The sequence below is a fragment of the Oncorhynchus keta genome, chromosome 10, assembly GCF_023373465.1.
Source record: "Oncorhynchus keta strain PuntledgeMale-10-30-2019 chromosome 10, Oket_V2, whole genome shotgun sequence".
In the NCBI taxonomy this organism is placed as follows: Eukaryota; Metazoa; Chordata; class Actinopteri; order Salmoniformes; family Salmonidae; genus Oncorhynchus; species Oncorhynchus keta.
Window position 1 is genome coordinate 61,997,830 of NC_068430.1, and position 72,089 is coordinate 62,069,918.

Sequence of the window (72,089 nt, forward strand, 5' to 3'; positions counted from 1 at the left end):
AAGGTCTGTTGTAAACACAGGTTTAGGAGATTTGTATACATTTTGTTCTATGAGATAATCTTCATCAGTTAATATCATTTCTCATAGAACAAAACGTATAAGATACTTTACGCCTGCGATAGCCTCGGCCCTTTATTTTCTGCGTTTATCCCAAAACCATATTCTTTCCCCATAGGGATGGCTGAATTTACCACAGGTAAACTCATTTCTAGTTTTAATAGACTTCAGGCGAGCAAGCTCTATTTTGGAAGGAAATAGGTCTAGATATAGTCCTACATGGCACACGTTGCAGCTGTACTTTCAATTCATGTCATTTTTAAGAGACTTAGCAAATTCAACATAAATCAAACATTAGCCCACTGTTGTTTTTGTAGAATTAAATTGTATTGGTCAGTAAATGGAAATCATTCACTGATAATGAGTAGGCTAGGCCTACATTGCTAAAAAATATTTGCACTTATTTTGTATGTTCTCTCTTTCTCCCCCAATGTTGTGGCGAGCACTTTAGGCTCATGTAATAAAATGACTGATGCAGTGATTCACCCAATGTGCACTGTAGCTATTTCACAGTAGACCTACACAGACTTGGCCGCAGCCGATTTGTTAGGTTCCATTTTGTGCGGATCGATGTTGATTCATTTGATGTCTAGGGAGGGAGGGGAGCAGACGGTTCGTACCTGACCCGGGCTTTCTGTTACATTGGTGCCAGCTCATCTGCAACGCTGGCTGGCGCTCAGCTCTCTGCTTCGAATTCCAGCCGTGCCAGTTCATTCCTTTTCATCTGTCACCGAAACTCAACACCCTGAGGCCGAAAAAGGAGCCAGTCTTCCGAGATTAATAGGTTTGCTCAAATTACGGGGCACGCTCGGAAAGAATTGAAGACTTTTCCCTCCTCTCTCACTCCCTTTGTTTGCTCAGCTGCCCCCCCCCCCCACCACCACCACCAATCAGCCTTCCCTACTCTTCCTGACTCCAAAATACATGATGGTTCCTCTGAAGGAAACAGTAGATGAAGTTGGAAGGCCGTATGATAATAAACACACAAGGAGTGTGCGCAGAGGGTCGGCCATGTGGAATTTGCAACAGTGAACTTTCCAATACAGGTTTGTTGAACGAATGTTACCTAGCTCTGTATTAAAATAGCCTCAGAAGCCTAAACTTTTTTGATCTGTACCACACAGCTTTCAACATAGATCCTGTGGGAGTTATCAAATTACAACATAAATGAAAAGTGCATGGCCTACATTCAATTGAATGAGACCTAGGGAATGGTGGGTGTTTTGGAGGAATATAACTACATGTATTTTACATCCACAATTTGGTTTTGAATGACACAAATGTAATATCAAACTAAAAGCCAAAGCTGTTCCACAAAACAGTTTCAAAATGACTTTGAGGGTGTTCGTCATTCCATGTAGCCTACAGTAGTAGGCCTAGTTAATCTGGAGCAATTCCAAACAGAACAGCAGACTGTATCCTCCCTTTTAACACTTTTATAGTAACTCATTTTTAACCATTGCCATGTCAATGTTTGTCTCTGGAGGTTATATGAGCCTCTGCTGCTTATAAGTCTCCCACAAATTCCCTTAAAATGTTCACCCATGTATTTTTAGACCTGAAATGTCTGGGCTTGTCTGAAAGGACGGACGCGTCGGACGGCCAACGTTCTTTCAGTTCAACCTTAGCGCCCTTACTGTGTTGCTTCTCCCATCCCCGCGTGGCTACGCAAACAAATCGCTAACAAGTGCCACTAACATTTCCAAGTTTTGTTTGTAAGGCCCAGAGGTTGTTTAAGGTTGTGTTTGCCGTGTGCATTTTAAAAGTGATCGCTGTGTCCAAACGACCTGCCTAGGCTAACTAGGATAGCATAATCTCATCTGGAGGTAATCCAAATCCAAACTCTGCCCAAAAGGTCACCCAACAGCCCCGCATGACAAATGGCTGCCGGTCGTGGCACATGCACAATGGTCTGGGCCCTGGCCTGCCACAACAGCGATTTAAAAGATCTCGACTTTTGAATTTTGGAAATCCAGTGGGGGGCCACTGTGCTTTGCCGGGTGTGTTATACGGCTGCAAGCAAGCTAGTGATGGGGGGGGGGCGTGCTAACATTCCAGGGTCCTTTGCTGTCCCAGTAAAAAAAAAGAAGGTGTGTGGGGGAACGCTGGGGAGTGGGGGAGGTGAGAGGGAAAGAAGGAAGGGTCAAATCCAGCAGCTGCTCTCACTATAATTAGACAGAAAACAGGCAAGCTTCTGCTGCCATTAATCACCCAGCAGCCAACACCAAGAAAGGAACGCGTGTTCTGTTGACTCTCCCAAAGCCTTTATCTGGAAAATAGGTTTTATGGACGGTCCAAATATAGCGATCGACACACAGAGAGTGAACTTTATGTGTATCGTGAAAGTGGGCCCCGCTGCCTAGTTACCGCTCTCTGGCCAAAAGTAAACACCAGGCAATGTGGATGTGCCACGTCAATCTGCATGCAGAGGAAATAGCTACCCGCTAAGTGGGGCCCATATTGGGCGTTTATGACCTAACTGCTGCAGGAAAATGTTGAATTGCTTACTGGGCGAGTGTTCACAATGGTTAGGAGGAAAGGTAAATTGAAGCAAGTACACAAAATTGGCCTTCTACAGTTCTAGACCTTGTTTTATTGAAGGCAAAGTTGTTGTTTTTTGTCCAAGTACCAGATTGATTCTGCTATAGCTCATATGTCATTGACTTGTTGGCAAGACGACGATATCGGAGAAGCAGACTGGTCTGGAACATACTTTTATTGTCCATTGGAAATGTTTTATTGAAGTGACTATCAACAGTTGGATGCCTAGTATCTGATGTTACCAATTTAAGTGAGATTTGGCCTCGCAAAAAAAATGAAACAAAAACCTAAATAAGCATTTGAAACCACTTTTTACAGTTTCTATTGAAATATATTTTATGCGGGACAATTTAATCAAATTGCGAGGCGATTTTCCATCAGACAATTTTCTGTATTATGTTTTAAATATAACTTTTCTCTATCCCATATTTCAGAGCCAAGTTTTTTTCTCAACTTCTATCAATTCTTAATTTGTGGATGCTTTAATGTTGGCCTTGATGTTCTGCTTTTCAAATAACCACTTTGATTAGTCGTCTTCTAAAGGGACGACGGGGGCCGTCTTGTCTTATACCGCTTCAAGAAAGAGGGTGCTCGGATTTGGAGTGGGAAGTCTCATCCAAGAGCGTTGTTTTCGTCTTCTGCTCTCTGGCAACGTTGAAAAGGGGATCCCAGCCCTCCAGCCCCAAGGGTTGTAATCTCTGAGATTCTGACTCTTTAATGTAGATATTTCACATCCTTCCTGTTCCTCTGTGTTGTGTTCGGCTTTGAAAAAGCTTTAAATACAGAGCGGCTTTGGCGCCACATGCGCCACATGGGTTTTGCTCCTGATAGGGGGGCATGTATTATCTCCCTCAGGTCTGTGAAATGAACTGCTTTGTAATTAAATATCCCTACACAGCATGGCACGCGGATGGCTCGTCCCCTTTAAGAAAGGAGAGCCCACTTCCAACCCCAAACCTCCTTTGGTAAATGTGTTACAGCCTTGTTGGCGTTTGACGAGCGTTGCACAACCTTTTGTTGTGAAACCAAAGTAGGCCCTTGAAATCCACCCCACCTCTTTCCAGTTTGAGCCAATGATCCAGGGATTTTGGTTGTGTGTGAGTTTGTGACTATTACATTTTTTGAGGGGGGCGGGGGGGGGGCTATTTTGGTTTTTCTGTTGTCTAAATCTTCCACATTATTGTTGGGGCAGAGAAAGCTCTCTGGCCATTGGACTTATTTCTCTTCTGTATCATTTTTATTGCAAACTATTAACCTTTGTCCATGCAAGTCGGCAAAGTAAAAGAATACATATCTTATCTATGAAATTCCGACATTCAACGTCGGGCAATGTACACTGGGGATGATGAGTGTGAGTGGAATGGATCGCTGCAGAGACAAAGTCTGTTCTCATTTGTTTATGTGTGTTGTCAGTACACTGTAGAACACACACACACACACACACACACACACACACACACACACACACACACACACACACACACACACACACACACACACACACACACACACACACACACACACACACACACACACACACACACACACACACACACACACACACACATTCAATTAATCTCCTCAGTACTTAGAGAGTAGAGACAGTTCCATTCTGTGTGTGGTTCAGTATTCAGTGAAGCGCATTTTGTCAGTCGTCCAACTATTTATGCCACGTGATTCATCCGTTCTTACATGATGTACTCAGACAAATGAATGTGACTGCAAATGAGTAGGTGGCATATGGCCGGAGCAGCATCATGCATCGGCTAGTGTCTCCTGACCCCTCCTGTCTCAGCCTCCAGTATTTATGCTGCAGTAGTTTGTGTCGGGGGGCTAGGGTCAGTTTGTTATATCTGGAGTACTTCTCCTGTCCTATTCGGTGTCCTGTGTGAATCTAAGTGTGCGTTCTCTAATTCTCTCCTTCTTTCTTTCTCTCTCTCTCTCGGAGGACCTGAGCCCTAGGACCATGCCCCAGGACTACCTGACATGATGACTCCTTGCTGTCCCCAGTCCACCTGGCCATGCTGCTGCTCCAGTTTCAACTGACCTGAGCCCTAGGACCATGCCCCAGGACTACCTGACATGATGACTCCTTGCTGTCCCCAGTCCACCTGGCCAGTCCACCTGGCCTTGCTGTCCCCAGTCCACCTGGCCAACAGTTTCAACTGTTCTGCCTTACTATTATTTGACCATGCTGGTCATTTATGAACATTTGAACATCTTGGCCATGTTCTGATATAATCTCCACCCGGCACAGCCAGAAGAGGAATGGCCACCCCACATAGCCTGGTTCCTCTCTAGGTTTCTTCCTAGGTTTTGGCCTTTCTAGGGAGTTTTTCCTAGCCACCGTGCTTCTACACCTGCATTGCTTGCTGTTTGGGGTTTTAGGCTGGGTTTCTGTACAGCACTTTGAGATATCAGCTGATGTACGAAGGGCTATATAAATAACATTTGCTTTGATTTGATTTGGCTACAATCCAGCATGGTTGTGTAAGACCTATAGTAACAAGTGGTTTAGCCAGAAAGAGGGGCGGACAAGACAACAAATCCAAATGACCTATGACCTGTGTATCCCATCCATGGCGGGATGGCGTGGAAGAGATTCCCTCATCCCTGTCCATCTGATCCAGAGTCAGCTGATAAGGGCGCTGGGTTAATGGTCACCACTGCCAGACAAGCGGAGCGAAATCAGGTCATCACTGTTCGGAAAACAAGAACACAGTTTCTCTTTTTTTTTTTTCTCTCCGCTTTAAAAAAATAATGGAAAACAGGGATTTATAGATTGGGCTATTTTCATTGGAGTCATGCAGTTCCTGTCAGCGGTGTGGTTATTCTTACTCTGATTCCAGCAGTGTGTCACCTATTAGGTTCCAAGGGACAAAGACGGATGTCACAGAAGTGCTTTGAGGACCTTGAATTGTAACGACCAGAATGAGAAGTCCTATGTTTTCAATCTTGTAATAGTATAAGCAATATGACATTGTTGGGTTAGGTAAACACATTTTTAGTGAGAAAGAGTCGGGCAAAGTGCACGGCCACCTATCTCTTCATGACCTCGTCTTGAGGGCCATCAAGACAGTTTCGTATCAGCCCCAGACGGTATCACAGCTTTCCTGTTTCTCTTATCAAATGGGATAACGTGATACTCTAAACACCAAGCTCTCGCCAACACGATAAGTGAGAGGAAGCCATTTTGCACCACCATCAGTGCCAAAAAGCGTCCATCTCTTGACGATTGGATCGTTTAATACATGTCATCCAACTTAGTCAATTGCTTTGTAAAATCCCCCTGTCATCCAACCTCTCCATTATTTCCTCCTCTCTTCTTCTCTGGTGTTGGAGGTACCTAATTAAGATGGAAGTGGGAGCTGGGAGGGCTTATTCCTCCACTACCTCTGTTTCTTCTTCTACTGCATGATTAATGTCCTGCAGCGCTGCCACGGCGACGTCTATTTTTAGACAGTGATGTCAAGGGGTGCCAGGATCCTTTGTTGGCCACGATTCACATGATGGATGAAATCATTTCAAAATCCTCTCCTTCTCTCCCCCTCTCTCTCCCAGACTCTCCTTTGCTCCCTCTCTCTCTCTCTCTCTCTCTCTCTCTCTCTCTCTCTCTCTCTCTCTCTCTCTCTCTCTCTCTCTCTCTCTCTCTCTCTCTCTCTCTCTCTCTCTCTCTCTCTCTCTCTCTCTCTCTCTCTCTCTCTCTCTCTCTCTCTCTCTCTCGCTCGCTGATATTGCAGTGAATCGAGGCTGTGAAATTCACATTTATTTTCTCCCTCACATGAAAAACGACACTGCCTCCACGCCTCAGAATGTTTTTCTCTCAGATGTTGGAGCGCCGTCCAATCACAAAACTGGAGCAAGTTGTGAGAGCAGAGATGAAGGGAGCGAGAGAGAGAGAGAGAGAGAGAGATAAAAGAGAGCAAGAGACGAGGGAGGAAAAATGAAGGAGACAGCTAAAACAGGTTTAAACAAGAGAAAGGGAGAAGAAAGCGAAGAAAGCGGAGAAAAAGCTAACCACGGCTGACAGGAGTGCCTTTTGTTGTGCAACAGACATTACTCAGGATTTACAGCCAGATTGGAATCAGCTGATAAAGTGTGTCAATAAGGTCAAATCTAGAAGCTTCAGTGTCCCCTGTAAGGCAGACAAAAGCAAAGCAAAGGGGCATGGGGCTTTTTCGCCTGGAGCAGTTTCCACGTATATGCTGATCTTGGGTCAGTGTTGTATTTCTCCCTCTAATGGTTAAGGATAGGGTTGGGGAGTGGAAGCTGATCCTAGACCTGCGCCTAGGGGAAACTTCAACCAGGAGAGCACAACACAGGAAGTTGAGCAGCAGCAGCCCACTGACTGCAGTGTGATCCTGGCGTCATTCCAGGACGTTGACGTGTCATTGATTGTGTCACCACTCTCTCTCTCTCAACAGCCATGCCTCAGGGCGTCTGCAGCTCACTGTGCAGTCTTTGGTGCAGCAGTTAGCTATAGCCCCGGAATGCCTGACTCTACAGTTTACTCACACCTCCAAATTAGCCCTGATTCACCACTCCTTACATAGACACACAGACAGACATACATATAGACACATAGACACAAAGAGGACACACAGTCGCATGCAGAGGAGTAGGACATACATGCACACAAACACAGTGTACAGGAACACACATACTCCAGATATCAAATCAAATGTTATTTGTCACATATACATGGTTAGCAGATGTTAATGTGAGTGTAGCGAAATGCTTGTGCTTCTAATTCCAACCATGCATTAATATCTAACAAGTAATCTAACCTAACAATTTCACAACAACTACCTTATATACACAAGCGTAAAGAATATGAATAAGATGAATAAGAATATGTACATAAAAATATATGAACGAGTGATGGCCGAACGGCATAGGCAAGATGCAGTAGATGGTATAGGGTACAGTATATACATATGAGATGAGTAATGTAGGGTATGTAAACATTATATAAAGTGCCATTGTTTAAAGTGGCACACATTCAGAGAAGGATACACGCAATCACAAGCACACAAACACACGCACAGACAGATCAGCTTCGCCTGCCGGGCCCCCAAAATAGTTTTCTAAGCTGCAGCTCCCTGCCTCTCGGGTGTCCATTATAACACATGCCATGTGGCACCAAGACCCTGTATCAAATCCACGTTCATTTTCAACACACACTTTTTGCTTGTCACGCAGGACAGCTCGCAAATGAAAGTGAAACGGACATGTGTTTCAAGAGGGAGACTCGTTTGAAAAAATAAAATGAAAACAGACATGCTCCTAAATCCAACAGCAGGTTTAAGAGGTGCAATCGTTTGGCTTCACTTTGTTCATTTCAAAAGGGATCGGCAGCAGTAAACACACATCGCAAAATGAAGCAAATGTTGAAATGTTTGCCCTCCAGCTCTCTTTTCTTCTTGCTGTTTTGGCCTCTCCTTGTTTTGTCTGGGTTGTGTCAAAGGAAGTAAAAAAAAAAGGGTCCAAGGATTGTGTCCCAAATGGCACCCTGCTCTCTATATAGTGGACTACTTAAAAAATGTTTTTTATATCAGGGCCCATAGGGCTCTGGTCCAAAGTAGTGCACTACATAGGGAATAGGGTGCCATTTGGGAAGCAAAATGGATTCAAACGAATCCAGGCAGTAAGGCAACATGCTGTTGCAACAACTGCTGTCTTCGGGAAAAACCTTCTTACCTCCTCCTATATTGTTCTCAAGCCAATTGACAGGATTTTTTTCACCGGTGACCTTTGACCTTGCATTTCCCGCCCGGGACAGCTATGACCTATTACAGCCAGCCTAGACTCTTCGATCTCCTTTTATGGAAACACACTTATTTTAGACCTTCCAGACCAAGATATTTGAATATTCGGTTTTTTTTTATTCACCAATGGTTGAAACTAAGTTAAAGTATTGCAGTGAACAGTTAATAGTATAGACAGATCTGAATATAAATGTTTTATTTCCTGCGAAAATGGTGGATTGCCTTGCTGAGAGAGAGAGAGAGAGAGAGAGAGAGAGAGAGAGAGAGAGAGAGAGAACAGAGAGAGAGAGACAGGCATGCACTCATTGTTCACTCACCGCTCCTTGCAGTTACGTAACCCTGACTGTGAATAATGCTGCTGATTTCTAAAATCCCAGCAGATCAAAGGGCCTTCCCTTTCTTTCAAGGCGTCTGCTGCTCTGCCTGTTAGAAATACGACTTTATTTTTCTGTGTTCCTGGCAGCTAGTGTGTATACAATTGCCAGCACTTACTGTAAGTGATTTATCCCCCCACAAAAATTAAGTTAATATGTTGCAATACAGGCCCACACAAAATGCCCACCAGAAGTACAAAGAAAAAATCTCCCCGGGTATGGATGTGACACCAGAAAATGAAGGAAGAGAGTAGAGACACACAACCACAGTACATTTTTATTGCTTGCCCTCAAATAGAACACTTACAAACACACATATGCAGACATATACATAACACACAAACAACCACCCACCCACATGCACCCACTGATGCACTGATGCACTCACACACACACACAAAAACTCACTCCCCACACCGGATCTCTTTGAACCCTGGCTATTCATTCCAGGGGTGGGGCAGGCAGGCTGGATCTCAACCCCAAATCACCTCACCCTCTCTCCCTTCATTCCCAAGCCAGGGATTTTATTTTAATGATAGCTTTTGCATGGTAGCTAAAAACACAGGGAACATGGGAGCATTCTCTTTCTCGTCTCTATTATTGTTAATAGAGCATATCTGGTACACTCTTAGAAAAAAAAGGAACTATCCAGAACCTGAAAGAGTTGTTCTGCTGTCCCCATAGGATAACCCTTTGAAGAACCCTGTTTGGATCCAGGTAGAATCCTTTTGAGTTATATGTAGAACCCTTTAAACAGAGGGTTCTACATGGAACCCAAAATACTTCTACCTGAAACCAAAAAACGGTTCTACCTGGAACCAAAAAAGGATAACCTATGGGGACAGCCGAAGAACTCTTTTGGAAACCCTTCCTTCTAAGAGTGTACACAGTCTTGATTCAAGTAGGAAAGAGAAGGTCTCCTCCCTTTGTCTCTCCCCTCTTCCTCCCTCCATCTTGTCTGTACCATTCCACTGGCAGTCAGGCAGGGCTGGGGTTTGTGGGAAGAGAAAAGTATCCAAATTCATCCGAAGCCACATGGAAATTTGTCCACTGGACCAAGCAGGATATGTTAAGATGGGAGAGTGGAGGGAGGATGAGGGGGAGAGGGGATGTTTGAGTCTGCCGGGCTAGCTGCCAAGTGGGAGGATGAGGGAGGATGAGATTGAGGGCGTTGGTTATTGTTCTGAATGTGGACTGGCAGTATTTCAGCTCAGCCAGCATGCAGGCAGCAGCCAGCAGGAACCAGCAGCACCTGTTTCTGGAAACTTCTGCTCTTTGGCCCACTTATCAGCATCAGGCATGGCTTGAATGTCAAGGATTACCGGACTGTCAATGTCTGAGTGCTTTTCAAGAGAGGTGTCCAAAAAGGTGTGTGTGTGTGTGTGTGTGTGTGTGTGTGTGTGTGTGTGTGTGTGTGTGTGTGTGTGTGTGTGTGTGTGTGTGTGTGTGTGTGTGTGTGTGTGTGTGTGTGTGTGTGTGTGTGTGTGTGTGTGTGTGTGTGTGTGTGTGTAATTGACAGGATATATCTATAAAGACAAAAGCTTTGATGTCAATGTGGTATAAAGGGAAGCTACATGGCAAGAAACACCAAGAAACACCAAGAATCATCAAGAAACACCAAGAATCATCAAGAAACACCAAGAATCATCAAGAGTTCACAAGAGCATTTCCAAGGTAAATTTCCCCCAGACATGCGGTAAAACCTCCCCAAGATAGAGGTAACAACCAAAACAGTTGTCGTTTCCAAACTGAACTCTGATCCTAATGACATGCAGGCTATTTACGGGTTGAAAGACGTGTACACAGAGAAGTGGAGAGTTAAAGACAGAGATTGGGAGTGAGAGAGAGAGAGTGAGAGAGAGAGAGAGAGAGAGAGAGAGAGAGAGAGAGAGAGAGAGAGAGAGAGAGAGAGAGAGAGAGAGAGAGAGAGAGTGAATGGCTTCCTTTATTGATCTTCATCAATGTCCTCTCGTCCACTTAAGTCACTGGAGTATCACAATCAATCTCTGATAGGTGTATTCCTGGCCAGGACACTTGTGGAAATGACAGGGATCCGGAATTATTTTGAATCTGGAATTTTTGGAAAATAAAATTGACGAAATTCATAGGTATTAGAGAATTGGTGGTAACACTACATTAAAGTACCCTTAAGGTACCTCAATATAAAGTGTTAACGAATTATACATATTTCTAGTATTAGTAGTATTTACAGTAAAGACTTGAGAATTTTAGAATACTTAGATAATCAAGCAAGAAAAAGTATGTGAACCCTTTGGAATTACCTGGATTTTTGCATAAATTAATCATCAAATTTGATCTGATCTTCATCTAAGTCACAACAATAGACAAACATAGTGTGCTTAAATAACACACAAATTACAAATAATTGTATTTTTCTTGTCTATATTGAATACATCATACATTCACAGTGTAGGTTGGAAAAAGTATGTGAACCCCTAGGCTAATGACTTCTCCAAAAGCTGACTGGAGTCAGGAGTCAACTAACCTGGAGTCCAATCAATGAGACGAGATTAGAGATGTTGGTTAGAGCTGCCTTGCCCTATAAAAAAACACTAACAAAATTGGAGTTTGCTATTCACAAGAAGCATTGCCTGATGTGAACCATGCCTCGGACAAAAGAGATCTCAGAAGCCTTAAGATTAATAATTGTTGACTTGCATAAAGCTGGAAAGGGTGACAAAATTATCTCTAAAAACCATGATGTCCATTAGTCCATGGTAAGACAAACTGTCTATAAATGGAGAAAGTTCAGCACTGTTGCTACTCTCCCTAGGAGTGGCCGTCCTGCAAAGATGACTGCAAGAGGACAGCACAGAATGCTCAATGAGGTTAAGAAGAATCCTAGAGTGTCAGCTAAAGTCTTGCAGAAATCTCTGGAACATGCCAACATCTCTGTTGACGAGTCTATGATACGTAAAACACTAAACAATGATGGTTTTTATGGGAGGACAGATTGCTGCACATTTGATGTTTGCAAAAGTCCACTTGGATGTTCCACAGCACTATTGGCAAAATATTCTGTGGACATATGAAACTATAGTTGAGTTGAACACACAACACTGTAACTGACAAGTAACCTGTAAGTCTATGTCGTTTTTTGTTTGAATTGTTTACGTGTTCGCTATGCGGGGGAAATGATAAAACAAGCAGAACTACGTAGCTAATAACTGTTGTAACGGGGACAGTATTGTAGCAACACACCTTTGGAGGGAAGGCAATCCCGCTCTGTGTTAGCTAAGTTTTCATGTCATCAGGTGTAGTTCGTGAAAGTTGAAGCGTGTACGTTATGATGGTAACGTTATAATAATTAAGGATGAAGTGTGAATTCATGCCAGGAAAAATAAGGGTGAAGTTTGATTTCCTCCCTTCTGTAATAAGCAGCCAATGACGTATTTTTTCCTTTATACATGTGTTTAATCTGATAATGTTAAAGCTCCGGCTAAACTGTTTATGTATATAAACACTTCAGAGTTATACCAAGTTAATAAGTCACTCATAAGATAAGGTTGTAAGAGTGTGCTTAATGGTATTTTCATTTACTTTGTAGTTCTCACTGAAGGTGATAATTCTGACTAAAACTACAGAATAAAGCCGCCAGTTAAAATCAAGGAACGGTTGTGCTCGTGGTTCCTGAAGGGAGCTACAACACTATGTGTGGAGAAATAAAGGCCCAGCACAACAACATCATAACAGGGCCTGAACAGCTTGCTATCATCGGCGGGAAAATGAATTCATTTTGCAGGAGAATGTAAGGCTATGTAAGGCTATCTGTCCACCAATTGAAGCTCAACAGAAGTTGGGTGATGCAACAGAACAACGACCTAAAACACAGAAGTAAATCAACAGCAAAAGAAAATACGCGTCCTAACTTCAACCCGATTGAGATGCTGTGGCATGACCTCGAGAGCAGTTCATAGCAGACATCCTGAGAGTATTGTTGAACTGAAACAGTTTTGTAAAGAGGAATGGTCCAAAATTCTTCCTGACCATTTGTGCAGGTCTGATACGCAACTACAGAAAACGTTTGGTTGAGGTTATTACTGCCAAAGGAGGGTCAACCAGTTTATGAATCCAAGTGTTCACATACTTTTCCCACCCTGCACTGGGAATGTTTACACAGTGTGTTCAATAAAGACATGAAAATGTATCATTGTTTGTGTGTTATTAGTTTAAGCAGACTGCATTTGTCTATTGTTGTGACTTAGATGAAGATCAGATCAAATTGTATGACCAATTTATGCAGAAATCCAAGTATTTCCAAAGGGTTCACCTACTTTTTCTTGCCACTGTATGTATTTAAAGGATACTTCTTGGCACTAGGGCCATCTGTATTCCAGATAAATCACAGACTATTCCAGAACTGTCTTTGACCCTCTCAGCCTTAACCCAATCTTCATTAACGTGATATTCATTGACATCAGAAGTCCCCCTTATCTGGAGTGTGGGACAAGTGCTCCGGGTTGCTATGGTAAGCGAGGGAGAAGGACGGACGGCCTGTTCATTGGGCCGGACGCCAGTTTGAAAATGTGCTGACTGGCCCCTCCAAAATTCCAACCTGGACAGATGTGTGGCCTGTTCGTTGTGTCTGACCCCCTCAAATTCGCTCACTATTTGCTCCCTTGCCCACCTGGGAGGGCAGGTGGGTGTTGGGAGGTGGGCAGGGGGGCAGAGGGTGTTATGTTCTTACAAAAGGCATGGCAGGTCGTATAAATAGACCCGGAGACCATTCGGACTCCAACACGCACCGCCACTGGCCCGCGACACCTAACATTTCCAAAGTTGACCCCTTCTGAGAGACCAACGGGGGGGCATTTTTGGCAAGTGGGGTGAGGTCCTTTTTTTGGAATACATGGCACTTTATATTTAAACTAGGCTCTGAGAACACCCCTACAGCCGCTCCACCACCAATAACACTCTGTAACTCCGACCACCCCTCTGCTAATTAAATACCAACACCCCACACTTTGTTTATTTGTATTTTTAAACAGGACACCCTGGTTTGTAAACGTTATTTTCAGGGGGGACTGTCCACATTAATATTGCATGGCATGGCATCCTTAATGTATTTTTCTGTTTTTGGGGGCTAAACACAAGGCCAATTTTTCACCCAAACACTGGAGTTTAAGCCTTATAGTGAAAATACACTATATAATAAAAAAGTATCTCGATAAAATACTCTCATTAATATCACATTTGTAAAGTGAATTCAAGAGATTTTCCCCATTTTGATTCAGGCTGTCTGTGTCAGAATGTGGGATATTTGTGCTGGGAAAGTTTCAGATGATGTATGTATCTATCTATCACTCTTCGCCAAGTAAATGACATATTTATACTTGCATTTCTCTCTGGGAACACGTGTATAAAATTGCAATGAGTAAGAAGATAGATTTGGCAAACCATGCAGAAAGATGGGGAAATATTGAGAGGATCAACGATGCTATTGCATGCAAAGGTTGAATGGAATGGGTTTATCAGTTCATACATTTCTCGAAACAAAAGTATCTGAAAATACACGTTTATTTCATCAGCAACATAAAGTATCAAGATACTCATTTCAGTAGTTATTAATTGTTATAATGCACTTATAAACAATTAAATAAACATGAATTACGTACTTACTTTTATAAACGTTACCTAAATGTAAAGTGTTAGCCACTCTTCTTCTGTAGCACGCCACACACACTGTTTACTGCATGCAGTAACAAACAAATAGAGAAGGTTGCACCAGTTCACATGGAAATGTACAGTGAAACTGGATGTGACCGATTGTATGTAATGAAGTGGAGAAATAGGACGAGGATGGAGGGTGTCAGTTGCATGCCCTGACATGGAGTAAACCACCCTTGGCCTTTAGGCCAGCTGCCTCTGCCAAGTGTGTGTGTTACGTGACTGAGACCCAAATAGAGGACCCAGCTGTTATTTTAAGGCCTTTTGGAGGTGAGTCACCTTGGAGTGGTTAGAGCGTTGGACTAGTAACCGGAAGGTTGCAAGTTCAAACCCCCGAGCTGACAAGGTACAAATCTGTCGTTCTGCCCCTGAACAGGCAATTAACCCACTGTTCCCAGGCCGTCATTGAAAATAAGAATTTGTTCTTAACTGACTTGCCTGGTTAAAAAAAGGTCAAATAAATAAACAAGCAACATCTTAGAGGAAAACCTGGTTCAGTCTGCTTTCCAACAGACGCAAATTCACCTTTCAGCAGGACAATAACCTAAAACATAAGGCCTAATACACACTGGAGTTGCTTACCAAGATGACATTGTGTGTGGCCTAGAGTGGCCTAGTTACAGTTTTGACTTAAATCGTCTTGAAAATCTATGGCAAGACTTGAAAATGACTGTTTAGCAATTATCAACAACCACCTTGACAGACCTTGAAGAATTGTAAAAAATAGTGTGCAAATATTGTACAATCCAGGTGTGCAAAGCTCTTAGCTCTTGACTACCGGGCATGATGACTCCTTGCTGTCCCCAGTCCACCTGGCCGTGCTGCTGCTCCAGTTTCAACTGTTCTGCCTGTGATTATTATTATTTGACCATGCTGGTCATTTATGAACATTTGAACATCTTGGCCATGTTCTGTTATAATCTCCACCCGGCACAGCCAGAAGAGGACTGGCCACCCCACATAGCCTGGTTCCTCTCTAGGTTTCTTCCTAGGTTTTGACCTTTCTAGGGAGTTTTTCCTAGCCACCGTGCTTCTACACCTGCATTGCTTGCTGTTTGGGGTTTTAGGCTGGGTTTCTGTACAGCACTTTGAAATATCAGCTGATGTACGAAGGGCTATATAAATACATTTGATTTGATTTGATTTAGAGACTTACCCAGAAAGATTCACAGCTGTAATTTCTGCCAAAGGTGATTCTAACATGTATTGACTCAGGGGGGGGGTTGAATACTTATATTAGTGTATTTTAAAATATGTATATACATATATATTCATTTTTTGGGGAGGGGAGGTGAATACTTTCTGAAGTCACTGTATGTGTATTTGTCCTTAGCCGTAACCTTATCTACACGTGGTTCCCAGCATGTCCATGGGTTTGGTCTCTGTGTATTTGCGTAAAGCGAGAAGGCCCCAGTGCTCATGTAAGACAGTGAAAGTCAACCCCAGCTATCGTGAACCAGTTATATTTAGACACGCCGCAACAGTAACCCCATCTGGGCACAACGTACGTACAGCATTGTATTCTCTTACACGGGGTTTAGCGTTAGCGCTTCACACCCCTCAAGTACACTCATAGAGAAAAAGGTGCTATCTAGATCCAAGAAGGGTTCTTTGACTGTCCCCATAGGAGAACCCTTTGAAGAGCCCCTTTTGGTTCCGGGAAGAACCCTTTTGGTTCCAGGTAGAACCATTTTGGGTATCATGTAGAACCCGTTAGCCGTTAGAGCATTGGGACAGTAACCAAAAGGTTGCTTGTTCGAATCCCCGAGCCAGCAAGGTGGAGCAACGCAGATAACCCCCACAACAACTTTCCCCCAGAGTGCCGATGAGGCAGCCTCCTACACTTCTCTAATTAAGACACTTTGGGTTAAATGTGGAAGACTGAATGCATTCAGTTGCGCAACTGACTAAATATACCCTTTCCCTTCCCAAAAAAGGTTCTCCTATGGGGACAGCCACAGAACCCTTTTGGAACCCATTTTCCTAAGAATGTAGATGATGATTTATGGCGAGTGCTCAGAGTAGCGATCACACTGTGTTGAACAAATCAAGGACAACCTCCTCACCCGTCTGACACTCTCACTCCCCTGTCGTAGACCTAAAAAGAGGGAAGGAGGAAAACCAATCGGCATGGATGGAGGCATTGGAACAAAGCCAACACTTTGACTAAGCAGAGAGAGAGAAAGCTGCCCTAGGTGATGGATATCGCTGGCCTGACACCCTATCCTAACTCTGTAGTGTACACACACACACACACACACACACACACACACACACACACACACACACACACACACACACACACACACACACACACACACACACACACACACACACACACACACACACACACACACACACACACACACACACACACACACACACACACACACATGAACACATGATCAAAGCCACTTGACCAACACAGCTGTTACCAGCACAGCCTATACACACACACACTGGCACACGCAGCCACACTTCGACAAATAAGACACCCATCATCAATCAGTTCCAAACAGACACACTATGATACATACTGTGACTTGTAATTTCAAACACCCACCTCATTCTATAGTAGCTACTCTCAATCTGTCCATCTCTTTTCTTCCCATTGCTACTAGCCTGGTTGCCAGATCCATTACGGCTCCAGCCAACAGTCAAACCTGACTACAACAACAAACACCGGTGTTTGCTAGAGCAGAAACAGAACTGGCAACCCAGCTACCCTGCTCCCATCTCAAAGGGAACATCGTATCTTACCACTCAAAGAGATATGGCAGCACATTTCACCTTCCTTAATTGTGTCTACACTGGCTCTCACAGTGACACTGTTCGGGGGCCAATGGAAAGGGTGGATAGAAGTGGACAAGTGTGTGTGTGTGTGTGTGTGGGTGTGTGTGTGTGCGTGTTTGTGTGTGCGTGTGTGTGCGCGTGTGTGTGCATGCGTGTGTACGTGCGTGTGTGTGTCTGAGTTTCCTGGAAACCTCCCGCCATGTGCTCTAACAGGAACTCTGTCTGACTGTCAGCTCAGCAGATCTCTGTGCCATGAGCAGGGAGCAGGGGGGCTATGGAGTCTAAACCAGCTACTGTACGTAGTCTGTCCAGCACCCTCTTAGCACTAGAGGCCAGACTGACTGACGGACAACCAGGAGGGCAAGGAAACAAGTTAACAATAAAACATGTTCTAATTAGTTTGCACTAAAGGTTAAAAAAGACTGCATACTGCCATGTGCTTTATTGACAAGGTATCAACCCTTAGGTCTTCATCAGGTTTCTCCAATTGGTTTGCAAACATTCGCCAAGTTGAACGCACCTCTGATGTAATGTAACATAGCGATAATGTCTTTGAGACATGGCGTAAAAACAGGGTGGGACGTTGAAAGAACCTGAGAGTTGACAGCTTTAAGATTAAACAGTCCATTCTTGATTAATAAAAGGGAAATCTGTGGCATTGGATGCGACTCAGGTTGTGTGTGTGTTTTCTACCCAGAAAGACCCTGATTCTGATAACAAGTTGAAAATCCACTGACAGAACTTCCTACCATACATTCCCTTTCATCTCCCTGGTGACAATGTGCTGCAATCAGTCCTGGAGATCTACAGAACCAATCAATGGTTTGGCTCAAGGGTTATCCAACAGAGTTTGTTTACGTCCCAAAAAGCACCCTATTCCCTAAATAGTGCAACACTTTCCCCCAGAGACTTACGGGAGAGCCTTATGGGCCCTGATCAAAAGTAGTGCACTATAAAAGGAGAAAGGTGCCATTTGGGAAGCAGTCTTTTCCTTTGCTTCTCGCTAATGAAAAACAGGAGTGAGCTGGACCGCCATTGATCTCTGCGTCGGCTAAAGTGCAAGTCATCAGTGTTTGATTAGTGTGGCTGTACACTCTCTTACCCTAGCACTGTGTCTTCTTATCCCACCTCCTATCCATACTCGCAAAGGCTAGTGATGCGGTGCCTAGCAAAGTCTACCTCTTCGCTTGGTGTGATATGCAGGCAGAGTGTACTAAATCGAAACACTAGCATGTCGGGGACACACAGCTCTAAACCTTTAGCTGAGTGTGACTTTCCTTTAATCTCCTAAATGAGGAAGCGGCATCATGGCGGTGACGTTGATGTCATCCCGAAAGGAACAAGAGTCTTACACCTCTCTGGATTGCCTCTGCCATTACTTTAATTAAAATGGTGCGGAGAGAAAGAAAGAAAGAGGGAGAGAGAGAAAGAGAGAGAGAGAGGGAGAGAGGGAGAAAGCGAGAGAGAAAGGGCCCCTTCCCTCTACATAGGGAGAACAAAACAAAGAGGTTTGATGTTGAAATGCTGAACCTTTTCCTGATTAAACCCACCAGGGGAGATCACAGCGAGGTCCAGAGCGAAGCAGCAGGATTGCTGCCTTCTCTGTGTTGTTGTCAGTGGCGGCTATTGTTGCAGGTTGCAGTGAAAAATGTGTAAATGGTGGTCGAACCCTGAAAAGACAACACGAAGCCACGGTTGAAAAGCCACGGTTGTATATGAGATAAACTTACCATGTGAATGAAATTGAAGAGAAAAGATGAGAGATGAATAAGAAACGTCACAAAATAGAGGGATATTGTAGCCTACTTGTTAGCATTGTCACTGTTTTGTAATGGTATTTCTAGCACTCTTAGCATTGTCTTCATCCAATGCTTATATGACGTCAGCCATAATGGTTTTTGGGAGGGAGTTAGCAAGTCCTGTCCCAAGCTTTCATACAATACAAAGTGAGAATACTGTATGTCATGCATTCTACCAGGTACCTTTTGTTGGGTAGCCTCGGTGGGCTAGTGACGTGGGCCGTTGCTAGCAACATGGCCCATCACCATGACTTCTCCCTTTGTTTTCTCCATAGTGTTTACTTGGGACTCTGGCGTTTGCAGGTTATCCTTGAACGGCCATGAATCGCTCACTTTGTTTAAGCTTCATGTCTGGAACAGTGCATTCGTGCCAGAGATGAAATGTCGAGGAGGGACACTTTGTAGCATTTGTTGGGGGACAATGATAGATGACCAAGGCCAAATACCTGGACCACTGCCCCCATCTGGAAGAGATGGTTGCCTGGGAGAGATCAGCTGGAGGGAGCCTGGATACAAGCTGCCGTGGCTGGTATGCTTTTAGGGGGTGAAGGGGGAGGATGTTGCTGGGGGGGTGATGACTGGTTAGGCATCTTTCCCCGAAAATAGCCTGCGTCGTCGCTACGGGAGGGGGCGGATACACAACCATGGTAACGGGGACTTGTTTACGCACAAACACCTCTCGGTGCCTGACGATGACCTTTAAGTCCCCTCTTGGTGAGTGCACCAAAATAGTTTTGGACGCGCTCCCATTCGCATGCATTCTCACGTACACACACACACACACACACACACACACACACACACACACACACACACACACACACACACACACACACACACACACACACACACACACACACACACACACACACACACACACACACACACACACACACACACACACACACACACACACACACACACACACACACACACACACACACACACACACACACACACACACACACACACACATTTATTTACACATTTATATAGTATTTAAAATGAAATATACCCATTCACATGTCCGCATTCAGATATGTAAACATAAACACTTTCCCACGTGTAACTTGAAGCTGTCTTATACACAGACCCATTCACGTAAACAAAAAAATATCACACTCGCCAACGCAGTCGGAAAAGATGACTACACACACTGAAGACCAAACACGACACTCAATATTCACAAACAGACCGCTCTCTTATCCCTTTGTAAGACCGTCTCCGTATCTGACACCTTCTCAAAATAAGATCTTCAGCAGAAGCTCCTCTAGGGGAGAGTGTCGCGGTTGGCCCTCTGCGACACAGCAATCACCCACCACCACCATAGCAGGAGTGTGACAATTGCCCACGAGGTGTCATAACAGCTGCTTCGGTTGCGGCGACATAAATAACCATGGCGACCCGATGAACTGTCTCCCCAACAATGCACTCTTCCCCCAGCTGCCTCATGGCCCAATGGAAGTCTGCCTGGCTGCCTCTGTTGTGTGGAAGCCCCTCAACAGACAGTCGACCCAAGACAGGCGATAACACTGTACATGAACCAACCGCGCCACATAGCATACTTTACACGGACATTAGCAAGGTATTACAGAGCTCGTAGGTTGTCACCATAGCTGGCATCGGTAGGCTATATGTGAAATAATGGGACTACCATCATTTTGCATGTACTTAACCATGGCTAGCTCATCTGATAACATCCTAAATTGCAGCAAATGTCAACTTTAGCTTAGGACAATTGATGTCATGCTATATTTTGGATGAGGTAAACTGAGCTCCATGGTGAGATTTTGGAAATGAGGTGACAGGGCAGAGGTCAGCTCAAGCCATATAACTCCTATACCGGTCAGCACCCCTCTTTTGATGATCCTGGGATGGGCTCTGGCCTCTGACCTCTGGTGAGACCACTGAAGGAACCGGTCAATCAATCAAACCTCTGTTATAAAATGGGCGGAGAAGTGTGCTAAGTTGAGCCAGAGAAAGACACCAAAATATGCTTTATTTTTTCCAATATTAAATTATAGAACATGTTCAAAACTGCTTTTTCCCACATCTTTGCTATCTGGCTTATATTGGACACAAAAAAAACAGAGCAAGATTGTTTGCTAGTCATGTCATTCAATTGAATAAGACTCGAAGCTTTCATTGTAAAAGCACTTTTTCGCAAGTCATTTTTATAACTAGGCCAGATCCTAAGCCTGTCCTGAAGCAAGCATTTGGCTGGCACAGCAAGACCATAAGAAACTCCCTCGGGTAACTAGAGACGAAGATGGGAACCTTGAGTCGTTCCAAACTCCTGAGTTTGAGATGGAAACCTGGATTTGGCTTATGAAGAGGTCTTAAAGTCCCCCAGGGGACTGCTAGCTTGAGCATTAAGTCAGCCCTCTCCTCCACTAACCCCCCCTCCTCTCCCTTGCTCCTGTCATCCATCCTGGGCTCTCCATCCGACTACTCCTTATCTCCTCCCCGCATCGTAGACGTTCAGACAGTGCTGCTTGTCTTCCTGGTGGTTCAGATAAGAGAATTTGTGATCCTTAATGGCACCAATGTTCCCTATATAGTGCAATACCTTTGACCAGAGCTCTAGGGCCCTTGTCAAAAATAGTGCATTATATAGGGAATAGGGTGCCATTTGGGACGCAGGAGGAATCTATTCTCGGTTAGAGCTGCCAAGAGCCGCAGCTAGCTCCTCTCAAAACAACAGGCCTCGTGTAATTGTCCCGCGTTACCCATGCTCTTTATCGCCACCATCCAATCTTCCTGCGTCAGATACTAGTCAGACTGTTTCACGTGCGACTGACATTTGTTTAGACATAAGTGGACCGCGACGGTGCTTCCAAAAACAATGACAGTTGTCGCAGCCAATCGACAAGTATTGAAATGGCGGCTGGTGGCGTTATCTCGGACAAGCATAATGTCTGAGCTATTGAGCACCAGTCATTTATGCTCGCGCCAGCCAGAAAAGTTGGGTTTAGGGTGGAGGGGTGTCTGATGCGTTGAGAGTGACAGCCAAATCAGTTTACAGTCTCAGATGAAACAGTTCTCCAATCTGGTTAAGCATGAAGATAAAAAGAGAGATATCATTTAGAACTCTTGCTAACTCCCTCCTCAATCTCTCTCCATCTATCCATTCGCTGAAACACTTGCTGGAGGAGTGGACTTGTGCAGTGTTTTCAGTAAATGTTTCCTCTCTCTCTCTCTCTCTCTCTCTCTCTCTCTCTCTCTCTCTCGCTCTCTCTCTCTCTCGCTCTCTCTTAAAACTTTGTGGCCTACTTTCGGGGGGCCTTTGAAAAATTGTGTTTGGCGCATGGCGGATAAATGTTAGCGGGGAGGAGAGGAGGGAAGCAGCAAGGGAGAGCTGGGCAGAGGAAGCTTGTGAAGGCTTGCCCCTTTATCTTCCAGCCCAGACCATGTCTGACTTCAGTCTCCTCTCTTCTCTCTCTCTCTCTCTCTCTTTCTCTCTCTCTCTCTCTCTTTGTTCTCTTCAAATACGGCTTCTCTGTGCTAGCTTGTCATCTGAAGCACTAAAACAAGCTGTTATTTTATGAACAGCTCTCAAAAATGTAAACATTTTACATGATAGGGTGCAGTGTTGTTGTCGCAGTGTTGCCATCTGATGCAGTTAAGTTGAAGCTGCTCTCTGAAATGTAGAAATATGCTAATTTTCGGCATTGTCGACCGGCTGTCACCAAAGGGTTAAATCACACTGAATTTCTTGAAATTAATCTCATTGGTGGAAATTTCTCAAAACAGTTTGGAACATTGTCTGATTTAAAGGTACATAACAAGTCCAGCCTTCTGTAGACCAAGCTGTTTAACACTCTAGGCCACAGATGAACTGTTGTTGAGGCTAAGAAGCTAATGCTAAACCCTGAGAATAGGCTAATCTAAACCTAGATGGTCACAAACACAAGACAAGATATGGGACAACAGAAAGTTTATTAAAAACAACAGAATAGGGAATCCATATGAAAGGGCAGAAATGTCAGTCCTTCTTCCCGGGGGAATAACCGAAAGGTCGCTGGTTTGAATCCCTGAGCCAACAAGGTGACAAATCTGTTGATGTGCCCTTGAGCAAGTTGCTCCTTTAAGCTGCTCTGGATAAGAGTATCTGTGCCCTATCGGCCCAAAACTTTAGCTGAGGGATTGCACCTCAGCCTGTTCCCATAACAGAGTGACCCGAAGCTACTAAGGTGATGAATGTGGCTCGTATCTGTTTTTAGCAGCGGCGGAGTACAAATCTCTCCGCATCACTTTTCTATGTGACAGGCCCGGGTCTCTGTGAATCCACGTGCTGCCTCGTTTCTTTTCAGGCTCAGCCTTGTTGAGCGGCGCTCAGCGACAGGAAGGGGGAGGGAGAAGGGGAGAGGGTGGAGTGTGGAGAGATTTGCCCCTATGTCTTGTGAGACGCTGTCTCATCAAGCGGGTGAGAGAGGGAGAAGGGAGGGGGAGGTTGATGTTTGTGCGGATTACCCAATCACTACAGCCATGTGTTGGACTGTGTGTGTGTGTGCGCATGCCTGTATCCTCTACAGGCCATTTGAAGGGATGAAGGGTTGCCGCGACAGAAGGGTGTCAAAGGTGGCAGGGGGTTTAAAGGCTAGAGAAGAGAGGAGGGTTGGCCATGGCACTCACTCACTGTTGTATCCCAAATGACACCCTATTCCCTATATAGTACACTACTAAATACTGGATATCTCTATATAGCGCACTAGTAGTGCACTATTTAGGGAATAGGGTGCCATTTGGGATGCAGAACTCACTCACTCACTCTGGCCTTGGTCTGGACGGGTGAGGTTGAGGGGGAGGGAGGATCTGACTGGTGGGCAGATAAGCCACCAGTGATTAGGCCGTGACTGCGTCCTAAATAGCTCGGCCCGTCACTTTCTGTCGAGCTCTGTGTTTCAGTGGGAGAGGGTGAACCCGTGTCTCATGCGATCAGCCACCGGCTTTACTCACTAAGTCCTCTCTCATAGAAGGGGGGGAGGAGGAAAAACAGGCGCAGCAGTTTAACCCTTTGACCGGAGTGTCACCAGAATGTTTGTAATGGGTTCATGAGTCACGCACTAAGTCCCTTAAGACAGGGGCATGTAAACATTACCTCACCACACCGTCCACCTCCCAGGGACTAGCTTGGGTTGAGTGTGTGTCTGTGTGTGAGTATTTACTCAGTGTGTTGGTGTGTGTGTGTGTGTGTGTGTGTGTGTGTGTGTGTGTGTGTGTGTGTGTGTGTGTGTGTGTGTGTGTGTGTGTGTGTGTGTGTGTGTGTGTGTGTGTGTGTGTGTGTGTGTGTGTGTGTGTGTGTGTGTGTGTGTGGTGGTTGGGTTTTTAACTTCAACTTAAGTCGTACAGGAAGATACTACGTGAAAGTCTAAGTGAGATTGTGAAATCTTTGAAGGAACTAAGAGGCCTGACGGTAAATCAAGGTATAGCTATTCCTCTGTAGCCAGTCAGATCAGCATTCAAAACTGGGGTGTCACGTGTGCTCCCTCTCCGGCCTCTAGGTCGCCAGGCTTCTCGTTATGGTGCACACCTGTCACCATCGTTACGCGCACCTGTGTGTCGTCAGACTCACCTGGACTCCATCACATCCCTGATTACCTTCCCTACGTATGTCACTCCCTTTGGTTCCTTCCCCAGGCGTCATTGTTTCTGTTTCCGTGTCATGTCTGTGCGTTGTTCGTGTTTGCTTGTTTTATGTTATGTTATGCTACATTTTATTTATGAACACACTCACTCCCTGGACTTGCTTCCAAACGCTCAGTGCACATCGTTGCAAGGGGCTACATATACTGCCAATATTGTGCTTTACTATAACCAACTGTTTGGTACAAGCATTAGAGGTTTTCTGACATTGAGTATAACAACCAAATAAATAATATCCAGGCTTTTCATTCAATTAATTTGTATATTCAGAAAATGCTTATGTTGGATGTCTTAACATTCTGTAAGTACAGCAGTGCTCGGATCTGCTTGTACTTGCCGTCACGATTGTCACTGTCTCACCCATAGGATACTAGTGTGTCCTCCTACTCTTTCCACTGTCCCTCTGTGTGTGGGCTCTTATCACACAGACAAAACCCAAGAGATATCTGTCCCCAATTCCAACTCTCTCTCTCTCTCTTTTCTATTTTCTCTCTCTCTCTATCCTGGTATTTTTGGACGGAGGCCTATCTCAAACCCACTGCAGGTGGGCAAAGGCATCATGGAGAGAGGAGAGAGAAAAAAAGAGGAGAGGGAGTTTGTTTTGGGTCGAGGAGTGCTTGAGCATGTAGAGAGAGAGAGTGGAATGAGGCAGATGGGTAAAGGGTGCGCTAGTAGGAAGTTGGTTACTAAGTTTGGTGTTTTCCCCTCTTAGGCCTAAATGTTAGGCTTCAGGGAGAGGAAGCTGCTCGTAGATTTGTGCCTAAGGGCAACTTCTACCCGGAGATAAGATTTTGAGGCTGAGGCACAAAGGGAAAAGGATGACATCACTGTCTAGGGTTGCCTGCTCTGGGTTAAACTGGAAAAACACAGAGGGAAAAAAAAGGCTAGACCCAAGGACATCCAGACAGTAAGTTGTGTCCAAATGGCACCCAATTCCCTACATAGTGTAATGCTTGGACCTTGTTCAAAAAAAGTACACTATATAGGGAATAGGGTGCCATTTGGGATGCAGAGAGTGTTATAGCCTACAATGTGGGAGATGGCAAGATTAATACAGACTTTCCTCAACCACCACCTTTCAATATACTGTAAATAGGAAAGGATAGTCAGCCATTACAATTGTAAGACCATGTGGGTCACCTTCAAAATCTTGGCCTGATAGTATATTTCTTAGACTAACTTTCAAGTACAATCCTAACTACCGGTACTAACATTCTCTTTTCAAAAGGGCTATTTTCCATACAGGGCCTTTTGTCAGGGAAACTGTTTGTGTTCTCGTGCTCTTACAAACAGAAACCAAATGCCGGCTGCAGTGTTGTGCTCTTCTGCTCTATACCCCTGTGACCTCTAGCCAGAGTCAATTTCAAATGAATGTCAGAATAAATGTTGAAAAAAATGCGGGAGGCTGTGCAACATCACACATTGCAAAAAACAAACAACCGCCACTTCCTCCACAGACAAAATGTGTGTGTGTGTGTGTGTGTGTGTGTGTGTGTGTGTGTGTGTGTGTGTGTGTGTGTGTGTGTGTGTGTGTGTGTGTGTGTGTGTGTGTGTGTGTGTGTGTGTGTGTGTGTGTGTGTGTGTGTGTGTGTGTGTGTGTGTGTGTTTGTGTGGGAGGGAGGGGGAGGGAGGGAGGGGTGTATGTTTGTTTGAGGTGAGCTCAGCTTTTGTCATGCTGGCGGTTTGAAAACCGACTCTTTTCTCACTTCCTGCAGTAAGTGCACATGTATAACCGTCATGTGGCCTGAAGAAAAATTTGAAAAACAGTATGCAAAGAGGCAGCTATATATGTGCAGGATAGTATGACACAGCATGTTGATGGTGCTGCTTGTCACCTTGCATGATACTGATATACTGTAGCTAGCTGGTTATTCTGAAATTACTTTAGTCAAAAAACAATATGATGTAAATTGTGACTGAAATATCACATCGAACAATTGTAACGCAAAAACCATAGTGACAATAATATGTCGCTATCAGTCTCTTCCCTTTTAAGTAATCTTACAGTTTTCATCTGCACCATAAATTTAGTTTATAGGTAATTGGCTGATTTGTTGATTTATTGGTCAGTGCGTCATTTGGTTGGTTGGTTGATTGATTGGTTGATCTGAGGTCCTAGCGTTAGCATGTATGCATGTGTACTCTAGGGCTCTGTCCCAAATGGCACCCTATTTCTAATATAGTGTACTACCTTTGACCAAGTCCCATAAAGCTGAAGTCAAAAGTAGTGCACTATGTAGGAATAGGGTGCCATTTGGGTCTCAGGCTATCACAATGTGATTGCGATAAAGGGCATGGATGTGGTCCACATCACTAGTGTCCATCCAGGGAGCACGGGGTTAACGAAACGAAGTGACTGTTTAGTGTTAACGTGCAGATAGTCGTGCAACAGTGACGCATGCTGTTGACCATTGATTGATCACTTTGTTGACCCCTCTCTCTCGCTCTCTGTCTCTCACCCATGCACACGCACACACATGCGCGCGCACGCACACACTGGGCATCTATTTCTCCAGACATGGCTGCAGAGCATCTGTTGGAGTGGCTAATGGTGCGTGTTAGTACTTCAGTGCAGGCAGGGTGTTTTGTCTCCCCTGATGAAGGTGAACACAAACAGAAAGAAGGCCTTAGCACGCACACACCTCTGAAAAACAGCCCCAGCCACGACAGTGTGGGCGGCACATGTTCCAGGTGGATCATGGGAAAAAACAAGACTGGATGAGGTTAGCCGTTACCATGGTGACGCAGGTGGACAGCTGATCATGCACCTAGGACACAGGGTTTAAAGTTGTTAAATGTTGCCGAGGTAAGATAAGGTTAAACATGTTGTTACCTCAATGGGGAACAGACCGTAACGTTCGAAGAACGGTCCCAAAATGTACAGCGGTGGGTCTGAGATCCCAAACATCATGTACAGTTGAAGTCAGAAGTTTACATACACCTTAGCCAAATACATTTCAACTCAGTTTTTCACAATTCCTGTATTTAATCCTTGTAAAAATTCCCTGTTTTAGGTCAGTTAGGATCACTCACCACTTTGTTTTGAGAATGTGAAATGTCAGAATAATAGTAGAGAGAGAGAGAATGATTTATTTCAGCTTTTATTTCTTTCATCACATTCCCAGTGTGTCAGAAGTTTACATACACTCAATTAGTATTTGGTAGCATTGCCTTTAAATTGTTAACTTGGGTCAAAAGTTTTGGGTAGCCTTCTACAAGCTTCCCACAATAAGTTTGTGAATTTTGACCCATTCCTCCTGACAGAGTTGGTGTAACTGAGTCAGGTTTGTAGGCCTCCTTGCTCGCACACGCCTTTTCAGTTCTGCCCACAAATTGTCTATAGGATTGAGGTCAGGGCTTTGTGATGGCTAATCCGATACCTTGACTTTGTTGTCCTTAAGCCATTTTGCCACATCATTGGAAGTATGCTTGTAGTCATTGCCCATTTCGAAGACCCATTTGCGACCAAGCTTTAACTTCCTGACTGATGTCTTGAGATGTTGCTTCAATATATCCACATTATTTTCCTGACTCATGATGCCATTTATTTTGTGAAGTGCACCAGTCCCTACTGCAGCAAACCACCCCCACAACATGATCCTGCCAACCCCGTGCGTCATGGTTGGGATGTTGTTCTTTGACTTGCAAGCCCCCCCCCCTTTTTCCTCCAAACATAACGATGGTCATTATGGCCAAAAAGTTACATTTTGGTTCATCAGACCAGAGGACATTTCTCCAAAACTTACTATCTTTGTCCCCATGTGCAGTTACAAACCGTAGTCTGGCTTTTTTATGGTGGTCTTGGAGCAGTGGCTTCTTCCTTGCTGAGCGGCCTTTCAGGTTATGTCGATATAGTTCTCGTTTTTCTGTGGATATAGATACGTTTGGACCTGTTTCCTCCAGCGTCTTCACAAGGTCCTTTGCTGTTGTTCTGGGATTGATTTGCACTTTTCGCACCAAAGTACGTTCATCTCAAGGAGACAGAACGTGTCTCCTTCCTGAGCGGCATGACGGCTGCGTGGTCCCGTGGTGTTTATACTTGCGTACTATTGTTTGTACAGATGAACGTGGTACCTTCAGGTGTTTGGAAAGGATGAACCAAACTTGTGGAGGTCTACAATTTATTTTCTGAGGTATTGGCTGATTTCTTTTGATTTTCCCATGATGTCAAGCAAAGTTTGAAGGTTGAGTTTGAAGGTAGGCCTTGAAATACATCCAAAGGTACACCTCCAATTGATTAACATGATGTCAATTACCCTATTAGAAGCTTCTAAAGCCATGAAATAATTTTCTGGAATTTTCCAAGCTGTTTGAAGGCACAGTAAACTTAGTGTATGTAAACTTCTGACCCACTGGAATTGTGATACAGTGAATTATTAGTGAAATAATCTGTCTGTAAACAATTGTTGGAAAAATGACTTGTGTCATGCACAAAGTAGATGCCCTAACCGACTTGCCAAAACTATAGTTTGTTAATAAGAAATTTGTGGAGTGGTTGAAAAACGAGTTTTAATGACTCCAACCTAAGTGTATGTAAACTTCCGACTTCAACTGTGTATAACCACTGGTCTCCATGACAACTGAGATGATCGAAGGGCATCGGATACTACTTTGTCGTTGCATCCATGGAAATAATTGGAGGTAGTAAGCTCTGCTTAGAATATGGCTCAATACTACTAACTAATATACTAAGCTCATCGAACACTTTAGACAAATGTACCTCTCATCTGTGCCAGATCTGTTGATGGGTTTGTGAAAGTAATGTAATTCATGGTATTCCATAACATTTCAGTAACACTTCAATAAACATGGTCTGTCATAACCAGGAACAGCTTTTCCTGACCACGTGAACTGACCAGGAAAATGTCAGGGTTCAAATCAAATCAAACCAAATGTTATTTGTATATTTATTAACAAGAAGCTGTTCAGAGTCCTGTCGGTTCTAGACTTGGTGCATCGGAACCGCTTGACATGCGGTTGCAGAGAGAACCGTCTTTGACCTGGGTGGCTGGAGTCCTTCGGGACATGGAAGAAGGAGGCCTCTGGGCGACTCACCAAAAGACATGGGGAGTTATAAGCTTTGAAAGGAGTTTATCAGAGTTCTCCACAGATCGTCGGGTTTTCAAAGGGATCGCTCCTCTTCCCTTTTGTGTTACATCAACATTCAAATGGATTCTCTCTCGCCTGGAGCTGGTTTCGGATATTCATGAGAGGTCGACATTTTAATCACAGGATAAATGTCACGAGAGATTGTTTGTGGTAGTTGGCCAACCAGGCAAATAAAGTGGCCATCTTAACTATGAGTTTGCTGTGTGGTGGTTTTGGAGGTACACTGGACATGTATGTGTATGATTCATGTTTTGTGCTGATATTGACCATGTGCTTAAATGGTTGGCGTACCATTGAAGAGTCTGTAATAATGTTACTTGTTTGGTGTAACGTTCAAAACAAGACAAGGTTACATGAACTGAAATGTGGAAGAACTGAATTTATTTCCATTATTTTGTCTAATATTGCAGAAAACATTGTCCAGCCTCACTGTTTCTATATTAGATTCCATCTCCGTGTTTATATCAGAATTCTTTGTTCAGCTGTAACTGATAAACATCATAGCACAAGTAATGAACGTTTATTTTTAAATTCAAAGACAAATAGCAGTAAATCTTATTATTTCCAAACAATTTGACAATGACAATTTCTAATGAGCCATGAAATTATTTTCTCCAAATGAATTGAGCAGAACTGGCTTGCAGCACTCATCTACATGTGTTTTGAACAAGTTTTTCAGTGGCATAATACTGTTCCATGTTGTTTTCGTTGTAGCCTTTCAAATAGAGTTGAGACAAAAAAAATGACTGGTTTCTTTGTGTTTCTTGGTTGTCATTTGGAGGGGGAAAAATGTATTCACATGGTTTTGACTCAATAGAAATCACATAGCTGGACCTACATCTTCAGATTTTGACGTGTTCTAGTATTGTACCTATTAGTACATTACGTTTGAATGTCGCATTTTATTGTTTTATGTTTCATGTTTAAATTCTCACAGATAATATTTTAAGTGTGAGAAACAGTAGTATTTCGGTAATGTATTATCATTCTCACTGACAGGGCAGCACGTTTTTAGGGTTGTATTCATTAGGGCACACCATGAAACGAAACGAGAGTTTCTAATTGGACAAGTTCAGATCGTCCCTCTCCATTTGCTTCCTAGTAAATACACCCCAGATTTCACTCAGTTGTAGGTCACACACAATCCCCCTTCCAGACCTGAGACTCATACCCATACAACTATCAATCAATCAAATGTATACCCCTTACAACTATCAATCAATCAAATTTATTTGTAAAGCCCTTCTTACATCAGCTGATGTCACAAAGTGCTGTACAGAAGCCCAGCCTAAAACCCCAAACAGTAAGCAATGCAGGTGTAGAAGCACGGTGGCTAGGAAAATCTCCATAGAAAGGCCAGAACCTAGGAAGAAACCTAGAGAGGATCCAGGCTCTGAGGGGTGGACAGTCCTCTTCTGGCTGTGCCGGGTGGAGATTATAACAGAACATGGCCAAGATGTTCAAATGTTCATATATGACCAGCAGGGTCAAATAATAATAATCACAGTGGTTGTAGAGGGTACAACAGGTCAGCACCTCAGGAGTAAATGTCAGTTGGCTTTTCATAGCCGATCATTCAGAGTATCTCTACCGCTCTTGCTGTCTCTAGAGAGTTGAAAACAGCAGGTCTGGGACAAGGTAAGACGTCCAGTGAACAGGTCAGGGATCCATAGCAGGCAGAACAGTTGAAACTGGAGCAGCAGCACGACCAGGTGGACTGGGGACAGCAAGGAGTCATCAGGCCAGGTAGTCCTGAGGCATGGTCCGAGGGCTCAGGTCCTCCGAGAGAAAAAAAGAAAGAAACAGAGAGAGAAAAAGAGAGAGTGAGAATTAGAGAGATCATACTTAAATTCACACAGGACACCGGATAAGACAGGAGAAATGCTCCAGATATAACAGACTGACCCTAGCACCCCGACACAAACTATTGCAGCATAAATACTGGAGGCTGAGACAGGAGGGGTCGGGAGACACTGTGACCCCGTCCGATGATACCCCTGAACAGGGCCAAACAGGCAGGATATAACCCCAGCCACTTTGCCAAAGTACAGCCTCCGCACCACTTGAACGTTATCAACCACCAACTTACTATCCTGAGACAAGGCCGAGTATAGCCCACAAAGATCTCCCCCACGGCACAAACCCAAGGGGAGACTACCCACACAGCACATCCTTTTTCACTGTGTGACCTTGTCATTACAGGCAGGTGTTTAAATTCTCTCCTCTCACCGTTATTGTACAAAGACAGAGAAGGAAAGGGAAGTGAGAGTCATGCGTAAGAAGTGAAAGTGTTCTTAAGGGGAATTTTTATGCCGTTAGGCAGTTTGAGATGTTTTTCCCTGCCACTTATAAAGTCACATGGCGACCATTGCTACAGTACACTCTGAGGGTTTGTGGGTGTCAGAAATGTGGCTTCTTCCAAATGCAGAAGGAAACAGCAACATTGGCTGACAAAAACCATGTGGTTGAAATGTGTTACTCATGTTGTTATGGTATTTAACAAGCCATTTATTCTAGAGCAGCAGTAAAGTAGTAGTACTACTAAAGTACTTTTAAAGTTCACTTTCACTACTTGTTTACTTATCATCTGTTCTAGTTCTATGCCAGTGGTCAGTGACGTAAAAAAAAAAAATAATGAGCATGACCTTATTTCCATTACAGCATATTGAATGACTATCATTAATATTCCATTCACACAGTTCAATGTAACATCGATAGATTTAGGCTACTACATAATACTTACATTTTCCCTAGGCTACAACCTAGCCTATTAATGAACGTTTACAATGTAGGTGCACACAGATCAAGAGACAAATTTGAGGTGACAGACAGTGACACATGGACAGACATTCAATACCACCTTGAACACTCTTGCCTGCATCTAGCTGATATAGGGTGTAATCATTAGTCCAACAGTTGCAAACGAGAGTTTCTATTGGACAAATTCAGGTATGTTTCTCCCCGTTTTGTTCCAGTTGCATCCGTTTAATAAATGTATTTCAACAGAAACGGTGAAATGAATACACCCCTGATCACGCGTTCTTCACAGTTCACTTTCATAGCAGCCACGTTGTATTCATTCTATGCGCTCTACTCCCCTTATCTTTTCCTTTTGCTTGTGGACTTCAATGCACAACACATCAGCTGTATGTGACCAGGGGAAAAAAATCTTTCAAAGCCAAACCACTACACACAACCTACATCGTTGTCACCATATTAGCTAAAGTAACGTCATAGTCAGCATAGCTTTCAGAACTAACGCTTTAGTAATCATGCTACAGTCATGCAGTAACGTTACTGTACAGTCATTAAGCATTTACACCGGCGGGCCCTGGTGCCAATAAATTAGTAGTACCAAAAGCTTGCCTTGAAAGAGTTCCAGTGTTTTGTAGGATAGTCATAACTAGCTAGCTAACATAACATCCCTCTGTTTGTGTTTCAGTAGGCAGAACTAGCTAGCTGCATTTGCTAGCTAAGTAAGTGAAACTAAAAGTGAAAAAAAAAGACAATCTCTATTTCTCTTTTGCTTCTCCTTCATTTCAGAAGAAATGTATTTGTTCAAAACTTTTCAACTATTATCTTTCGCTCTCTTTGAGTCAACTATTCAACACATTGTATACACTGCAGTGCTAGCTAGCTGTAGCTTAATCTTTCAATACTAGATTCATTCTCTGACCCTTTGATTGGGTGGACAACATGTCAGTTCATGCTGCAAGAGGCTGGAAGACATCCTCCAGAAGTAGTCGTAATTACTGTGTAAGTCTATGGAAGGGGGTGAGAACCATGAGCCTCCTGGGTTTTGTATTGAAGTCAATGTACCCAGAGGCGGACGGAAGGTAGTTGTCCTCCGGCTACACCATGGTGCTACCCTACTGTAGAGTGTTGTTGAGGATGCAGTAGACGTTCTTTGCAAAATAGTTTGTTTTAATCAATTGTTTGGTGACGTGTTTATATTTAGTATAGTTATATCTAAAAAGGATATATTTTTAAATGATTTACAATTTACTTTTTTTTTTAAATCACCCCCAAAAACATGTGTCAAAAAAAATACAAACATTATTTACTCTTTTGATAGGCTTTCTTTCCTCAATCTTTTTTAATCAAGGTAAAAAAAAAATTTTAAAGTCAGTATAGCCTACAAAATAGCCTAGAGAGGGATGGGTGGATGAGACAACATTAGCATTCACCCACACGAGTGGTGTCTTCAATGTTATGCTAATGAACGCTCTGCTGGACAAAATGATCCGTAATTAGCAACTCATCAACCACTCCATCAACCATGGAAATTCAGATTTTTGTGTGTGTGTTTTTAACTGGGTGGTGATTAGTATGTTCCACCATATCAAATGTAACTTTTGAGGCGCAACTCAAATTAGATACATTTTTACATTTGACAACTTGAGTAGACTAAATGGGATTGAGAAATAATTTGTGTGCATATTGAATCATTAAATTTGTATGTTTTTGCTTCAGCACAAATAGCAACATTTAGCAACTGACATAAGCTGTATGACAACCTTATGTATGGAGGGTTCAAGTAAATTGTTACCGATTTGCCTTTCAGAACTCTATGATATTGACAGGCCATTTTGCCCTGTTTGCCCTTTGTCTTTCTGTGTCAAGGGGCTCGGATGCCAAAGCGATCGTTGTCGCCAAAATAGGCTATAACCCAAGATGGATACAAGAGACGCCTTGGCCTTTGGGGAAATGGACAGAGTCCCTGGCAACTCTATCTGCCTCATGTGGCTTTCAAAAGCGTTTCTGGCTTGGGCGTTAGTGCTCCTGGGGGGCTGGGAAAGAGGGGGGGATTCGGTGGCAGCAAACTGGGGTAATCCTAGCCTAGTTACTGGGAATGGATTTCACTGGCCCAGCAGAAAACCCAACCCCAGGCTCCCTCAGTTCCAGTCGTCCCCAACAATGGGAAGAGAGGAAGGGAAGATGGAGGACGGTGCTTTTTCTGGGATGATGTAAAGAGAAATACCAGAGTGAGCTGATAAAAAAATCTGCTCACAACACAGGAAGTATCAAAACTGCTGTCATGAAATGAACAAAAACAATACTGTAATTGAATGGTTGCTGGTTTGCCTACCCGAGCCGTGAAAAACCTGTCGATGTGCCCTTGAGCAAGTCACTTAACCCTAATTTGCTACAGGGGCTCCGTACTACTATAGTTGAACCTGTAAATCAACACATTTTAATGCACATATGTGAGAATATAACATATTTCTATTTATTTTTGGATACTCTTGGGCTGCAGCCCCAAAACTCATCTGTGAATTTTCCTATTCGGATCATGCCAGATTTAGTACTTTTCTATTCACAAAATAGGAAGAATGCTTGCAGCAAAGGGTTTGTTGACAAACGCAGACTGAAATGAAAGTGCATACTGTATCATTTTGAGATGTCATTTATTTGTGATGTTTCCTATTTTGAGTTGTCAGAAAGCAAACTGGGACACGGCATCCATTTTATTTGAACAAAATAGTTGACCCAGACTTGACACACAAGTATGCTTGTGATGTTTGTTCTGTGACTCACGTCAGTTGAGAAATGTTTAATAATTAATATTAATCAATGATTAATGTTCTACTGCAAGGATCACTGCTTTCAAACAATAGAGTAAGTCTATATGCACAGTCACACTATATCCCCTTATCAGGTAGGGTTTCAGGTAGGGTTTCAGCGAACATTCTTATCAATACTATTAAACCAAATGTACTTGCCTATACATTGTAAATATATATATATATATATATATATATATATATATATATATATATATATATATATATATATATATATTAAAAAAATATATATATATTCAACGTGCAATTGAAGGCAACCAGCTGCCATAGGATTGTGAGTTTGCTCAACAACATAGCATTCATGCTGATTCAACACACAATTGTGACACAAGCAGCTGCAATAGGATTGTGAGTTTTCTCAACATTTGGACATATAGCTGAACAAACATACATTCTCAAGTTGAATGTTCTGTAAACTCAACTTAAATTTTTAGGTTGAGTGAACATACAATTCAACTTGTGTGTAGTCAATGTGTTCTACCTTATCTGCATATTTCCCAGAGTGCCTTGCCTTTTGAGTGTAGTTACCACCCATGATTTTATTTGTTAGTGACAGAGACATGGTTGTTGTATTCAATTGTTTTCAGTATTGTAGCTTTCTCTAAGTGAATGTTATCTTTAAAATTAAACTATTTATGACATTACATGTAGTAAAAGGTGGGTCTTAGCTACACACTCATGCTGTGGTCTGAAGCTCCTGGTATGTTAATCCTGCAAATATAGCATAAGGCCTTTCTTTGGGGCCTAATACAGTGGTCTGAAACTCTGTGTACATCAAGCCTCCAATTCACATTATGCAGAACTGCAAATTCCTATTGGAATCCAGCGAGAGGGAGGATATCCAGAATTTTGAACTTTTAATCAGTTTAGAAAAATATATATTATTTATGTTTGTGTAGCAATAGATTAATCAACCAATCACATACAAGTACATACAAAAACACAGGTATTGAAACAAACTAGTCTGAAAATCAACCTGCAAGAGAGCATGCTGGGAAATATGATAATGTGTACCGTGTGGTTTTGAGTTGTATTGAGCAAACAGTCTGTAATTTCACTCAACAAGCTTGTTAAAATTCAGCTGACTTTGAGCAGAGTTTGTTGAGTCAACACACTTTAACATATTCAAATTGTTGTCCGAAAGTAGGTATATAGGAGGGAGGGGTGTGGGAAAAAAACTGTGAAAGTTGTCCACCCTTCTTCCCTCTTGGGTTCGAAGACAGCCGTTCCATTCTGTGCTGTCATGCTGCGGCGTATCCCATGCTAAATGAGCACCCTAAGCAGTATAACTGCTCCCTCTCTCTCCACACACACACACACACACACACACACACACACACACACACACACACACACACACACACACACACACACACACACACACACACACACACACACACACACACACACACACACACACACACACACACACACACCCCGTCCCCATCTCCAAACAAAGCCTGAGTGACTCACAAGTCTGCAATTCCACCACTCTGACTTCCCACGGCAAAATCACAACAACAAGGTTCCGGGAACAAAATGGCTGCCCTCTCTTGACGCCGTCACTTGAGGCCAATTCCTTTCCCCTGATTGCCTCATTTTCAAAGTCTCTTTTTTTCCGAACCATCTAATCAGCCCCAGCTACATTCTGCTTTCGATTTTGCTCCAAGTGCTCAGAGCGCAATAGTAGTAAGACAGAATGTGGAGTATTAGCATACTTTTGAAGCGCTATCATTTGAAGTAGAACATTATGCGTAGCTACAATTGGTTTACCTGGCACGCCGCAAGGGTCTGTTTTAGTCACTCATATTTTGGGTTTGAATCAACTAGGATTTTACAGAAGGTTATGCCAAGGACATCAGGATTGCTGGAGTGGTTTAGTGGGCATATTGCATGTTGCGCAATATTGTGCACATCCATACAACAATATGCTTTTGACATTGCAGAGCCTTTCTCACAGTTAGATATAAAATGACTCCTGTGCGCCAGAGGCACAGATAAATACAGTATTCATCACTCTGCAGGGTTATCTTAGGAGACTAATGGCAAAAACAATGAGAAACACTTCAGGAAGCTAACACTAAAAACTATGAGAAACACTTCAGGAAGCTAACGCTAAAAAATATGAGAAACACTTCAGGAAGCTAACGCTAAAAACAATGAGTAATACTTCAGGAAGCTAACACTAAAAACTATGAGAAACACTTTAGGGGGCTAACGCTATCATCACTCTGCAGGGTTATCTTAGGAGACTAATGGCAAAAACTATGAGAAACACTTTAGGAGGCTAACGCTAAAAACAATGAGTAATACTTCAGGAAGCTAACACTAAAGACTATGAGAAACACTTTAGGGGGCTAACACTAAAAACAATGAGTAATACTTCAGGAAGCTAACGCTAAAAACTATGAGAAACACTTCAGGAAGCTAACGCTAAAAACTATGAGAAACACTTCAGGAAGCTAACGCTAAAAACTATGAGAAACACTTCAGGAAGCTAACACTAAAAACTATGAGAAACACTTTAGGAGGCTAACGCTAAAAACTATGAGAAACACTTCAGGAAGCTAACACTAAAAACTATGAGAAACACTTTAGGAGGCTAACGCTAAAAACAATGAGTAATACTTCAGGAAGCTAACACTAAAAACAATGAGTAATACTACAGGAAGCTAACACTAAGAACTATGAGAAACAATTTAGGAGGCTAACGCTAAAAACAATGAGTAATACTTCAGGAAGCTAACGCAAAAACTATGAGAAACACTTTAGGGGGCTAACGCTAAAAACAATGAGTAATACTTCAGGAAGCTAACACTAAAAACTATGAGAAACACTTTAGGGGGCTCACAATAACAATTATTAGAAACACTTCAGGATGCTAATGCTAAAAACAACAAGTAAGCTAACACTTGTTATTGGTTGATTTCTGTCTGTCCGATCAATAACAGAGCAGAGCTAGAAAAACCACATTGATGCTGTATCATATCCTAATCCTGCCCCTTGTCACAAGATAAATGGCCTCTTCCCCCATTTCCCCAGTTAAGTGTGCATGACAGCGCTAAAATAAACGTAGAGTAGGCTATAGGGAGGGATGAAGCCTAAATAGAGTTGGGATGAGGTCATCATCGTGCTGTCAGCCTGTTCATTAGCCATGCTTAATATAGTCCGTCAGAGAGAGGAAGCCATCTGGTCCGTCCTGTTCTCAGCCATAATATGACATGCCGCATCATTTTCAAATCTTTCTGCTCTCACTTTAAAAGGCTTTGCTTGTTTCCTGTTTTGGAATGGGATCACATGTGCTATAGAGGCTTCCTAGTGGATATGGGATAACATCATTGTTGTGAGTGGGGGGCAAATGGGAAGACTGCATTAAAAACATATCAGACTTGTATAGAGCTGAGTTTGCCAGCACCATCTGTGGTGGCGGCCCATAAATTGAGTTAGGGCAGGAAGCTAATGCACAGGGCGATCATGAGCTCACTCGGTTATCCACAAGGCCTCTGTCCACCACTCCCATGTTGAAAATGATAACTGCAAGAGTGTGGCAGAGGTATGCTATAGCTATGCAATATTCTGCAACCCATGCAATATTGATAACACTATGTATGCCTTATGCATGCTCTATTTTATGCATGCTCTATTCATGTCTCTATTCATATCCCATAGGGCGGCGCACATTTGGCCCAGGGTCGTCCGGGTTAAGGGAGGGTTTGGCCCGGGGTAGGACGTCATTGTAACATAAGAATTTGTTCTTAACTGAGTTGCCTAGTTAAATAAAGGTTAAAGTCGGATGCATGCTCTATTCATCCTTTGCATTCTTCTTTCAAGCCTTATGCACATTCTATTCACGCCTAAAGTATTCTTTATTCATGCCTCCTTATGCATGCTCTATTCATGCCTTATGCATGCTCTATTGATGCCTTATGCATGCTTCATTCATTCTATATTGTTGCTTTATAACAGGTCAAACTGCACAGATGGGGCCATGTGCTCCTCAGAAACCCGCTTGTCTAAACAGTCAGTGTATGGGGAAAACCTAAAGCGAAATTGAGAGCAGAGGGTTCACACCCCTTGCACAACCACTCTGTCGACGACCCTGACACAGCTTGTTGTTGTTAAACCAGTTTTTCCTGGAAGAGCTCTTCAAGGGAAATTGTGATTGTCCTTGACACGGTACACAATGTTTGCTTTTTTCTCTGGGAGGAACAACAAGCAATTCATGTCTCAGAGAAAGGAGATGGCTGCAAGGGTGAAGGCGCTGGGGGTGGAGTCTTAAGAATCAGGTGATGGGTTACGTGTCCAAATACGGAATGCTTCACTTTCAAATTAAAGGATGACTCTGGGATTTATTATATGCTCTGTTTGGCTGTGTTCCAGATTAAGATGTGGGGAGAGCCAGCACATTCAGTGAAGGGCAATACCATAAAGAATGTTAATGTAATTTTTTAAATATATTTTGGGGGGAATCACGATGCCCCTAGATATAGTGGATTAATGAATGTGTCACTTTTGTTAGTTTATTGCTTTGATTCTCACTAACATTTTAGATGCTCATTCTGGTAAGGAAGTACGGTACAGGCACCCACTGGCACGTACCCCACACCAGCCGTAACTCACCAAACCAAAACTGAGTAAGACATAAAAGAAACAGAGAGCAGAAATTAAGAGAGAGAGAGTGCCAGCAGGCTAATCTAAGCATTGAGTCACTGATGAAGACACATGTTCACAAAACCTAAACGAGTTCCATGTATACCCACTTTGCCTCAGCAGGCGCCCCGCTTCCCAGAAATGTTTGTTGTTGTGTCTGACTGCTAGCGTTTTTTCTATAAGGTTTGCATTGGGTAACCTGTCGAGCGTCCGTGCTGGTCTGGTCATCAACCCATACTGTTTCTGCTGAGTCACAAAGCAACATCTCTCTCTCTCTTTCCCTCTTTTTCACTCTCCCCAAATGACACCCTATTCCCTAAATAGTGCACTACTTTTGTCCAGAGCCCTAAAGGCCCTTGTCAAAAGTAGTGCACTATGTAGGAAATAGGGTACCATTTGTAACATAACCGCTCTCTTTTCTTCCACCAAGTTGTTTTCTTCTTTTGCCTCCTCTCCCACTCCTCCGTTTCACCCCGAGCCCAGGAGTGGGGTCAGAGTCTGTTTGTTCAGATGGTCAGTGTGAAGGGGACTTGAAAAGCCGGACATCACATTGAACCCTTGACAGGGACTTGTGATTCTCGCCCTCCACTTCACAGCATCTGACTGGTCCAATAAGTCGATGTATGCATCCCAAATTACAACCTCTTCCCTATATAGTGCACAACCTTTAATGTCAAAAGTAGTGCACTATATAGGGAATATGGTGCCATTTGAGACACAGACTTTGTAACAGGGAGATATGTGGGACTTGTTTCACTTAAAAAGTGACCCATTTATAACAGGTCACGACAACTTAAAGTGCACCATATGACGTCCAACGTATCACTCTTAGGAAGCCATTGAGATTAAATCTCATTTTACAGTTCTTAGTGTAATAATGACATTATTACTAAGTAATAGTTGTGTCAAGCGGGCACAACACAGTTATTACAGTTATACTACTGTCCTTTGAGCTGAAGTTTTATTTTTGTATTACTTATTACAGAGTGTGATGTCAGCTGAAGTGTTTTATCGTAATCTATCATGGCTAATCTGATGATAATGGTGGCGACACCTGTGTTGGAAACTATTCTGGGTGATAAGGAGCGGTCGCGGGCTACTTGTCTGATGCGGTTGCAGTCTTAAAGAGCATGGTTGTTCTTCAGTGTCCTCTGCCCGTCTGGCTGTTCATCAAATGAAATGAGCTCATAAATCTCAATGACACGCCGCTCGGCAGGAAGTGGCAAGAAGCGAGCGGCCAAAATGTCAGGCTCTCAATGCGGGGCGTATATACTGAGTTAGCCCAGGTAAAGGAATCCATCTAGGGTTTTTGGAGCACTCAACTTGCCTCAACATATTTATGGGTTGTGTAGCGGCAACCTTCTGTTAGAAGTCTTGCGTCTCCGTATGGGATTGACTATCCAGGCAATATTATTTACCACTCAATGTGGTTACAGTCGGTAACTTTTGGCAAAAGTATCATTTGGTTATTATCCAATCTGTGTCCAGATTTTTCAAACTCAAGAAGTTCCAGTTCCCACAATCCCCATCAGCTCTATTCAAACGTGATTGACGGTTCCAGTGATGGAAAACGGCCATTTCATTATGCATACAAAGCCAGAAATAATAGCATGTTCTCTGAAAGAAACTTAAAATAACAACTCTATTTGTTATTTTTATGATGAATAAGGAGGAACCTTAGCTCCTGAAAAATGAACATCTATTTCCATCTGTCTCTTGTTTGTGGTTTCAATAAAAACCTCTTATCTTTACTGGGGGGGACCTTTGACCCCGCTGTTTGCTGGAATCCTCTTCAATTTCTACCCGCAACAAAAACAAAATAACAGCTGTGTCGTATTTCTTAAACCCTGCAAAGCCCGACATTCTTGCAGTATTTATCTGTAGGATGTATCCAAAGGTTGGAAACATTTCAAAGAAACCTATCATGTTCTGATTTTCTCAGAGAACTAAAAATAGTTTGAGGCACAGAGATTGGGGATATTTGTACAACGCCTATTATATAAACAGTCTAAAACCTTCGCTGTCACACATGTCCCTGCCCTTGTATACAGCATATGTGTCGGAGTAAATATTTCCATAATGTTTTTTTACTCAAAATGTACCTTGGAGCGATGCGATTTGCCCACACACACTTGTTTTTAATCAAGGACAACCATTCAACATTGTAACTCCTCATGAACACAAATGGTTACTTGAGATGGATTCCCTAGACTTATCACTTAAAGCTGTGCTCAGAGCAGGGTAGAACGACTGCCCCCTCTCATTGAAGTCATGGAAGTTCAAGGCCGACTTCTGTACTGCATGTATTGTTAGCAGAAAACTGGATCCCCCATTATAGTGAATGGGAAAATGGCAATCTTCATGGTCAATCTTCTTGTAAAAACAAAACATGTTTTGAAGACAGTCATGGTACCAATAATTGCTTTTAATACCACAGATGTATGTTCTAGAACCGATGCTAGCCTAAAAACTTAACTTCCTGGAATAGGGAAAGAGAAAAGGAAAGGGAGATACCTAGTCACTGAATGCATTCAACTGAAATGTGTCTTCCGCATTTAACCCAACCCCTCTGAATCAGAGAGGTTGGGGCTGCCATAATCGACATCCACGTCATCGACGCCTAGGGAACAGTGGGTTAACTGCCTTGCCCAGGGGCAGAACAATTCGATTTTTTACCTTGCCAGCTCAGGCATTCGATCCAGCAACCTTTTGGTTACTGGCCCAGCAAGTACCTCAAACTCTGCATGTTATGTCATCTTAACCAACTTAATTTGGCATCAATGCGCTATTTAGTCTTCACATAGGAATGAATGGTGTCACGTGATCAAAATCAAATCCAATCAAATCCAATTTTATTTGTCACATACACATGGTTAGCAGATGTTAATGCGAGTGTAGCGAAATGCTTGTGCTTCTAGTTCCGACAATGCAGTAATAACCAACAAGTAATCTAACTAACAATTCCTAAACTACTGTCTTATACACAGTGTAAGGGGATAAAGAATATGTACATACAGATATATGAATGAGTGATGGTACAGAGCAGCAGATCGAAGGCTTTGTCCATTCATATATACAGTCATTGGCTCAGAGTCAATACACATCAGCCAGGTTACCCATGGATGCACAGCAACCCATTTACAACAGGTTATCATAGAGATGGCATTGATTTCATCTTAATGGACAATAAATTGGTCTCGTTCAGGTGACAGGGCTTCACAACACCAAGACAACCATCTGCTCAATGACAGAGAGACAAATCAGATAATACTGTGAGCCGCTCACAATGCCATGTGCACCTTTTCTATCCATCTTGACCTTCCAAAGTGGTAGTGTAACAGTTTAGCTTCCGTCCCTCTCCTCGCCCCTACCTGGGCTCCTCTGCACACATCAACAACAGCCACCCTCGAAGCATCATTACCCATCGTGTCACAAAGGCCGAGGCCCTTGCAGAGCAAGGGGAACAACAACTTCAGGTCTCAGAGCGAGTAACGTCACCCGATTGAAATGCTATTAGTGCGCACCACCGCTAACTAGCTAGCCATTTGACATCGGTAACAGTAGGAAGAATTCTATTCCATGTAAACTCAGCAAAAAAAGAAACAGCCCTTTTTCAGGACCCTGTCATTCAAAGATAATTAGTAAAAATCCAAATAATTTCACAGATCTTCATTGTAAAAGGTTTAAACACTGTTTCCCATGCTTGTTCAATGAACAATAAACAATTAATGAACATGCACCTGTGGAACTGTCGTTAAGACTATCAGCTTACTGACGGTAGGCAAGGTCACAGTTATGAAAACTTAGGCCACCTAAAGAGGCCTTTCTACTGACTCTGAAAAACACCAAAAGTAAGATGCCCAGGGTCCCTGCTCATCTGGGTGAACATGCCTTAGGCATGCTGCATGGAGGCATAAGGACTGCAGATATAGCCAGGGCAATAAATTGCAATGTCCATTCTGTGAAACGCCTAAGACAGTGCTACAGGGAGACAGGTCGGACAGCTGTTCATCCTCGCAGTGGCAGGCCACTTGTAACAACACCTGCACAGGATCGGTACACCCGAACATCACACCTGCGGGACAGGTACAGGATGGCAACAACAACTGCCCGAGTTACACCAGGAACGCACAATCCCTCCATCAGTGCTCAGACTGTCCGCAATAGGCTGAGAGAGGCTGGACTGAGGGCTTGTAGGCCTGTTGTAAGGCAGGTCCTCACCAGACATCACCGGCAACAACGTCGCCTATAGGCATAAACCTACCATTGCTGGACCAGACGAGAATGGCAAAAAGTACTTTTCACTGAGTCTCACAAGGGGTGATGGTCAGATTGCACTTATCGTTGAAGGAATGAGCATTACACCGAGGCTTGTACTCTGGAGCGGGATCGATCTGGAGGTGGAGGGTCCATCGTGGTCTGGGGCAGTGTGTCACAGCATCATCGGACTGAGCTTGTTGTCATTGCAGGCAATCTCAACGCTGTGCGCTACAGGGAAATCATCCTCCTCCCTTATACGCTGTGCATTACAGGGAAAACATCCTCCTCCCTTATGTGGTACCCTTCCTGCAGGCTCATCCTGACATGACCCTCCAGCATGACAATGCCACCAGCCATACTGCTCATTCTGTGCGTGATTTCCTGCAAGACAGGAATGTCAGTGTTCTGCCATGGCCAGCGAAGAGCCCGGATCTCAATCCCATTAAGCACATCTGGGACCTGTTGGATCGAAGGGTGAGGGCTAGGGCCATTCCCCCCAGAAATGTCCGGGAACTTGCAGGTGCCTTGGTGGAAGAGAGGGGTAACATCTCACAGCAAGAACTGGAGAGATGAGGAGGAGAGCTGAGGAGATGCACTGCAGTACTTAATGCAGCTGGTGGCCACACCAGATACTGACTGTTACTTTTGATTTTGAGCCCCCCTTTGTTCAGCGACACATTATTCCATTTCTGTTAGTCATGTCTGTGGAACTTATTCAGTTTATGTCTCAGTTGTTGAATCTTGTTCATACAAATATGTTCATACAAATATTTACACATGTTAAGTTTGCTGAAAATAAACTCAGTTGACAGTGAGAGGACGTTTCTTTTTTTTGCTGAGTTTATATGTTGAATAATGTTTTGCATTAATCAGAACGGATTTTGTCATTGCTTGTTTGCGTTGGTTGAAGCTGTTGCCAACGTACATGTTGACATTGGTGTCAAAACATCTCTTCAAGCAAGAAACTGACATTGACTCAAAACATAATAGGTATCAATAAACTTAGCATTGGCTAATTCAATATGCCGAAAGTGCTGACTAATTCACCAGTCTCTCATTGGTCATTAAGTGCCGCCCATACAGGATAATTACACTGGACGACAGGACCCCTTGTAGGCCAGATGGAAATCCATAATTATCCTGCCTTATGGCGAGATATAGCTATTAGACTAATTTCCTATAGTTACCTGACATCTGACCAAGACATTTTCAATCAGGCAATCTTTCAGTCAGCGGTAATGTTCTGATGGCAGATGTGCCATTCCGCTAGTAAATTGAGCACCATCTTGTCTTTGACCCTTTACACTATTTTGAACCTTTTCAAATGATAAAAACAGCATTAGATATTGACCCCTTCAACTCTTCTTTTTCCCTCTAAGACAGTGATAGAGGACGTAAATGTCCTATGTGTACGATATGATTCATCCTTCGGGCTTCAGGGACCCATCTCCAGGGTGTCGACCGCCTCGCGATTGGGTGTGATTCTGGTCAGTAACCATGACGACGGGGCCGGCTGGTGAGGAGCACCTGGTGAGTGGCTCACTCAAAGTCAGGACTCCTGAAGGACAGTGGGAAGAGGAGGAGGGGGGAAGGGAGAGGGAGGGAGGGAGTTATTCACAAAAAAGGATGTAAGCCAGCAGGGGTAGAAGAGAAGAAAAAGGGGGATGATAGAGGAGAGGAGAGGTGGCGGATTGCCAGCTGTGTCCAGAAACGTGTTAGGATGGGCCCGAATGAGATAAAGCATAGGAATTTCTCTCTGTGTCATTTTCATAACATCTACGAGTGAGGCAGTCAGTGGAGGAGAGGCGGTTTATTTTGAGGGACCCGTGTGATATTCCCAGCCAAGTGACAGAACAGAGTGGATTCTCAAAGCGGCAAAACTAAAGCACTGCTCCGAGTGCTCTGTTTGACTTTGACCGCTCAAATACATCTGGCGATCCAGCTAATGCTCCTGGGGGTAGGAGCTTTAAAAATATTAATAATTGTAACAACGATGCAAGGGCAATCTAAAGTACAACACTTTTGTCTATAGTTATACCTAAATAAGGCAACTGAATATCTGCTTGTTTCGATCGAGGGTGTATGAATTAACAAATATGTGTAGATGTTGCGATAGCTTTTTTGCATCGAACTGAGAATGCTGACCAATAGATCCTGCAAAATGTTCGTTGTTACGTGTCCTCATTTGAGCCATTTCATAAATAGGAGACTATAACTGATTCTGTTCCAATACTGTCCGTAGATATATTAGAGACATATGATACTGTATCACATTAGATATATTATAGACATATGATACTGTATCACAGTAGATATATTCGAGACATATGATACTGTATCACAGTAGATATATTAGAGACACAGTATATTACACAGTACATTATCTCAAACAGACAGTTGTATGTCTCCGGGAAAAGGGGGGGAAGCAGGAGCCTTACAGAACGAATGATGCCTCCCGTCTGAATTGTCGCATTTCCATTGGCAGAAATCTCCATCTGATTAAAGGGTTAAAGGGTGGCCATGCCACTTTTTGACAGTGGCGATTCAACATGGTCCCAAAGCCCTAAGCCCTTCTAATGTGATAGAGCGTGTCCAAGTCAAGCAGTATCTTCACAGACGTCAGTGTAGCGGGTCTTCCAAGACACCCATAAAAGCAACAAGTGCATACTGGCCCATCATGGGGGGATGTCAGCATGGGGAGGGTGGGATTGCTGATCTCCTGAATGTATTGCCTGAAAGCTATCTAACATGGATGCCGTAACAGACAGCTTTGAAGTCAAAGGGAGGCTGATGATATGGTAAGCCTTGCTTAAATCCCTCATTTATTTTTGGTGTCATGGAGATTTTGATAGTGTCTCTTTAATATGGGCTCATCATACACTTGCCAAAAAGGAAATATTGAGTACAACTGTAGGGGTTTTCATTTCATTTGGGATATGTCTAAGGACAGCCAATGATTCGAAGGCAAATAAATATATTCCCTTGGTTTATCCCAAAAGCCCAGCTATCGGAAGACGTGGGTTGTCTTTCGCTGTGGCCTTGGTGGAGATCGACCAGTGCCAAGGAAAGCTAGAGTTTTACTGTTGCCATGGAAATGACTCGGGTCCACAGGCAGAGAGCAACAATGCCTGTCTGTCAGCAGATCATGCCAACTGGTGTCTGAGCATTCAAAATGGCTGCCTGTTCGGTTGATCAATGTCAGGGTGTAGAGCGGGCCTGGGCAATTCCAGGGCTCGGGGGCCTGATTGGTGTCACACTTGTCCCCCATCCATAGCAGACACACCTGATTTAAACTAATTGCATTTTTAACTGAAGATCATGATTAGTTGATTATTGGAGTCAGGTGTGTTAGCTGGGCCCGGGGTAAAAGTGTGACATCAATCAGGCCCCAGAGGACTGGAGTTGCCCAGGCCTGGTCTAGAGGGACATTTGTCTCGCTTGAAAAAGACAGGTCAAGAAATTAACAGTATTCTGAGATAATTTTGTTTTCCTGGTTTGTTCTGGTGCTCATTTTTACGTAGTTTTACTAATGAGAGAAAATAGAAACAGCTACCACCAAATGTCATTGTATTTTGATTTGATGGCAAAGTTGCAGCTGCAATATGTAACTTTTTGGGTGACCTGACCAAGTTCACATAGAAATGTGAGTGTTATAGATATGTCATTCTCCTTGAACGTAAGTCTAAAAAGCAGCAGATCTGCTCTATGTGAGCTATTTCTATGCTTTCGGTCTTAAGTTTAGTTTTTGCTTCTTTAACTTTAGGTTTTGTACACCAGCTTCAAACAGCTGAAAATACAATATGTTTGGTTTTATTTCACAGAGGTGTAGATGGTCCAATGATTTTCTACGCTATACTTGCTTGTTTTGTCACATAAAGTGAAATTAGGCGAACATCTTTAACTCGGAGGTTAGCATAAAATGCTAAAGAACTTGAGCGAGATGTTAGTTTGGAAGAGCAAATTGGTGTTGGGCCGTTTTACATGAAGCCAAACATATGAGATCACGGCTATTATTTTGATGATATAATAATTGCAGGTGAGCTGTAATCTGTGGAACAACAACATACCTGATGCTATCTCATCATGACACTGCCCTGTGTAAACCATGTGAGAACCTCCAGTGGGCGTCCATGATAGAATTTCACACTGGCCGTTGTGTGCGTTACGTATAACACTCACCATTTGAAACCCTCCGACTGCCACCTCAGCTCTATCTCTCCCAAGCTACTGTACCATTGCTGCATTTTTTTTTTCTGGTAGGACTAAACAAAGCATTTGAAACAATAATGGGCACTCCTATGTGGCATAGCTGGTTCAAAAGAATTTAAAAATAGGCACTTGTTGTGTTTGAGTCGGAAATTGGATCTGGGAACTGCTCATTGTTTTGGTTCGGCTTTGTCTTACTTCAACTAAAGAGAAGAATTAAGGTTTTTGAAATTGAGCTACAGCTACTCTAATCCCCAAGAGAATTTCAAACATTACCGACATGTGAAAGATGCTTCCTATCCCATTTGTAGGCCACACACACAGACAAGGATCCACACACTTATGCACACACACACACACACCTCCACCACTTTCTCTGACAACAAAGTACGCTCAAAGCGTATGATCACTTTGAAATCATCTATTGTCCAAAACATCCGAGCCAACAGACTGTCACTAACAACTGCTCTAAATATGTCACAGATCATCTTCTATCTCATCACTTATTAAACATTTAGAGTGGAAAAAAGAGACCACAGAGATGATGTCTTATTCATGCGCCACGTTACGCACCACTGGCGTGGACTGATTATGTCAGACTTGTAGGGGGAAAAGAAGAGACAACAATAATAACCTCTCCTTACACGACTGGCTGCCCAGCTGAAGTGAGGGGATGTGGTATACGTCATCGCTGCCTGGTGGAGGGATCAGGTGACCTCGCTTGCCATCTCGGCAGGAAGGGAGGAAAAGTTCATGTGTTCACGCGACGACGTCTAAGTCCCCCCCTATCCGTCTAGCCTTTCATTGGTTAATTATTAAGTGTGGGAAAAAGAGGCTTGTATATCAAAGGGCATAGTAAGGTCTATAAATGTGTGTTCAGGACCCATTGTGCTGCCGGGGAAGATTTGGGTTTCGCTCAGGGTTTGTTTGTGAAGGAGGGTGCCCTATGTGGATCATTGTGTGTCCATAGCCCTGTACACACTCAGGTTGTACAACTGATGTACAACGCATTTGATGGTTGTGATACAACTGGTATGTTTGTGATACAACAGAGTTTGTCTGCTCAAAAGTGTTTATAAAACTATTGTACGGTATCTCCAATGGTCTTTGTGCAGAAAAACTCTCAGCTTTATCACAACCCGATGTGTCAAATGTGTTGTACATTAGTTGTACAACCTGAGTGTGCACGGGCCCCATGTGCGTGAGAGAGTGCATGCCTAGGGTTTCTATCGAAACAATGCCTCAGCGATGACGGTGCGAATTGTACTGTACTGTCTCTGGGAGGCGTTAGGTATTGCTGTCCACATTGTTCGAGACAACTATGCTTCTTGTAACTCAACTACACTCCCATTGAGCATGAGAGCCACACCTCTCACACTTGATCTCAGCTTCCCAAAGCTATCAGCTTGCCGTCACACTGACATGCTGTACACTTACCACAGGAGGTTGGTAGCACCTTCATTGGGGAGAACGTACTCGTGGTAATGACTGGAGCGGAATCAGTGGAAAGATATCAAATACATCAAACCCATGGTTTCCATGGTTTCCATGGTTTCCATGTGTTTGATGCCATTCCATTCGCTCCGTTCCGGACATTATTATGAGCCGTCCTCCCCTCAGCAGCCTCCACTGACACTTACAATATATTTGCCATAAAGGCCAATGAGACAGAGGTTCTTCTGTTTATTTTATTCATCACCAGTGATAGGTAAAAAAGCCTTTAGGTCTCACATGTTTTGCATTTAAATGGCCTGAAGAGGCTGCCTCACCTCATCTCCTCGCCTTCATCTCGATTAATCTGAAAACACAGAATAGGTGAAAGCAACATTGTGGGTGTCAATATTGTGAATTTGTTTTCACCTCTCCAGTTCTTTCATGTCTGTTCAGGTAAAGGGAAGACGAGGAGGATAGGTAGGTTTTTTTTTTTACTATTGAGATGCACCCATTGTTTTACTTGTCCAGAGCTTTTAGTCTAATAAGACAGGAGACAAGGACAGAATTCTGTGTAAAACTATTAGGAAGTAGCCAAAAAGGCGTAAAGGGATGCTTTCCCTTTAGTGGCTGTTTTTGTGCAAACGTCCAGAGAGAACCACAATGGCCATAGGTAGAACATGGTAAGTAAAGGCTTGTCGTGCAACAGTCATGGGGCCTTCATTATTTATCTGCTTCTGTATACAGATCGTATGGCATGTTGATTGACTCATGCCCAGCGGCATATGGATCCATTTTGTTTCTCATATCATTTGCTTACAGTTGATAAAAAAATGTTTTGGTTTTTGATCGTTTGCCATGGCATGTTTACCAAAATGTACACAAATTCACAGTGGCCCCTTGAACATTCTGTTTCTCATATGATTTGATTAGTGCACCATTTACATTTAACAGCCACCCATATAGTTCTGTTATTGTTAGAAGCACTGGTGCAGTGAGGTTGTGCTTATCTAATCTTTATCATCTGTAACTGAACAACAATGTGGCTTTGTCAGGGGTTCATATTTCTGGCCTTATACAATACTTGTGATAAAGTTATAAGATGACACTTTACAATAAGGTACCCTTTACAAAGGGCACCATCATGTAAAGCACTAACATGTATAATTCTCCCATTTTAGGTAGGTAGGGCACCACATTAACACAGGATGGCTCAGCCCACAGAGGAACGCTGTCATTTTTCATCATACCCCAAATGGATTGGGTATCTACAGGATTTATTGAAGAGCAAAACCATTCACAAGACCTCAAGGTTCTTCAATTCAACTTTAAAAAACATATTTAACCTTTATTTAATTAGGTTAAGAACAAATTCTTATTTACAATGACGGCCTACCAAAAGGCAAAAAGGCCTCCTGCAGGGACGTTGGCTGGGATTAAAAATATAAACAGATTAAATCCAAATATATGACTATCTGGTATGTACTGATAGGGGGCCAACTGGAGTTAGTTATATCTTTCACATTGAGGCCCTCAAGGTCGGCATTTTCTATTCAGTCCTCCCCATTCTAGCCACTCAGCATTGTGGGGGTTATTTGATCTGCCGGGGGACAGACACAGATACGACCTGGCTGGGAGGCCACATCACTGATTCGTGGGGCGTTGTCTTGGCACAAACACAGTCCAACAGTTATCTGTCCACATTCTATTTTTCTTGTCATGAATTGCCTGACTAATGAATCAGACTGCTGTCTGAGTTTGTTTCCAATTCATCCACTTTTTTTATGTAACTAACTCGACAGTGGCGATTGATTTGTGTAGTTGGTCGCGACCAGAAAAGGCAGTGAAAATGACACACTTCTCCTCTCACATTTCAATTACGACCAAAAGGTTTTGTTTGAAAATGCAGCCTGACAACTCCGTAGCTGAATTATCTGTAGAATTTCACCCGGCAATTAACATGTTGACACATCCTGAAAGGGAGAGAGACTCTGGACTCTGGAGCAGACACACCTGAGAGGCATTATTCAATGCCTAGTGGTTATTTACATAAACATGTCACAGGAGAGTTGGTTGTGATTGATAATGGAGAAGTGCCAGAGGAAAAGGCACAAAGCATCTGGTATTTGGTTGAGTGGTGAGGTCACTGGGGCCATTTAGAGTCTAAAATGGGAGTCCGGTTTGGGTGAACTCGACTGACCTTGCCTTAGTCCAGAGAACTGGTGAGACCACATGTTTTCAGTGTTTAAGGTGTAGTATCAGTCATCGAGTTGACATTTAGAGAGTGAACAAATGTGAACCATGATGAAGACCAGTGTTTCCTTGAATTGCATGTTTTATGGTTGGTGTATTTTGACTGGTTATCGGGCACATTCCTGTCGTCTGGTCATAACATTCAAATTGAGTTGATTCGATAAGAATCTGGGTGTGTTGTTCCTGCCTTTTGTTTTCACTGTAGGAACATAACTGTTACCAAATTAAATGTAAATACTCATTAGAAATATCTGCAATTGTTGTCTTTAGACTGTCACAATACATATATTTAAAATATAGGGGGTGGGAAAGATGTTAACATAATGTGTAATTCCTTAGGTTTCTGTCTGTAATGCCAAGGACCTGAAGTTAACTGTGTGCCGGATGGTCTTACATTGCATTCTGTCAAACCGCCTTGTCATTGTCACAACCTGGACTGGGGCAGCGCATGAGGCCTGTTTCAGGGACTTGTTTCTGAAGACCATTCTTCACAGTAAGTTTTGATAGTATTAAAGGTGTTACATTTGTTTTCCCAACTTGTTTTCCCAACTTGTGCTATTCAAATCGAATGCAATGTTCTTTTGGAAGAACCTGCAACCCAGGATGCCATGGATAAGGGGGTCCAGATTCAGGTCACCCTTTAGCTGAAAGGGGCCTCCGATTGTGAAGGCGGCGGACAGGTGAGAGGGATCGGCTGCAGTGAGGGTCAGCATCAAGTCTCGGACCACCTATCTCAAAACCAGCCTCTACCCCCAAGCCACAAGACTGATCCAACAGCTGAACCCCGGGCTGACTCCTGCACCCTACCACACACTTACCATTTATTCATATTCTGTACACACTTAAATGACTTTAGTCTACCGGACCAATGAAATAGTTATGTCACCTAACTGCACTATGTAGATATACTTTCATTATAGTTCTATGCTGCTACTGCACTGTAGTTATTCCACTCTAAGCACATGGGTAAAAAAAATGTCCATACTATATGAATGTAGGCTCATTTGGTTTTTATCTTAAGGCTATTTTGGTTTTTATCTTAAGGCTATTTTGGTTTGATCTTATTCTTATTTACATCTTATTTTCTTTGATCTGCATGCTTCTTTTTGCACTTGTTTTTATTGTTTCATTGTCAGTACGTCGTATAGTCAAGGAACTATGACACATTGATTGCAGTCGGCTTTGTTCCCACTGTGTGAGAAGCCTTTCTATATTATTATTCGTTCAAATGGACATGGCATCCAATCTATCTTAAATCATAAACGTAAATTAATAAATAAGTGGAGAAAGGGAGGAGGCACGCCGCTGGCTTGATGCTGAAAAAGTGCCGTGCCTCCGGCTGTCAGCTGTAGTGTCGCCGGTCGGGAGAAGGGCGGGTGAAGGGCGGGTGAAGGGCGGGTGAAGGGCGGGTGGGCTGTGTGAGGAAAACGACACTTGAACAGCAGAAGCACGGCTGCCGCTTGACAAAGTGGCATATCGCGGGCGCCCCATGAGGCGATGGGTACTCTGGAGGGACGCCGGCCTCCCGATTGCTCATTGCTAACTGGGTTGCAAAGTGCAAATAAATGTTAATTCAGGTTAAGGGGAGTTCCCGCTTGAATTTGATTAAAAGGGCAGTGAATTCGCTTATACTTTGAGAACTTGTTAGCAAGCTCCTGACACACATCATTTTTTTCTCTGAGATTATTATTAACTGAAGACACGTGGAACCACTTTAAGTCTCATTTTGTCAATAGTCATTTGCTCTGTGTTATTATGTAATGTATCATATATTTCATGTACACTGTAATAGTTTAGTGTCAATTATTTCATGACTAATAAATCCTATTAGTGAGTGAATGCATCCCTCGTTTTACAGAGTAACACTTTGACACTATGTTCATAATTTAGTAGGTCTATTGGTAAATATAGTTCACAATACACATAGCATACATGCTTGTCCGCTAACTATGCATCTCTGAGCTAAGGTTAGATCAATCATTTAATGCTAAGACGTAGATCGCAAGACATAAGCTCTTTTGGTCACGTGTAACTTGTAGTATTCCGAGTGGTGATGCAAGGCTTGCTACCTTAACAAGACCCAATTAATAGGCCTATGGACCTATAGTGTTTATTCACCTAATAATGGAGTCAGATTGATGAATGTAGTTTATTATAGTCAACATCATTTTCATTCAACTACAGTCAGAAATATTGGTTGTTTACATGAGAGGATGTAAGTAAAAACACAACATCTCAATTTAAAGCCAAGAAACGGCAACATATTGTTGAAGTTGGTGTATGTTGTACTTGGCTCTTCCTGTGCTGTGGAGTTGTGGAGACCAGCAACTTAATAGCGTTCAAGGCGCTTGTTAGAGACCTATATTGTTGTTGTGTCTATTCAGTGTTCTGGTAGGTTTAAAAACGCCGCAAAACAAGCTAAATTTAAACAAGAAGGGACCCGACCCTTTTGATACACCACTCTAAACAAAGTCATAGGATAAAAGTGTCCCCTGTCGCCTCTTTTACTATCAACACTGATGTCACTTCCTTTTTTCATAAATAACATTGTTTTGACCATGACTTTACAAAACAACCTCCAATGTCATGTCTCCACACATTGGTCGATGTGATTTACTTTTAAATCTGACTCACCCCGGGGAATGATTGACTTTCCGTGCTTGTGTTAAGCTCTCTTTTTTCACCCTGTTGGCAATGTGTACTCCTCCATGCTGCAAGCTGCAATTACTCACATTCCACCCCCCACCCCATCCCAACTAGTGTTAGTATATCAGGGTGTCTATGCTGCGCTAGGTTGCACTTTGGAGGGGGGAGGGGGGTGGGGTGTGGGGGGTGGAGTTGATCTGGAGTATGGAATTCCCCTCCATCAGCAGACCACACAGTCAGACCCTCCAAAACACACACACACACACACACACACACACACACACACACACACACACACACACACACACACACACACACACACACACACACACACACACACACACACACACACACACACACACACACACACACACACAGAGAGAGTTCCTGTTCCTCCCTTCCTTTTACCTATCCGCCTCTCTTTTTGTTATTGTGTGTTTAGTGGACACAATGAGCTGCATGATACCCCCTGATCATGGACTCACATTGACTCAAAGTGAATATTTTATCAATGGTTTGAAGAAATGTAATGTTTTACTACCCATGACCTCAGATGCCTTGAGGGCCACAATTACTTTGTCATCTGTCAAGGATGGAACTCTTTTTTTAAATCTGGACTCCCTTGGCCAGTTTCCTGGACAAAGATTAAGCCTATAGTCCTGGACTTAAAGGCACTTTAAATTAAGAACCTCCAGTAGCCAAATTTTTAAGGAACATGGAATATGCTTATTTTTCCAGGACAAGGTTTAATCCGTGTCCGGGAAAACAGCCCTCTGTGCAAATGTACAATATTTTTGGCTGAGACGTCCAGTTGTAGGCCAGTCTGTCTGTGTTTGTAAAATCCAGTTTGAGTCTGTCCAGAGGCTCCCTCCTGTGTACTTAATGGTCTGCCTGAGGGGCAGAGCGGGGTCTGCTCTGGTCAGCCAGTGTGAACACACACCAACCTGTTTTTCAAAGAGGGCCTAGTTCTCCCCTCAGCATTGCCTAGCAACACAAGAGGTCAAAGCCAGTTGAGATTTTACAGGGTTCCAGCGAATCAGAGGGCCGGTTGGCCAACACTCCCTCACAGACTGACAGAGGTGCTAACCATGATTCATGGAGGGGGGACTGAGTGAGTCAAAACATGGGGACTGCCTGACTGCCTCATTCTGTGCTTACATTGCAATGACAAATGCATATGCACTACTTACGTTGCTTGTTTTGAGAAAATGCTTTCATCTATATAATTAATTGTTTAATTGTTTGTAGAGCCAGTTGACTTTCAACTTTCAAACGTTCAAAACAAATAGTAGTGCAATGTGATTGTCTATGACTCTTACCTTAAATGACGGCTTTGCTGAAATGTGTGTGCTAGTCGTCTGCAAATGTGCATGAGTGTGCGTGTGTGTGTGTGTGTGTGTGTGTGTGTGTGTGTGTGTGTGTGTGTGTGTGTGTGTGTGTGTGTGTGTGTGTGTGTGTGTGTGTGTGTGTGTGTGTGTGTGTGTGTGTGCGCGTGTGTGTGTGCATGAATGCGTGTGTGCCAACAAATGCACGTAAGAGAGTTATAACATTCACTAAACTAAGCCCTAGGGCTTATGTCGTTTCCTGGTTTAATAGATGCTGATGTTGTTGTTGTTTTGTTCTGAAAGGACGCTTAAGCAGGCAAAATATTCCAAGATTTCCGGTAACAGGAGCAAAGTGGTGCCTCCACCCCAGTAATTACTGAACGCTGGCTTGGCACAAGTACACTGGAGGTTATATGGAATGTTTCAACAGCAGTTATCATTACGATAATGCAACGGAATGTGACCCCCCACACCCTACACACACACACACACACACACACACCCACACACACACACACACACACACACACACACACACACACACACACACACACACACACACACACACACACACACACACACACACACACACACACACACCACTATCTAGTGATGACCACAGAGAAAACATAGATTTGGTTCCTACAGTAAATTGTCCATATTGGGTTGCAAGGAGCAGAGGATTGTGGCTTGGAAGTTATATGTAGATTGGAGATCTTGGTTGTGTCCCAAATGGCACCCTATTCCTTATATACTGTACGTATGTTCTTATGTGAACTACACAGCACATTTCGAGTGAGAGTATGATTCACTCTGTAAGAGTGAAGTTAACACTAAGTGGTGTAAAATAACCCTCAGTGTTGGTATTAATAACCAGAGTTATTGTTTTACACTGTGGAAAGTAAAACAGTCCCATTAACACGACACCCTTCATTCTCATATTTCCCAGCATGCTCTACTGCAGGTAGATTTTTTAGGATTGTTTTTAATATCTGTGTTTTTGCATGTACACTTATGCTACACAAAGATAAATAACTTAATTTTTCAAACTAATCCACTCAGTTAGTGAGATATATTGCACCCTTTACTGTAATGTTTTTTTTATGGTTTAAATGATAGGTAGTGTTTTAAAAAAAATCTAGTTTCCTAATCCTGATGGTCATTCTGAATGCAGGTTGTGGGTGAATAAAAATTCCAACTGTTGGATATCCTAACTCTGTCTGGATTCCAATAGGAATTACATATCACTTTGCAAGCCAGCATAATGTGACTTGGAGGCCTGATGTGGCCTGAAAACCAGGGGTTTCCTCACACCACTGTGTTATGGTAAAACTAGGCCATCAACTAGGCCAATATGTAAAGCCTTTTGATATATCTAATATATTGTCGTTACATTTTCATAGATAATATTCACTTAGGAACACACTTGGTGAAAGCCACAGGCCTTTAAAAGGAAAATAATTCAACAACCATGTCTCTGTCACAAACAAATACCTTCATGGGTGTTAACTTTAACAATTTACTAAAAAAGTAAAGGCACACTGGGAAATAAGCAAATTAGGCTTTACACCATACAGTGTTAAAACAATACCCCAAAATGATTTACTGTAAAACTACAAGTGTTAATATCTTACACTGAGAAACTGTAACAGCTTCAGCACTAAGAAAAGTGAGTCCAGCATACTGTAAATCAAGTGTTATGTTTTACACTGCATATTACTCTACATTAGAGCTATACAAACACCACAATCAAGTTCCTCAAGAGTTAAAAGGGGAACACTGCAACAGAGTTAAATCTTCAACACTTTAAACAGTGTTATTTTAACACCAGTACACTGGGACTCATATGTTCTTTGAAAATAGTGTCCATTTTACACTTTCAGAGTTAACTTTTGACCAGGGCCCATAGGTCAGTATGGATGACCTTCGTGTTACGGTTTTCACTTTTCTCCCTCCACTTTTATCAAAAAACATCTCAGTAGTTTGTGTCACAATAATCAAAGGAATCCGGAGTAAGGCAGAAATCTAGATGTTAGTAACAGAAACTGTTCAAATCCTGTTAAGTTACAGCCATACTGTACTTACTCAATAGCAACGCTATAGAATTAGATAACATGATAGTAAAAAGAGACAGAGAGCTGGTGAGAGAGAACTTAGGGGCCAAATTCAACCCAACGTTATGTCCGCTATGCATGTTTGAGGAAACCACGTTCACGGTGAACACTGCAGATGTCGGCTCAATCGAAATTACCTTTAAATATCAGTATCTTTCGTGGTCCCGATTGAATCTCAACCAAAGAGAGGCTCTAGTTTGTTTTCAGTTTGACCCCGGGGATACATGCCAACATCATTGGGGCTTTCCCTTTCACACAGTAGGGTATTGCAGATGTGTACACCCAACAAAGACAAGGGTTAGGGAGGAATGACTGTGCCATGTTTTCTCTCATCACAATGTTAGCCTCACTCCTGCTCACCTGTGTAGGCCCCTCATCCATTAAACATATTGTGTGTGTGTGTGTGTCTATTTGTCTATCGGTCTGTATGTGCATATGAACGTGTGTGTGTGTGTAAGTGAATCTGTAAGTGCATCTGTGCATATGCTGCCCCAGCAGCGCGCGGGGAGGGGGGGGTCATTCAACGGCCAGCTCTGAAAGGAGAAACGCCTGCCCAGCTGGAGCTGGCAGCCGCACAGTTCCACCCTTTTACGAAAGATTACTGCATTCTTCTGAACAAACGGGAACCCTCCATACACACACACACACACACACACACACACACACACACACACACACACACACACACACACACACACACACACACACACACACACACACACACACACACACACACACACACACACACACACACACACACACACACACAAACATGCTGAGTAGAGTGGAATGCTGAGAGGAGAACGGTAGGCCTTTCCTCCTCCTCCCTCCTGAGTTTCACCCTCCACTTTTCTCTACTTTCTCACTCTGTTGTTCAAAATGGAGGATGTTTGAATTGCACCCTTTACAACTTTTCATGTGTACCAAGTTTCACTGCAAGGTGCTATTTACTTGACGTGTTTCGTTGTTTGGTTTGGTTATCAATATTAGTAGATATAATGGAAAGGATGGATGGATTGCAACATAAACCAAAACAAAGATGGTCATCGATAGTGGTGATATAGTCAAAAACTCAGCAAAAAAAGAAACGGCCCTTTTTCAGGACCCTGTTTTTCAAAGATAATTTGTAAAAATCCAAATAACTTCACAGATCTTCATTGTAAAATGTTTAAACACTGTTTCCCATGCTTGTTCAATAGACCATAAATTATTAATGAACATGCACCTGTGGATTGGTCATTAAGACACTAACAGCTTACAGACGGTAGGCAATTATTTTCACAGTTATGAAAACTTAGGACACTAAAGAGGCCTTTCTACTGACTCTGAAAAACACCAAAAGTAGGATGCCCAGGGTCCGTGAACGTGCCTTATGCATGCTGCAAGTAGGCATGAGGACTGCAGATGTGGCCAAGGCAATAAATTGCAATGTCCGTACTGTGAGACACGTAAGACAGTGCTACAGGGAGACAAGATGAACAAACATGTGTAACAACACCGGCACAGGATTGGTACATCCAAACATCTCACCTGTGCAGGATGGCAACAACAACTGCCTGAGTTACACCAGGAATGCACAATCCCTCCATCAGTGCTCAGACTGTTCGCAATAGGCTGAGAGAGGCTGGACTGAGGGCTTGTAGGCCTGTTGTAAGGCAGATCCTCACCAGACATCACCGGCAACAACGTCGCCTATGGGCACAAACCCACCATCGCTGGACCAGACAGGGCTGGCAAAAAGTGCTCTTCACTGCTGAGTCGTGGTGGTCGGATTCGCGTTTATCGTCAAAGGAATGAACGTTACACCGAGGCCTGTACTCTGGAGCGGGATCGATTTGGATGTGGAGGGTCCATCATTATCTGGAGCGGTGTGGCACAGCATCATCGGACTGAGCTTGTTGTCATTGCAGGCAATCTCAATGCTGTGAGTTACAGGGAAGATATCCTCCTCCCGCATGTGGTACCCTTCCTACAGGCTCATCCTGACATGACAAAGCCACCAGCCTTACTGCTCATTCTGTGCATGATTTCCTGCAAGACAGGAATGTCAGTGTCCTGCCATAACCAGCAAAGAGCCCGGATCTCAATCCCATTGAGCACCTGTTGGATCGGAGGGTGAGGGCTAGGGCCATTCCCCACAGAAATGTCCGGGAACTTGCAGGTGCCTTGGTGGAAGAGTGGGGTAACATCTCACAGCAAGAACTGGAAAATCTGGTGCAGTCCATGAGGAGGAGACTGACCCATTGTAACTGACCCAGTTAGTTGTTCGAGACCAGGGGAGTGTTCATTAGGGCATGAAATGGAAAACATTTAAAAACCTTTTTCAGCTGAAAAGTGTTGAAGTGTTTCTTGTTGGACAAGTCCAGGTAGGTTCAAACTACTGATGCCACACTATCTCCACTGACCCCTGTTTTCTCTCTCTGTGTATGAATGGGACAGAGAGGGCTTTCCAGAGTCACCGACCAGTATTTAAAGAGAAAGAGAGATGGAGGGAGAAAGAGATAGAGAGACTGATGACATGGCCTGTCTGTCGGCCTGGTCACAGTGGACCCACTGTGGTGTGTAGCCACCTATTCATTTGCAGCAATCAGGGAAAGGATAGACAGAGAAAGAAAGAGAAAGACATTTTGTGTGTGTCAAGTCCAGTAACATCAATGCACTCAGCCTCGCCGATATGAATTGTTCTATTTTTAAACCTACTGGGTTTGTGTAGGGGGCTGGGGTCCACCCCTGATGCTAATGGCCCAACCCAGTGAACTCATACAACACACACACATCCCCCCCCCACATATGGCACAACTATGTGTCCTCGCTCATTGGGGTCCTATAAGTGGGGGGCAGGGGGTCATGTCCGCTCGCTTTAAACACCCCCCCAGGTCATCAGAGAGAGAGAGGCTGGTGCTTTGGTCTCCCTCCATACAACACAAAGATCTTTGTTGGAGAACCAATACCTGGATTTTGTGAGACCCCACTTCTTCCTCCCCCTTTAATTCCAGAGGGGGGCTTTCAGCAGTATTGGGGGGGGGGGTCGGGCTTTTGGGTGGTCTTCTCGAGTAAGAGGTCAAGGTGCCAGGAATAAGTTGGCAAAGCAACAAAAAAAAACACAGACACGCATGGGGGCTTTTAACGACCAACATCAGAGGCTGTCTGCGTTCGCGGACTTTGGTATTTTCGAGGGATAAACCCCTTATTGTTAAAGTGCAATGGACTTGTGTGTCTGCAACTGTGAGCATTGAAGAGTTGCAGTTTAGATGGAGTACATTTAGCTCACTCAGTAAAGGAACGGTAGACAGAAGCCCTTAGAATAGATCCTACCAGGCTTACGTAAACAGTGTTGTGAGGATTTGGGCTGTGTTTGATGTCTCTTCCTCTCCTCTCCTTCAATTATTTTCTGTTCACTCCCTCCTTTCAGAGAGCAGAGTTAGCAGGTTGTGTTTCCGTGGATACTAGGCCTCTGTGGATGTGTTGCAGGTAGTAAGCTACCGATCGATGTGCTCTGGTGAGGAAATTCTGCTCGGTAACTCGTCGTCATGGCAGAGGCCCTGCGTGGTGATTGGAGGGGAGCCGTCGCCTGGGGGGGCTCGCTCTATGATTGCAGTGCATTCCCCCCTCCCCTCCCCAGCCAGACCAAACAGAGATAACGCTGTGGAGGGAGCCGCCGTTGCATAACAGCCCCAGTTTCATCTCTGCCTCAGTCTATCTTTCTTTCTCCTCACCTCTCTCTCCATGCCTCAACTCTCATTTCTCTCTCCCGTCTTTCACTCTTCTCTCCTCCAGTCTCTGCCCTGTCTTTCTCTCTCTCCCTCTTCATCCCTCTCTCTCCCGTCTTGCTGTGTCCTCAGGGGTCGTCCAGCGGAGACTTACAATTACTGGTAGTGGAGCGGTATAATTTAATCGGGAGAGGGGGAGGTTGGGGGGAGGGAGGAAGGAGACGAAAGTAAAGGGGGCACGACAGCTCGAGAATACATAATGGATCAAAGGGAGAGGAGGATAAATATAGACGGGGTAGGTGGCGAAGGAAGGGAGGAGAGAGAAAGGGAGTGAGGGAGGCAAGGATAAAGATAAGGGATGACAGGGAGACATAAAAAGGCAGGAATTCTTAGTTATGGCTAGGTTGTTGCGCCGGATTATTTGAGTCTTATAAACCACCAGTCTGCTACAGAAGTGTTTTTGGACGGTGGTTGGTCCTGGTAGCCATTACTAAAAGCTCACTGTTGGCTACCTTATGAAAACATCACAGAGCTTAGAACCACTACCTCATGTTGAAACCAGATGTAGTTTGAAGACCTTTGCAGAGGCCAAATACACAATGAAGTTATCTCAACCCCTTCAACCAAAGTTGATAGAGAATTAACTATGTCAACGTACTGTATGAATCAGGACACAGAATGTTCTTAGAAAGATGCTAGTTAAAGTGCCGAAATTCAGTATGCTAGCTTGTAGGCTACATACTGGCCTTAAGCAGGAAGATACATATTAGTCAGTGTCTGTAAAAATACAGTTTCAACTCAAACTGAATTTAAAAAAGCCTTTAAAATAATGATTTATTTTCATTAACCTACAAGATCTGAAATAGTTTCCAGAGTTTTCACGTGAAATGGAATTGATTCCAACCCTGCACCGAATATCAATAATCAATTATTCTCTGTCCTCCAAAATTGCTCAGTAACAAAAGGAATATTTCTGAGTGATTTGGGTTTGCCTCACGTCCATATTTATTTATGCTATCATTTTCCAAAGTAACAGAGAAAGGTGAGTTGATGGTACAAGGTTTATAGAATGGAGGCTTGTCGAAGGGTGGATGATGAGAGCTGGCAAGGAAATGGCTCACACCATTCTATTTTTGAACTGCCTCATTAGCGAGCGCTGGATTTCACGTCACAAATGACTAACTGTTAAGGATGGCGTGATTTGAAGTGACACCTTTCTAAAAGTAAAAGGTGGCCTATCTTTGTAACGTCTAGAGTACATAGATTACACTGCTGTAAGAAGCTTGTTATTGTCCTTTCTACCAGTTCACGAAGCTGCTTGAGTCCGATAGTAGGACAGTAGAGAAGCATAGTTTTTCTCAAATAGTTTTAATCCTCAAAGGGGGATTTTTTTTACAAGACTGGAACTTGGCACATCCCACACTGACTGAAGCGGCCTCAACCATAAACCATAAACATTCTCATACGCCAACATAGCTCCCTGTCCAAATCCGAACTCTTTCCCCCCCCTCTTTTCCCTCATAAGTAACGGTTCACTTCTGGGTTTCGTTTTTGTACAGCCTCCAGTTCTCCATCATTTGGAACATAACAAAACAGGACAGATTCTGTAACCAGAGAAATGTGAGTATCCGCTCTGGTCATTAAGCTCCCGGGCCAAATCAGAAACAAATGTTCCTTCTTAGCCATCTTTGGATCGCTTCCCGGAGCCCTTGTCCTCCGGAGTCTGACGTCCGTTCCCTTCAACAAAAAAAAGTGCTCGGCATCAGCATAAAGGGAGCCGGTGAGAGCACTTCCGTTCATAACGTATCAGATGGCCCGTCGGGCTTCATCGAGTAGGACCCATCTCCTTGACAGAGATCGCTTGCCAAAAAAAACCTGTAGAGTGCAAGGTTTAGCGGAAGGGGGGAAAGTGGGGATGTCTCAGGTATTTTCTCTTCTTGTAGCCTTAGCCACATGTTTAGTGGGCTAAGTTAAATCAGCGGTGCAGTGAGTTTAGTTTGTCGGGGTGTAGTGGTGGCGCTTTATCCAAAATGTTGAAAAAACCTGCAAGGGGATATGTGGCTGAAAGCCTACAAGAGGGTGAACTTTGTATCAATTTTCAGTTCTGCAACAGTGAGATGAACTCAAACCGGTATACCAGATATAGTTCAACAGTTATCAGTATTATCCAACGTTGGCCATTTTACACCGGGTTTGTGTTCAGGCACATTTTCCAAGTTCAAAAAGCTTCACTCCCGTTTCGAAACATTTTCTCACTAGAGAAGAACACAACTGTGATTTTTCCTCTTGGCCAAGCGTTTTCAAACCTTTCCCACGTTCAAATAGTACATTTCCTTGTTTCACACCATTTAAAAAAAATGTCACCATGCTGAACACAACCCTGATTTGTCTTGACTTTTCTTGACTTGGCCACAACAGCCTCTTGACACATACACCAGCCTCTGACTGACTGACAGTGAGATGGGATTGGAGTTTAAGATAATTCATCTTTTGATGGGGCGTGGTTAACTGAACACTAAAGATGATTAGCCCGGGTTCCAGGTACCTTTGGTCTGATACATTGGGAAAGGTCACCAAAGGTCAATGGTCACAATGTGATACGGTCAGGTGAAGCTGGTAAATGGATTGTGATGTAGGGTTGTAAATGGTGCGTGTGGGATGTAAATGAGGACTATGAGGTTGGAATCCGCCACTCATGCAATCTAGAGTATAGCCAAGACTTTTGCAGGCAAACCCATAGCACATGGCCATTGGAATCAATTGCATACCACATAGAAATATAATGACTAGATTTACTATTTCTATGGGGAACATCATAGATTCCAATTATAATTCTATGGGGTGCAACATGGATTCCAATGTTAATGGGTTGGCATGTTAGTCTTCCCAGCTAGCACATAACGTTCTGAGAACCATATGTTTCTTAGAGCTTGGTGAGAGTGTGGTTGTCCTATGTTTATTTTGCATACAACGATACCACACATTTCTAGGAATGGTGCATGATAGTTGGTTGGCTTTGGAACATTCTGAGCACATTTAAGACACTAGACAAAAAAACACAATTTTCTTGGTATTTCATTACTTTAACTGAATGTTTCCTGAAAGTTCAAACATGATTATATTTAAATTATATTTCAATATTCTAGGAACGTTCTCCAGCTGGTTTGACATTGGGAATGTCATCAAATAGTTTGGAATATGTTAAGGAACAACATTCTTCTGTGGTAACGTCAGTACTTCAGCATAACGTTTCATTTGGGTTTCCTCATGGTTTTATTCAAAGTAATATGCTCAAATTGTTCTGAGAATGTTAAGGAAACTTTCCATTAAAAAACGCTTGAAAACTTTAGTAACGTTCAAAGAATGTTCTAAGAATGTTATATAAAAACATACACATTGCGTTCTCAGCATTAACAAAACTCTCTCTATCCTCTATCTTGTTTAGTGTGTTCAGGTGTGTTGGCCACGCCAATTAATTGGCCACACCGGATCTTAACGAGTGCTTGTTTCCTTTGAAATGAGGTCTGCTTGACTAGAATAAATGAACAGGTTTGTATAATAAATGAATAAATCAAGCCACACTAGCTCCATCCTGGTGGCGCAGTGGACTAATTCCATGAATAGAGAACAGTGTCATAATATCAAATAAATGTGTGTTCATGATTAATGCCTAAACAAATTAATTTCCACGAGTTCTATCTGTGCTTGTTCAAAACAACTAACCAAAACTAAGCTAGCAGTGCTATTAAAAGTCTTGTTGAAACATTTTCTCAGAACGTTATTTAATTACCTTTAACGTTAATAAAATTGTCAAGAAAAATGTTCAAGGAACCATTGTAAAACATTTTCAGAACCTCCCTGCAACTTCAAAATTAATGTTCCCAGGGCAAAATGTTCACTTCCGTCCTCAGAACATTTAAAAAACGTTCAGTTTTATCGGTCAGGAAACTTAAGGCTTCATTCCCAGAACCAATGGTAAACCAAAAATATACATTCTCACAACTTCCAAGGAACCAAATATGCTAACTAGGTTTTCTCTCCTATAGTGCATGAAATACAATTCAGTGATTCTATATCTGTGACGTTCCCACCATCAAGAAGTCTTTGTAGCGAAAACAAAAATATGATTTCATGACGCATTGTAAGTAATTTGGGACAGGAAACTGAACAAAAGACCTCAAGTAAGAGGAAGTGGGCTCTTCACGGGAGGCCCCACCTTTCTTCAGCCGACATGAGGGGAAAGTTCAACCTTCCTACTGTCCCTCGATATCTCAGCGAAAACTGAATTTGCTGTCTTAGCCTAATTCTGTTTCTCTAACCCCGAAACGAAAGGAAGTGTGCGATAAGCAAACCCAAGACTCTTTCATCTATTTGAGTCCGTACTCGCCTACTGTGATCACTTGGCAGCAGAACAGAGCCTTCACTCCTCTCTCCTGGGAAATGGCTTCAGGAGGATTACTGGGAAACGGCTCTGCCCGCCATTTCCCAGTAATCTTCCTAGTGCAGTCAGTGGTGGCTGGTGGCTGGCTGATCCATTTGCAATGGGCCACTGGGGTTATCGATTCACTGTTTGCCACAGTGTATTACTATTGCACAAGATTACCTAGTGGTCTATGGGCTACTTAGATGCACGTGTGGCCATTCATGTTGTTGACTGTTTGCAATGGCAGGAAGAGGAGGAGGTTTGAACCATCCTGTTCTCTCTCTCTTTCTCTCTCTCTCTCTCTCTTATTAAGAGCTTAGCCTACCTATCCTGACCTTTGACCCCTAAACTTGGACAGTCCCTTGATGGCAGTCTGGTAAACATACTGTAGGTGTAAAGATGCTTACGGCCGTATACGGGTTGAAAATGGCAGATTTGGGCACTAATAAGTGCCTAAATTAGAACATAGTGGCTGTACATGATGTCAGAGCTCTTGCACTGTATTGGTTTTGGCTGACAGCCGTTCTGAACTTGAGCACTGCGCACAACAAGGTGCCTCCATCCCTCCAGGTAATTGGGGAACTTCAGCAAATGTTTTGTTGTCTGAGTGAGGGAAATGCTGTAACTTAAGATGACTCTATGTATTTTGAAAGATGGGACATGAGGATTATAATCAATACCGCTTTGACGTCATACAAGCAAGCCAAACACCCGTGAGTCCAAATGTGCACTTCGTATCTCCAAATCATAAAACTGATGTCATATACAGTGTCAACATTTATGATCACTATGTTTGATGTACAGTTACAATATGGCATGTTGTCATATTACACACATACACACAGACCAACACATTTACAACTGCGACCTGACCAAGATAAAGCAAAGCAGTGCGACACAAACAATAACACAGAGTTACACATGGAATAAACAAACGTACAGTCAATAACACAATAGAAAAGTATATGTACAGTGTGTGCAAATGAGGTAATATTAGGGAGGTAAGGCAATAAATAGGCCATAGTGGCGAAATAATGACAATTTAGCTATTAAACACTGGAGTGATAGATGTGCAGAAGATGAATGTGCAAGTAGAGATACTGGGGTGCAAAGGAGAAAAAAAACAATATGGGGATAAGGTAGTTGGGTGGGCTATTTGCAGATGGGCTATGTACAGGTGCAATGATCTGTAAGCTGCTCTGACAACTGAGGCTTAAAGTTAGTGAGGGAGATATGCGTCTCCAGCTTCAGTGATTTTTGCAATTCGTTCCATTCATTGGCAGCAGAGAACTGGAAGGCGGCCAAAACAGGAATTGGCTTGGGGGTGGGGGGGGGATCAGTGAAATATACCTGCTTGGGGGCTATGGGTGGGTGCTGCTATGGTGACCAGTAAGCAGAGATAAGGTGGGGCTTTACCTAGCAAAGACTTGTAGATGACCTGGAGCCAGTGGATTTGGCGATGAATGTGAAGCGAGGGCCATCAAACGAGCATACAGGTCGCAGTGGTGGGTGTGTATGGGGTATGGGGCTTTGGTGACAAAACGGATGGCACTGTGATAGACTGCATCCAATTTGCTGAGTAGAGTGTTGGAGGCTATTTTGTAAATGACATCACCGAAGTCAAGGATCGGTAGGATAGTCAGTTTTACAAGGGTATGTTTGGCAGCATGAGTGAAGGATGCTTTGTTGCGAAATAGGAAGCAGATTCAGGCCCTACGATTTGACACACTGAACTCTGTCTGACAAGTAGTTGTTGAACCAGGCAAGGCAGTCATTTGAGAAACCAAGGCTGTTGAGTCTGCCGATAAGAATGCTGTGATTGACAGAGTCGAAAGCCTTTGCCAGGTCGATGAATACGGCTGCACAGTATTGTCTTTTATCGATGTCGGTTATGATACCGTTTAGGACCTTGAGCGTGGCTGAGCTGCATCCATGACCAGCTCGGCAACCTGATTGCATAGCGGAGAAGGTACGGTGGTATTCAAAATGGTCGGTGATCACAAACTTTCAAGTCATGCCCCACCTGACCCAGATTGGCATTTATAATGGACTGTTTTTGGATTGCATAAACAACAACAATAATTGTGTGATGGTGGGAATGCAGGGTTGTGTTTCAAACAAAACAACTACAAGTGTGCTTGCTCTAGTTCCTCAACAGCACAGCTCAAAAAAGTTCCTTATAGTTGAAGACTCTTCTTTGAGTCATAAAAGTGCTTTGAAATTGCTTAGGAACTATGCACACTTTAGAGAGGTGTGTGGCCACACCAGTTAATCCTCTCACTCAAACCCTTGTTTTTCTTATGCTGCACCTACCTCACATTTTCCAGGAGTAGTCTTATCAAGTTACTCAATGTATCCATCAATGTATTTTCAGATATCGTTTTCAATAACTGCAGCGAAAAGTAAAGTAAATGTAAAATGCAGACAAAGTCAACAGTGTGAACAGGTGAACAGGTGAACTGTTATCTCCAAACTGTTCCCTTTCAATTGCTGCTATTATTATGCTCGGCTTTCATATTTCTTCTGTATAAACATTTCATTTTAGCCCCATTCATATAGGCCAATTCCCACGACTGTAAAGGGTTCAAGGGCCAGTTCACATATCATTACAAAATGACCTATACTTTATGTTTTCTTTAGCTGTCTATGGACCTGGGGAGATTGATATTCACACTCTTTGAATTTGTACAACATAACACAGTCGCTATGTGCTAACATGCTAACATTAGCATCAAGCTAGCATTAGCATTGACGACCAAAAAGCTATGGGGATGAATTAACCTAAGTCTAAATAACTTTAGAGAGTGTGTGTAGTTACTTAATGTAGCAAATGGAATCATTTACCTTTTTTTAGAAAGACAGACACTTACAATATAGACTGATACTGATTCAAAATCATATATATTTTTTAATAATCTGCAAAAAGTGCCTGTCAAACATCTCTATTTTTAACACAAGGCTTGACCTCTGGTTGCTTGCGCAAAAGAAAACAACACTTTCCCAAGTAAGTCCCTCTCCATAAAAATGAAAATGCAGAATTTGTTCAGGTCCCAGATTATATTGACTGCAGGGGGCCCGGAGAGGTGAAGTAAAAGCAATAGTGCTTAGGCTGCGCCCCAAATGGCACCGTATTCCCAACACAGTGCACTACTTTTGTCCAGGGCCCATAGGGTGCACTATGTTTGGAATAGGGTGCCATTTGGAATGTACTCTTAGACTTAATCGCTGCTCTGGGTTTGTGGTCAGCCAAAGCCCTGAAGAAAATCTAGTGTGCGTGAGAAACATTACACAGGCCGATGTTGTGGCTTGATTCTTAGTGTGACCCTCCATGCACCGTGGATGAGCTCCAGTTACCATTAATGGAAAGTGGCTGGGCTGTTTGTGTGATAGGCCTCTCTCTCTTGCTTTCTCTCTCTCCCTCTCTCTCTACTGAGTGTTCCCCCTTCTTCTCCTACCTCATGTACTCAGTGTGTGTGTGTGTGTGTGTGTGTGTGTGTGTGTGTGTGTGTGTGTGTGTGTGTGTGTGTGTGTGTGTGTGTGTGTGTGTGTGTGTGTGTGTGTGTGTGTGTGTGTAACTATTCTTGTGGGGACTCCGTGGGCTCCCGAGTGGTGCAGCGGTCTAAGGCACTGCATCTCAGTGCTAGAGGTGTCACTACAGACCCTGGTTTGATTCCAGGCTGTATCACAACTGTCCGTGATTGGGAATCCCATAGGGCGGTGCACAATTGGCCCACTGTCGTCTGGGTTGGCCGGAGTAGACTGTCATTGTAAATAAGAATTTGTTCTTAACTGACTTGCCTAGTTAAATAAAGGATACATTAAAAAAAGAGGTCCCCACAAGAATAGTAAACAGACATTTTGTTAGTCCCCAGAAGGTCAAATGCTATTTCTAAGGGGTTTAGGGTTAAGGTTAGGATTAGTGTTAGGGTTAGGGTTAGAATTACATTAAGGGTTAGGAGCTAGGGTTAGGGTTAGGGTTAAGGTTAGGTTTTGGGTTCAGATTAGGGTGAGGGTGAGGGTAAGAGTACAGGTTAGGGGTTAGGGAAAATAAGATTTTGAATGGGACTGAATTGTGTGTCCCCACAAGGTTAGCTGTACAAGATTGTGTGTGTGTGTGTGTGTGTGTGTGTGTGTGTGTGTGTGTGTGTGTGTGTGTGTGTGTGTGTGTGTGTGTGTGTGTGTGTGTGTGTGTGTGTGTGTGTGTGTGTGTGTGTGTGTGTGTGTGTGTGTGTGCGTTGGGGGCTAGGGATTGCATGTGTGTGTGTAGACTGTGTCCATGTCTGTGGCCCCCAGACAAAGTTCAAATGAAATACCAACACAGATCAGCAGGGAGAAAGGTAAATGTACAATTTCCTGGAAACACACATTCTCCAAATCCCCAAAAGCCTTAGCCGCAGACTGTGTGTGTGTGTGTGTGCTTGTGTGTGTTGTTGAAAAAGCAGTTATATCAGTGCAGCTGAAAAGGGCAGATATGCAGACACAGCCACACAGCCACACACACTCACACACACTCACACACATTAACCCCCCCCCTCCCGCCCACACATACACACACAAACACACACTAAATTCGTCTAACCCCACCCCCCCGACAAACACAACGCATACCATGAGGCTTGTCTTTTGAACCAGGGCCTCAATTAATGCTGTCCTGCCTCCAAGAAACTCCCTCTCAGCACCAGAAACCCAATGCCCTCAGGGATGGACGGATGTGGAGAATGTGTGTTTGTTGGGGAAGAAGGGGGAAGAGAGGTGTAGGGAAGGAGGGAAAGAGGGGTGGAGGAGTAAGGGAGGTCCATTGAGATGTAGGCCCCAAACAAGGGCATCCTTTGTGCGAGCTAGAGGCTCATTGTGATGAATTAGCACTAGCTCGCTGCTGCTGGAGAACATTTTTCTTTTCCCTCCCTCTCTCTTTTTCTCTCTATCTCTTTCTCGCCCACTTTCTTTCTCTCTCTCTTCCTATCTCTCTCTAAACCGTGTGTATCTCATAACTAAGAGCTTGTGTTATGCTTTACGGTGAATGTGGCCCCCCCATTGCTGACTATGGGAAATTATGAGAGTACATTGTGTACACACACACACACACACACACAAGGTACACACGGTACACACACACACACACACACAGTACACACAAGGTACACACGGTACACACACACTGTGTATGGTAAACACACACACAGTTTTGTATTGCTATCCTTGTGGGGACCAAATCATTTATTCCCATCCAAAATCCTATTTTCCCTAACCCTTAACCCTAAATCTAACCCTAAACCCTTAACCTAACCATAACCTTAACCTTAACCCTAAGCCTAAAATAGCATTTTTCCTTGTGGGGACCGGCTAAATGTCCCCACTTGTCCGAATTTTCATTGTTTTTACTATCCTTGTGAGGACTTCTGGTACCCACAAGGATAGTTAAATAAAACACACACACACAAGGTATACAAACTCATGCTGGTTCAGGCACCCCAATCTTTTGGACCGACAACTGACTTGTCAATTTGGCAACAAACATCCTAACTCGTGGGGCCTTGATTGGGTGGAGGGGGAAACATGAACTTGGACCTGTATAAGGTATTTAGAAAAAGTCTTCCAATGACATTCCTGGAATAAAACATTTACGACCATGTCGTTTTTCAGGGGATGCGTGCCAAATAGCACCCTATTCCCTAGTGCGCTACTTTAGACCATGGCTTTCCCTATATAGG

General features: G+C 43.3%; 2 long non-coding RNA genes across 3 annotated transcripts; one reads left to right on the forward strand and one right to left on the reverse strand.

Moving 5' to 3' along the window:
• Positions 1–9,770: 9,770 nt before the first annotated feature.
• LOC118389138 (uncharacterized) lies at positions 9,771–53,994 on the forward strand. Of its 2 annotated transcripts, XR_008144688.1 has the most exons (4): positions 9,771–10,414; positions 51,089–51,219; positions 52,500–52,653; positions 52,749–53,994. It is a non-coding gene; the product is annotated as an uncharacterized LOC118389138 (long non-coding RNA). The 2 variants fall into 2 exon arrangements; XR_004826679.2 differs by lacking the exons at positions 9,771–10,414; positions 51,089–51,219 and adding an exon at positions 51,240–52,129.
• On the reverse strand, positions 30,140–54,936 carry LOC127932276 (uncharacterized). Its single transcript, XR_008144689.1, has 2 exons — positions 54,795–54,936; positions 30,140–31,554 (listed from the first exon to the last, which is right to left on the reverse strand). It is a non-coding gene; the product is annotated as an uncharacterized LOC127932276 (long non-coding RNA).
• Between the last annotated feature and the right edge of the window lie 17,153 nt (positions 54,937–72,089).